The sequence below is a fragment of the Bidens hawaiensis genome, unplaced genomic scaffold (assembly GCF_021521415.1).
Source record: "Bidens hawaiensis isolate Kalapana, Puna unplaced genomic scaffold, B.hawaiensis_p1.1 tig00003430_1, whole genome shotgun sequence".
NCBI lineage: Eukaryota > Viridiplantae > Streptophyta > Magnoliopsida > Asterales > Asteraceae > Bidens > Bidens hawaiensis.
This window is the reverse complement of record NW_027491191.1, coordinates 1,448,006-1,501,948: the sequence shown is the minus strand read 5'-3', so window position 1 is coordinate 1,501,948 and position 53,943 is coordinate 1,448,006. Positions and strand designations below refer to the sequence as shown.

At 33.0% G+C, this 53,943-nt stretch overlaps 1 protein-coding gene and 1 long non-coding RNA gene across 2 annotated transcripts; one reads left to right on the top strand and one right to left on the bottom strand.

The window, feature by feature from the left end:
- Nucleotides 1–7,079: 7,079 nt before the first annotated feature.
- Nucleotides 7,080–8,416, bottom strand: LOC143623376 (uncharacterized). Its single transcript, XR_013151878.1, has 3 exons — nt 8,336–8,416; nt 7,637–7,803; nt 7,080–7,565 (listed from the first exon to the last, which is right to left on the bottom strand). It is a non-coding gene; the product is annotated as an uncharacterized LOC143623376 (long non-coding RNA).
- Nucleotides 8,417–38,987: 30,571 nt separating this feature from the next.
- LOC143623375 (small ribosomal subunit protein eS12-like) lies at nt 38,988–40,787 on the top strand. Its single transcript, XM_077094303.1, has 4 exons — nt 38,988–39,034; nt 39,798–40,086; nt 40,426–40,491; nt 40,584–40,787. Exons 1-4 carry the CDS (start codon nt 39,027–39,029, stop codon nt 40,641–40,643), a joined length of 423 nt encoding a protein of 140 aa, XP_076950418.1. The 5' UTR covers nt 38,988–39,026; the 3' UTR covers nt 40,644–40,787.
- Nucleotides 40,788–53,943: the final 13,156 nt, after the last annotated feature.

Here is a 53,943-nt window from a genome sequence, read left to right as displayed (position 1 = left end):
TCTTCCGGGGTTGCCACCGGAGCGAGAAATAGAATTCCAGATAGATTTAGTACCAGGAGTCCAGCCCGTCGCGAAAGCACCTTACCGTTTAGCGCCGTCCGAGATGAAAGAATTGATGTCCCAACTGAAAGAACTCCTCGACAAAGGTTTCATAAGACAGAGTGTTTCCCCTTGGGCGCGCCAGTGTTGTTCGTGAAGAAGAAGGATGGAAGTATTAGAATGTGCATAGACTATCGCGAATTGAACAAGCTTACGGTAAAAAATAGATATCCTTTGCCAAGAATTGATGATCTGTTCGACCAATTGCAAGGTTCAAGTTGGTTCTCACGAATTGATCTCAGATCAGGCTATCATCAGCTGAGGTGAAAGAGGCAGACAACCTAAGACATCGTTTCGGACGCGGTATGGACACCACGAGTTCCTCGTGATGTCATTAGGTCTAACAAATGCTCCTGCAACATTTATGGATATGATGAATAGGGTGTGTCGGCTGATGTTGGATAAGTCAGTTATCGTCTTCATCGATGATATATTGATTTACTCAAAAAGCGAGTCTGATCATGCTGAGTATCTGAGAGATGTATTGGAGACTCCGAAGAAAGAGAAGTTGTATGCTAAGTTTTTGAAATGCGCGTTCTGGTTGCGAGAAGTGAAATTCCTAGGTCACGTGATTAATCCTGAAGGGATTACCGTGGACCCAGCTAAGATTGAGGCGGTAAAGAATTGGAAGACTCCACAGAATCCGACTGATATACGAAGCTTCCTAGGGTTAGCTGGCTACTATAGGAGATTCATCGAAGGTTTCTCCAAGATAGCCGCACCGTTGACCTGTATGACCTGAAAGTCGATAGTATTCAGTTGGGGTAAGTTTCAAGAAGAGGCTTTTCAGGAGTTAAAGAAAAGACTCACGCAAGCTCCAATCCTTGCCTTACCCGACGGTGACGAGGATTTGGTTCTTTGTAGTGATTCTTCGCATCGTGGGTTAGATTGTGTGCTGATGCAACGAGGAAAGGTGATAGCTTATGCGTCTAGACAGTTGAAAGTCCATGAGAGTACTTATGCGACACATGATTTAGAGTTAGTAGCTATAGTGCATGCTCTCAAGATATGGCGGCACTATCTGTATGGTACTAAGTGTACGATTTACACAGATCATAAAAGCTTAAAGTACTTCTTCGAACAGAAAGAGCTGAACATGAGGCAGATAAGATGCTTAGAACTGAAAAGGATTACGACTGCGACATTAAGTACTACCCTGGTAAATCTAATGTGGTCGCCGATGAGCTGAGCAGTAAGAATAAGGAAGTCCTTGCAATAGTGAAGTCATACCAGTTGATCATGAATTCAAGTCTCTTTGAAGAAATCATCAAAGTGCAGTCAGAGGTGCTGGTAGACGAGGGGCTAGTAAAAAAAGAAAGGATTTTTGGTCAGCAAGACGAGTTGATAGAAAACACGCATGGTGTTAAGACTAGGTTTGACCGTATGTGGATTCCACGCCATGGAGATCTCAGGGGTCGAATATTAGATGAAGCTCATAAGTCAAGGTATTCGATTCATCCAGGAACTACGAAGATGTACCAAGATTTGAAAAGAGACTACTGGTGGCCTGGAATGAAGAATGATGTGGTAGAGTATCTCAGTAAGTGCTTAACTTGTTTACAAGTCAAGGCAGGGCATCAGAAGCCTTATGGGAAGATGCAACTTTTGGAGATACCAGAATGGAAATGGGAACACATCACCATGGATTTTATAACTAAGCTACCTCGTAAAGCTAAGCATCATGATACCATCTGGGTGATTGTGGACCGTTTGACCAAGAGTGCTCACTTTCTGCCTATACGAGAGGCTATCTCGTCAGAAAAGCATGGAGTACCTTTATCGATCGTGTCAGATATAGATACTCGTTTTACTTCGAGGTCTTGGAAGAAGTTCCACGAAGCCATGGGAATGAGATTGAACATCAGTACGGCGTATCATCCTCAAACAGATGGACAGTCTGAAAGGACGATCCAAACCCTTTAGGATATGCTACGTGCTTGTGTTTTAGACTTTGGAGGAAGTTGGGATGATCATCTGCATCTGGCAGAGTTCTCTTATAACAACAGCTACCATTCAAGTATTGGTATGCCACCGTTCGAGATGCTTTACGGTAGATGGTGTAGAACCCCGGTATGTTGGGGAGAGATTGGTCAGAAAGAGATGGGAAGTTTAGAAGTTGTGCAAGAAACTTCTACAAAGTTTGACCAGATTAAAGCCAGAATGAAAGCTGCACAAGATCGTTCGAAGTCCTATGCTGATAAGCGTCGACGACCAATTGAGTTTAACGTTGGAGACAATGTGACGCTCAAGGTATCGCCTTGGAAAGGAATTATTCGTTTTAGGAAGAGAGGAAAGCTGAGTCTGAGATACATTGGACCGTTCAAGATTCTAGATCGAGTAGGTGAAGTATCTTTCAAGCTAGACTTACCAGAGGAGTTGGAAGGAATTCATTCCACATTTCATGTCTCTCATATGAGAAAATGTCTAGCCGATGACACGTCTCATGTGCCATTAATGGACATTGAGGTTGATGAACAGTTGAACTACATTAAGAAACCAATCGAGATAGTTGATCGCAAGGAAAAGCAACTCCGACACAAGGTTATACCCTTAGAGAAAGTGATATGGAAGCATCGCAAGTGATCGGATGCTACATGGGAAGTTGAAGAAGAGATGCGCAAATTTTATCCAAATTTGTTTATGTAATAGTTAGGTTTCGGGGACGAAACCTCTTTAAGGAGGGAAGACTTGTAACATCTCGTTATTAGGAGTTCGGTTAATAAATGAAATACGAGTTATTATGAGTCGGGCTAGTGTTTGGTTAAATGGATATAGGTTATGGACTTGGATTATGAAAGAAAGAGGAAAAGACCATGGGCTTAAGCCCATGATCCATAATTATATAGTTCATAAATACCCATTAATCACTCATTTCACACATATTCCATACACCACCAAAACACGCACTTAAGCTCTCTCTCTAGTTTCTCTCTCTAGCCGAAATCACCAAGGAAAACCGATCCCGATCCCAGGTAATGATAGTATGATGTTGTTTGAGCTTAAACCTGTTAGATGTAATCACGAAACGAAGAGCCGACACCGTTAAACCGTTTAAGTTGATCCAGGTGGAATCGGGCATAAACCGAACCTAAGATGAGCTTAGGGGTCACCCTATCTATAATTTGGATCGAACGGGGCGAAAAACGGTGAAAAACGAGTCAACACTCGTTTTTCCGGCGACGTCGCCGGAAAGGCGGCGCAATAAATGGTACGAGGTAAAAGGGGAATGTCAGAGAATGTTCCCGGAAAGGCGGCGCAATAAATGGTACGAGGTAAAAGGGGAATGTCAGAGAATGTTCCTGACATTCTCTGACCTAACCCTAATTCGTTAACGGGAAGTTAACGAATTAGGGGTGATTCGCCATGTAATTCGTCACAGAAAGCATAGCGAACTAGCTTCAGTTCGTGTCCAATTCGATAAGGGAGAAGATAACGAATCACCCTTGATTCGTTATAGTCATTCGTTGAAGGAGATAACGAGTTGGAAGGTCTAATTCGTTACCTGGACTGATTCGCTACATGAACTGATTCATCAAAGGACCAGTTCGTTAAAAGGTCCAATTCGTTTAATAACCAGTTCGTTAAAGGGTTCAATTCATTACAAGGACCAGTTCGTTATGGTAACCCAATTCGTTAAGGATAAGTTACGAACTAGAAGTTTAACATATTGATAGAAAAGTCCCTGGAATTAGAAAAGAATGAGATAATTACACAATAACCCTTGGACTTTGATAATTTATGAAAGATACCTTTAAAAGGTTAACGAGTAATGATTTACTAACCGGTAATGATCCAATGAAGTAAAACAGACTTAGATACGTGAGATTAATTAAGTAGATTATAAGAAGAGCTAGAGCCGTATTTAATATATGTATGATTATACAATTAGTTGTGCCCAACTTTGGAAAGAATTAATTATAACTGGTGAACGTAATCGCGTTTAGATGAGTTTCTAGCCCCACTTCCTTGTTATGTTTTCGGGGCTGTGTGCATACTCGATGTGATAGTTAATACACTTACCTTAAGTGGTAAGTGTATGCCTTTTATGAATTATGTATGATGATTGTTTGACGATGCATGAACGATCTTCGGATATTGCACGTACCGTTAAGTGATAGTTAAAGGCATGATTGATGTGTATGTATGATAAGTGAAAGATATATGTATGTTATGATGATAGTGCATGAACGATCTTTGGATATTGCATCTGCTGCCAAGTGATAGTCAAAGATATGACTACTTGTTTATACATATGATATAATGATGTATGTATTTTATGATGATGGTACGTGAACGATCTTCGGATATTGCACGTAATATTAAGAAAGGTATGTAAAGACAGGCATGGTACATGTACTACATATAAGGAACCGACCCTAAGAATGTCGGCGAATGTAGGGAACCGACCCTAATAATTTCGGCGAATGTAGGGAACCGACCCTAATAATGTCGGCGAATGTAGGGAACCGACCCTAATAATGTCGGCGAATGCAGGGAACCGACCCTAAAAATATCGGCAAAGGTAAAGGGCGGAAGGCCCTTAACACAGTAAGGATAGATATGTATGTAAAGTAAAGTATGAATAATGAATACACCTTCGGGCATGTGTGCAAGTATGTGAACTGATTGTATGTTGTATGATTAACTAGAACTCACTCAGCGTAGCTGACTTTTAGTATGCACGCAGGTGAGTAGAATGAGACAGTTGGCTTGATGAGAGACACATGGCAGACGAATAAAGAAGCTGGCATATGAAGATTTATTTGTTAATGTTTGAACTGAAAGACATGTTTCAAGTTATGTTTTAAGACAAGTTATGATTTATTGTATTATATTTATGAAAGTTTTATATTCCGCGTAAGGTTTTAATTAACTATGATATTTAGAACTGTGTTTACGAGTAAATCCAATGTCCAATGTAGGGCACCGGAGACGGGGTCTTACACAAGGTTATTAGAGTACACATATATAAATATATATAAAAAATTAACAAAGTCCGTTTAAAGAAAAAAATTAACAAAGAACTATTAGAGCATAGAAATTAAAGTACAAATATAAATAACCAAGCTATTGGTCGAAATTAATTTTACTAACCTCCTGATGCAATAGGTTATTGAGAATTCCGATTCCAATGGAGTTGAAAAATCACTGCAAGTTTTTTAGGTTTGCAAAGGGATTGATAATTTGATATTGATGGAGAAGATTGCCAAGGGGAGGAAACTGAACGAATGATGAAGAGAATCAGTGAAATTAGGGATTTAATTAGATTTGGCTCAAAACTACGTAGTTTTGATAGTGTTGCATCTAACTTAGATATATAACAGCCTTATATTCCCTTTTTCCATAACAAAAATATACATTAACATTAAACAAAAAATAAGACATCTTGTCAACAAATTCTCAATCCATTATATCAAGTTGCTGGCAATAACCTGAAATGATAAAATTAAATATTAATATTAATTTTATAATAACAGTCTTTATCTAGACATGTTATGACTAATTAAATATAATATTAATTTTAAAATTTTAATTTTATAATAACTGTCTTTATCTAAATATGTTATGTTTAAAAGTTTAAACACCTAGTCAATTAACATTATAAATTTGGAAACACATATTTATATCTTATAAATTGTTTAAATGCTCTTTTAAAACCCAATTTTTTTTAAATAAATGTCTGTTTAATATGTTTAACTAACTCATTAAGTTTTAAACGGTTTCACCATAAAATAAGTTTTTTCTCAAAATAGAATGAAAACTTTTATTACTATTCATTTAAAATTATTTATAGAAATTATTAAATCAAAATATTTTAAAACATCTTTTATATGCAATCGAATTAACAAAAATATTTAATTTGTAACTAATTCAAATAAATGTTTTATTATTATTATTATTAATTTTGTAGTAATTTATGATATAACTTGTGGTATTGTTTTGAATTTGTAACTAATTTGAGGTGTTGTTTCATAGGTTTGGGCATTTTACTGGTTCCAAATTGCTATGGATAATGAAAACACCGTCAATGTATGTTTTCTTCAATTATGTTTATATATAGTTGTTCTTTTTATTAGTTAATTTCTTATCGGTAATTGTTTAATTTTTTTCTAATGTATCTATGTTGAATTTACATACTGTTTATTTTTGTTGTATTCAGTTATATATTGTGTATGAGACATGACATTTTGGATGTTGATTTAATTAGATGATTAAGTTTTAATTAATATGTGATTTTTTTCTCATGTTATAAGTTATAAAGATTTTTAACTTTTTATTTATCTTTGTTAGTCTTTGTATGTTTTGTATTTGAATTAAAATAACAATTTAGTGTCTCATAATTTATGTGAAAGTATCCTTTTTATATAAATATGACATTTGTAATTTACTAAATTTATAATATATATATGTGATTTTTTTAAATGTATTTCGCCCGTGTGTAACACGAGCACTATCCTAGTTATCTCATTAAAGGGTAGTATAAAAAATTGGTAGTGACCACCTCTTGACGTCTCCTTAAAAGGGTAGTATCATTGTATCTTTTCACTAATTTAGCTAACAATTCTCTTTAATTTATCATTAACTAGGTTTATAACCCGCCGCTTTGCGGCGGTGTTGATGTATGCAAGTGGGTGTGGTGTGGAGGTAGAACTGCGGATAATATTTAGCATATGTACATGGAGATCGTCATAGGCCTGATATATTTTTTTTCAATTGTTTACATAGCAAACTATTTCATATTCTAATATTCCATGTTTATTTACAAAAGAACCGCCATGCTACTTGCAAAAGGCCCAGCTGGGTTTACATAGAAAGCTTTTTCATATCCTAGTAACCATGTTTTTTTACAAAAGAAATGATAAACTATTGGGTGGTACCCCCATGTTACTTACAAAAGGCCCAGTAGTGTTTACATAGCAAACTACTTCATATCCTAGTACCCCTTGTTCTTTTACAAATGTCATAATAAACTACTGGGTGGTTTTAATCAAAAAAATTTGGCCTTGTGTTGCCAATGTCGTGTGCTTGTTTTCTTCAATGCATTTTTTTCCTTCTTTTCTCCTGGATCTGTAATCAATTTTTAGTTGGCATTAGTATGTTGATTTGTCATAGTAACTGGATCTGTATTAATACCTGTTGTTTGTTGTGTTGGCCTTTTGTTTTTTGGGGCTGGTGTTGGGGGCGGTAGATTTGTTATGGCTGATGAAGTTGATTGACCTATGTTTGGAGGTATTTTTGAAATCCTGGTGATGATAACCGACCTGTGTCCCCTCACTGTGAGGGTATAGTTCATGGTCATTCCTATCAATATGGAGATAGTTGGTGGTAGTGTTTTTGAGTCGTAGTACCCCATATCTTCTACCATCACATGGCAATCTGTTTTGAGGTAATCCAACATTGTTTCATTGTAGATTACAACATCAGTTGTGTCAGTGTCATCAGTGATCTTTGCATTAAGGCAGTACCTGTTTTGTATGTCAATTAGTATTTTGTTGGGGTATTTTATTTCTTTAGGATAATTGGTTATGATACTTACTCGAAGTATGGAGTGAGAATCTTGTGGTTCCTGCATGCGAATGTTGGTTTGCCGTTATATTGTATCTGCAGTGTTCTTTTGCATTCAGAACACAGTGCGAAATACCAGTTTCGGTTGGTCTCAACTTTAAAGATTCTTGCGTTGCAGCTGTATTTAGTTCTTTGATGCTGCATAAGTGTTAGATGTTGTTATGACATATAAAGTTGTTAAAGAAGAAAGTCGTTTTGAGATTCATTTATATTGTTTCATATGTGTTATTATTGATATGAAATTCTAAATGTTTGATATATCATTAAATTACAAATGTAAAATAGTTTTTAGTTGCAAATTTCAATTAACCTTTGTGAGCTTTATTGTGTTTTCGTTATGTAATTTGTTACTGCGCTGTATTGAATAATCCAATTAAATCCAACAATAGTACACATGTGATCCTTAGGTATATTAATTTTGATATTATGGTTGGTATAGAGAGAGCTAATCTTAACCTAAATTCATTTTCAAAATTTAAAAACATTATTATATTTATGGTGAGAGATTAGTCAGTACTTTGAGTTTTAGGTTTGATGGAAATCAAAGGCCGAGTATTGACTAATTTCATGTAAGTAATTGTTTGCGTATTGACTAATAACATAGAAAATCATGTGTACTATCCATATCTTTTAGCAAATTTTATTGTGGTTTCGTTATGTGATATCTTACCGGGCTGTATTGAGGTGGTTTCTACAGCAGCTGACAGACTGTTATAGGTGTTGTGTGTTCGTTGTCTTGTCGATCAAGTGGAAGCTATAACAATCTGTTTTTTTTTATCAACTTTGTGTCAGTTTTGAACGTTTTATGGTTGAGAAGGATTTATTTGTTGGTTACATGTCAGTATGTTGCTAGAAGTAGTTTCTGGTTGGGTTGACAATAGTTTTTGTGATATGGGTTGACTTGAGTTATGGCGTACCTGTTTCAATAGATGAATGACGTTTAACCCTCCTTATGTATCAGGGTTACATTTAGTGTTTTTAATTTTATTATATACCTTCATAATCTGTGACTCTTGCTGATGTGATTGCGATTATATCCCCAAAGGTAGTTGTTTGGTCAACCAAGTCTGTCTTTTCTGGCCAAAGGGTTATGAGAACATTCTTGTTGCTGTTTCACATGAGAATCAAGTGAGTTACATGTGTTGTTGCTGCTGTATATAATGGTTTGAAAGAGTGTTGGGGTTTACCTTGTGTCTTGTATGTTTATCTTTCTCACAACTGCTTTGTTATTCCTTATGTTTACTTCTGCCAGTTTGTTCATGATTACGCGTCCAATGTAATCTGGAAGTTGCCGTTAACAATGGTAATTAAGGGCTGTATTTTTTGAATTTATTTTTATCATGTGTATGTTACTTGTGAGTATCTCCCATGACCCAATACGTTGCTTTAGGACGTCATGGTTTACGAAATCGATGTAACATTTTGGGATATTGTCATCAGATGTGAGTTCGAATTCAACCTTGAGTCCAATTTGTATAGAAGCAGTGTGTGAAGTGACTGACATTGACTTTCTAGACCAGATTGCGACATAGTCGGTGATCTTTTAGCATGATTGAAGCTTAATCAATGATTCGAAATATGACCTGTTATCTAAGTCTGCGACGGCTTCTATTGCAACACCCTGAAATGTAATAATAAATTTGATTATCTGGACTTGTGTATAATATGAAATAATGAATTTTTGATGTTGTTTGTTACTTACATTCTCATCAACAAATAGGTAGCACAGCTCTGGACGTTTGCCTTTTGATATCTATTGTTTTAGTACCCGAACGTTGATGATTCCTGGCTTCTTTCCTTCTTTTATGTCACATATACGTATGGTGTCATATTTGTGTGAATGAGTATGTAAAGTAAGAAAATATATATGTCAGATAATATAGTTGTAGTTTGTATGTTATGTTGTATGTATTTCATCTAGGTAATCAGTATATACTACGTTTTTGGTGATATGTGGTTGTTCATTGTCTTGTGGAACTATTAAAATTTTTAATGACTGTGGTGAGGTTGCCCTTGACAAAGCCAGTATAGTTGTCCATGAGCAAATACCAGATATGGTAGGTATATGCCTATTTTGTCTAGAGATTGCCCTTGGCTCTTGTTTATTGTCATTGCATAGCAAAGTCTTATCGGGAATTGTGTTCGTTTAATCTTAAACGGTAATTCGTTGTCTTTGTGTGTTAATGTTATCCTAGGTGGATAGACGCGACGCCCTATAAACTTTCCTGTCATGATGTGTGCCTCAATTATTGTTGGTAGGAGTTGTGTGATGATAAGTCTCGTACCATTACATAAGCCGTCAATAGGGTTTAGGTTCTTAAGAAGCATTATTGGCGCTCCAATCTTTAGTTCTAGATTGTGTGGTGGTAAACTGTTGAGGTTAAGAAGGTTTAGATATTCAACAGGATATAGGGATTCGTGGTCGTTTCGGTCGCCTGGTTGTGCGACAACCGAGTCGACACTGAGGTAAGTTTGTGTCATACCTGGGCTGATGGCAAGGATTGATGAGTTTAGTTCATGTACTGTTTCGTTTTTAGGACAGACGATAGCTTTTGATGACAACGAAGTCGCTGATGGTTTTTTTAAAGTTTCATTATCGTAGATAAACTTTATGAGGTCTGTTAATGCACCCTCTTTGTATGGTACCAAATATTGTGCAGGGATTTCAATAACTTTTGTACAGTTTGGGTCAGCAGGGTCTACCGTTCCTATATTCCCGTCACCTATGTCTACTAAACATGACGAAAAAGAGCAGATAAGGTCTTTTTGTTGAATCGTAAGGTTAGGTATGTGAAGTCGCATGTTTTCTATCAGTTTGAAGACCTTGAAGTGTGGCCAAAGGTGTGACCTTGGAAGGGAGGATGCTATTATAGTTGGTTTTTGTGCCTTAGGTACGATTGGTAATATTTGTTTGAAGTCGCCACCAAGTAGCATGGATTGGCCGCCAAATGGTAGGTGATTGTTGTTGAATATGTCCCTAAGAGATCTGTCTAGTGTTTCGAAACACCTTTTGTTACTCATTGGCGCCTCATCCCATATAATAAGAGTTGTTTCGTTAATCAATTGCGCAAGTTGGGTGTTCTTTTTAATATTGCATGTTGACTCATCTGTCATGTCTAATGGAATTTTGAACCTCGAGTGTGCTGTTCTCCCTGAAGGCAATAGTAGTGAGGCAATACCAGAGGCAGCAACCGTGTAACACCCCGGCTAAAGCGGAATACGCCCGAGTGTGACGTACAGATTGCCCAAAACACATGTGACACTATTAAGTGACAATATTATCATTAATTAATTCAAATATCAAGTACACAAGTTTGTAACAAGAAATATAAGGAAATACAAGAACAATTAACATCTTGACCATTTATTAATATAACCTAAGTACTAATGTCTTTGTCACGGCAACATCTTATAAATAAGGTACATGTAGCATATATATAAAATAAAGGTCAACTATATGGATAGTTGGTGAGTTCACACAAGTTTTGATATACGTACATAAAAATCATACAATTCCATGAACAAGTGTAAATGAGCAAGTAATGTCCTTTCCAACTGGGATTGTGCACCAGCGTACTCAGATAAGCGCAAGTAAGGTCCTTTTCAGTTGGGATTGTGCACCAACGTACTCGGATAATGAGGCCCTTTTCCACTCATAACAACAAATGTATTGAGCGCAAAGGGGGGCGTATGATCATACTATCTTGAAGTAATCTATGAGCAAGTAATTTGTAGCAAGTAACAAGTAAACACATAAGTCCATGTAGCGAATTGTAGTTTGTAAATAACGAATAAACGAAATTGTAATTTGGATATGATATATATGCTACCCCCAAAAGTAGTAAAAGAGTAAAAAGGGGGTGTGAGAAACTCACCTTGAAGTTGAAGACAAACTTGAAATAAAACTGAAAGCGCGTAAATGAAACCGAAGCAATTGAACTTCACGAACTAAAATTAAAAGTACAAAATAAATGTTAACTAACGACTTATAACAAGTAGACAAATCGGGTTGTCAGGATTTAGGAGTGTTGAATGTATATTTTATTATGGGGTTGAACATTTTAACATAATTTTATACATTAACGAATTAATAAATTATTGTCTTAATGTTAGCTTAAATTATAAGATTATCATCAAATTTGAACATTATGACGATTTATGGAAATTTTTGGTGTTAACAATATATTTTATTTTGAACGCAAAAGTGTTAACAAAATATAGAGTTCAACGAATCAAACACAATATATATATATATAGGTTTAAGTTCATGAGAGAAATCATTTTATTGCGAGAAATCATATTAACCAATCAAAAATTTTCTTTTTCCTTTTTATTTATTTTATTAATGGGGGTATATTAGTAAAAATTAATTTTCATATCTTTGGAAAGTAACTAATTTATCAGTTTTCCATATTATGTTTCAAATCATGATCGCCTACATACACGATGAAAGTCGATTTCCTTTCCATCAATACCACCAATTGATGGATGGATTATACAAATCAAGCTACAGCAGTCCAAGATACAACAAATACTATGGAAATTCGATTATCCAAGCAGATTAAAATTATGTTCAATTTCATTACTTTGATAACCTTTGATGTGGATTTTTTTTTATCTTTCGTTTTCAGAAGTATATTTATAACTATCCCTATTTTATAATCGAGGATAATGTACCAACGCCAAATCAATTTTTAATTCTATTCGTTTGTACCCACTTCAAAATTGTCATAGCATTAATTTTATCGTTTAGTCATTTATCCCAAAGAATAATTCTTAGAATCTCTCAATATTTACCATGGTTTTTTTTTGTATTCTATGACCTTATGTAGGATCTTTAAATCTAGGTGTAGGTATTTAGATTCTAGCTCTATATGTGTTTTAACGATTCTTTTAAAATATTCATAATGGCAATTTCCATTTGTTAGAAATGCAACAATGATTATAAAGTTAATGCTAAATTTTAATATTACAGGAGATACGTTGGACACAACTCGACAATACGCCCGAACATAAATTAGAAATCAAAAGAATTGGTCAAGTACAGAGGAGTGAAGGAATTGCTAAAGTACAAAGGATTTCAACTTGCTTCTAATCAAGCCTTGTAGGAAATTGTGTGCAGTGTAGGAAATTTTTCTCCGCGTATTTCTTCATCTACAAAATAGGAAACATATGACATTTTAGTGTTTTGTCTGAACTTTTCCTTCACACTTTTGTCCAGTAACCTTTGAGTGTCAAATATCTGTCATTTTGCATCTACAATAAAACAAAACCAATTTTAATAAACATGAAACTAAAATGTAACTAGTTTTCATTTTAAAAATATTATTATCAAAGAATATAAACACACATATATAACACTTACACATATCATCATACTACTAACCCGGGGTTACATTGCAATGAGTACACATATAAAGTACTTAAATCAAACTCTTAAAATCTGCAAATAATATTTCTATTGATTTTATAATTACTTAAATCAAACGCTTAAAATCTGCAAATAATATTGTTGTTTTTATAATATAGTTGTCGGTTGTATTTAATTCATTTAACTATCTTTAAAGTTCAAATCATGAAAAAAAAAACTTTGCGGTCAACCCAACCAATATGACATGTTCTTAAATCAATTTTGACCGTTACCCAATCTGTTCACTTTGACATCTCTTGATTGCGACTCATAATCGTAAGCAAGATGGAGAATATACCTACACATTCTACACTTGTTCATAAAATTACCTAAAACATATCATCATATTATTCATACTGTACAGTGCAGGAAGTCAATTTCTTTAATGATTGTGTAAGGATAGATATTCCTACATACATACACGTACAAATCGTTGCACTAACATAAAATTAATTAGGCTACACATATGCAGCCAATATATCCCCACACGACAATCCATATCCCTACATAGAACACACTTGCAAACATATGTAAACAAACAATACTAAACCTACATAGCCATTCATATACCTACATAGCCACACATATCCCCACACAGCCTACACATAACATCGAATAATTATACAACCTACACATATATGTAAAGATCATTACACTAACTTGGCAATTACTCTGTTTCACATTATCTAGCACAACCTACACAAAACATAATTTGAACTATAATTTAACACCTTCACAGCCTACATAATTTATATATACACCCATACACATCCTTATCATTATGATAACCAGACATTGGTGAATCTTGCATATAATCTTACATAGGCTACACAACAATGGTGACTATTGGATATAATCTTACATAGGCTACACAATTTGCAAAATAATATTGAAACAAAACATAAATGCTCAACATATAAATAAATGTAGGCAACACAAAAAACATTAAAAAAATAACTGTATTCCAACACGCATTTACAGTGCATTTCAATATGTATATATAAATGACAAAAAAAAACATCATATACATATGTGATTTATCATATTAAGTTGTTGGGGGTACTCATTATTAGACGAACTAATAAAATATATTATCATCATAATCATAAGAAGATTGCATGAATCTGTCGAATATTTTAAGAAGATTGTTTACGTTTCCTCAATTTAGGAAATTAGAGAAACATGGATGACGATTGAGTGAAGTGGGGGATCGTAATTATCATTTCAACGTTTAATACAGGGTGAAATTACAACATCACCCTTTTTAAGTAAATTACATTAAAATCGGTGGCCAAAGAATTACAAAAATGCCATAAAGAATATAGTCCATAGGTCAATTTTAATCAAGGGTTTAGATTCATTTCTCACACTTCTTACAGTAAGATGACTTCTCTCTTGAACCATCCCCTATATATATATATATATATTAAATGAGTTTAAAATGAATTTATCGAGTTTGAAATATTTGTTCTTTTTAGGTGCCAAATCATAGATATGGTTTAAAACTAATTTATTTAACTTAATATAATTATATTTGATTTATAATAATTTTTATAAATTTTATTTGTTTAAAAATATTAAAAGAAAGGTTTTTTAAAAAAAACAAGAAAACAAAACAAACAAACAATAAAACTGCTATGACCCGGGTTCAAATCCGGGTCCCCAAGTTGACAGGTTCAAGGACTAACCAGTGGACCAGATTGTTTGTTTGTTAAACTATCAGATACAAATGTATATAAAACATGTTACTGGTTCATCATCTTCATTATAACCCTAGAAATTCAAATATGTTAATCCGTCCCATATTTTCTTAATTAAGTTTAGGGGTTTTGTTAATTGGCTAAAAACTATAACAATTCATATAATATTTACCTTGTATCGTTACGAATTGACGGAGAACCATAGTTGGCCGGAGTCGGAGAACGACAGATTATAGGTAAAATAGAGTGTATTAAAAGGTTTAGATGTTTGGAATCAGTTTAGTTGAGGTTGAGGATCCTATATATACTATCAATTGGAGCGATTTGTGTTTAGTTTAAGTTATTAAAACTTGGTTATATTCTGGTGAGTTAGAATATTAATGGGTGTTAATTAGGGTGTAAATTACGGATTAAATCACGTAATAATGTTTAATAATAGTGGAGAAGTCGTTTGGTATGGGTTAACGGGTTAAAAAGAGATTACAAATGTGTCGTTTATGTTTTCCGGCGCCGTTTACGGCCGCCGGATTGTTCTGCCGGAAAAATGGATAGGGGGGGGGGGGGGGGTTAGGGATGATTATATTATTATATTTAAATTAAATTTACATAGTTAGACCCTGCAGTTTCAATTTATATTAAAGTTGAATTTAACGAATGTTTACAATTGAACCTTGTACTTTTTAATGTTATATAAATGTAATAAAATGCTTTGGATTATTTTTATATTATACCCGGCTATTTTGTGACTCGTTTAAATACTAATATTAGATATCGAAGATTCGTTATTTGAATAAAAAGAATAGAAATGAACGGATAATAACTTAATCCATCAGTGTTGTCATATATACATATGACGAAACTTGAAATACATATTTATATTTATACATATTTATAAATACAAACCGAAAAGTTAAAACGGGTCGGATTTTCAGGTTTGAAAAGTAACGAATGTTACTGACTTACAACTTTTAGAAATTTCGTCCCGAAATTAAAATAAAAATAAAATTTAAAAGAAAACAACTAATATACGGATTTGTTAGAAATTTTAACAATTTTATACATACATACATACATAATTAAAATAAGATAACGTCGATCTTTGAATGACCCGAAAGAATGCCACAAATAGGAGATATGACAATGACACTTATATATAGGATATACCAGCGGCGTATCCACATGCCCTTATCATATTGTATTTTTCCCGTTCTCCAAAAATCATTCCAAGTTCCGAGTTATTTCACACAACCGGACTTGTTATATCTTCCATGCGAGGACTTTGATAATTACGTGTCGACCCATAATTACCTCTATCGTCGGATGGTCCATATAGTTTGCTCTATTGTGTGGTTTTAAGACATATACCTTTGATAAATAAATAAAATTATCATTTAGAACGTTGAAAATCAAAACTAATGAACTAAGTGGGTAAAAACATTATAAAAGACATTGATAGACCATTCAGGCCAAGGACAAAGCAAAAACACTAAGTTAAGAAAATAAATTCATCGTGTCTAAAGCAAGTATACGATGTTGAAAACGAAATAAATGAGATAATGAAATTAAAGAATGAAACATTTAGAATTACAAACATCGTAACATATAATTGAAATAATGGGGTCGAGAATAACGTGGTAAGTAAACGTAGCATTTAACCAACGAAATATAAAAATGTAAATTGATAATGCATTTGGTTCGAGAATAGCATAGATAGACGAAACTTTTAAGTATCAAAATATCATGATGTTTACAAATGAAAATCTCCAATAAAACATAGACTTGACCAATGGCAATGTTGAGATGAATAAACAATTTTATCTTACCAACATGTAAATTGACAATAACTTGAAATGAAATGGATAAACGAAATTTTAATATTAAAATATTAAAACCGATTAAGTTTGTGACAAGGAACGTTCCAGTAGTAACCTTATGCTTATCAAGTATATAATTTGAATATTGAAATCAAAGTAATGTCTTAGATTGATGAAATCAAGAACAACAAAATGGTTGAAATAAAAACATTGGGTGAAAGAGAAGCACAAGAATAAACAAGACAATTTGTGTAAAAATATAACATCAGATAAACTCGAAATGTACATGGGGCACAGTCCCGGTTCTAAGTAAACGAATTTATTACGAGAGAGTCGGTTACAGATATGCAAACGTAGAAATAATATGAAAAAATGGTTTCTATTAGGTAACTATGTACACATACATGTTCATAGTCCCAATTTCCACTTAACATGTACTTTTATGGAAATTGGTCATGGACCACGGGATTTGAAATAACAAGCGTAAACCGATTTAATAAGACGAATAAGAATGATGTACCAATTTACATTTCGTAAAAATACAAACGAATATGGACCTTGGATCAATGAACTTCTTAACAATATTCTAAAGAAGTGGATAAAAATCACTTTGGGGTAAGTTCGAAACATTTGTGAAAGAGAAAATAAATGAAAGTAAATGTAGCTTGCGACGCTTGTCTTCTCGAATGTCGATTCATTTGGGGTATGAGAGGTTGACGTGGGAGGTGGTGCCATGATTTCTTAGCCGAAATCATTGGCGTTAACGAAGGGGAATGAAAGGAAGGGATATAACATATATATTAATTTACGAAAATCGGTTGTAAGTCGTGATTCTTTTAAATCTAACGGTGAAATAAAACTTATTTAGACAAAAAGTTTTAGCTATCGCAAAGACTTGGAAATTTTATGAAACTTTCACATAAAAACTAATGTTTTCTTTTGGCCCGCGGCTTAGGTAGTAAGGAAAGAAATGATTGTCAATGTATACGACTTGTTGAAAGAGAAATAGCCTTAAAGGGCTTAAGACTTGTTTGAAACAAAAAAACTTTACTTTAAATATGGTTTGAAATAATAATTACATTATTATTAGTGATGACGATAATACTAGTAATAATAATATTACTAATCATAATGATAATAAAAATATTATTGAATGAAAAATAGTTTCAAAAAGTTCAAAACTTGTTTAAATCAAATATTTTACTTTATATATTATTATATTAATAGAAGTGACGATGATACTAGTAATAATAATATTACTAATAACAATAATAATAAAAATATTAACAATAATAATAATAAAATTTTTAATAATAACCATATGATGATTACCGTAATAATAATAATAATAAGGATGATGGTGATTGTACTAATAACAATAGTAATAGTAATATTAATAATGATGGTAATATTAATAAATTTATAATAATAACAATAATAATAATAGAGGTAATAAATCTTTAAAAAAAATCCATTTGACTGAAGGTTAAAATAACTGAGGATTTGGATTTAGGCACGAGGTATCAGTAAAAGAAATAAAATGTAGGAAATATGCAAAAGAAAATATAGACGAGTTTGACGAGTTATGAAAAGATCTAAGTATTGAAACCGGAAAATCGTGTAGAGTTGAGAAAGGATGCGAGATTAGGATATTGTATGGCGGAAAAAAGTTAGGTCTTTCGAAGTATGGCGAGTGTGCTAGGGTCACCACAATGATAGTAGGCTTGAAGCATGAGGTCAAACATGTGATTGAGATAAATGGTTAGGTACAGGTCTTGTAGATGGGCGAGTGGCGTTGAGTTTGGGTGGGTTTTAGCAATAATTGGTAATAGAATCTACCACAAATTGAAGTATATCAACGTTTCAGGGAAGTAAAGTAGTGGGATTTACACATACCATACAAAGGGTGTGTTTCAGCATGAGGCCTTTCGGTTGGGTTTAGTTTGCGTTTCCAAGAATGGTGCTGGTTTTGAATTTGAATTTACTATAGCGATGGAGGTGGGTGTGGTTAAACGTGGAGTGATCGGAATCGCGGAGGCCATTTGCTCGATAACTTGGACTGTCATTTCGCCGGTTGAGTGCGACAACTAGGAAAACGAGAAGGCGTGATACGAAAAGTGAGGAATTTGCATGACTTGGGACGTAAGTATAGAAACGACAAATAGATACATCAATGAAACAAGTAAAGAAAATGAATCATATGAAACAAAATTTGAAATCGAAATTGGAATTCCCATGAGACGTCATGAGTTTTCACATTCAACAAACGAAAATCTAAGAAATTATTGAATAATCATATGGAATAAATATTAAACTTAACAATAAATTGTAGAAACGAATTGTAACTCGAGTGTTCATGTACCACCATAACTTTTTAAATTTTCAATTCTAAAACATAAGTGTAAATGGATATAACAATAAGGTAATCGAATTGAAATTAGACCATTCATATATCACCATGACCTTTCAAACTTTCAATTATAAAACGTAGTAGTAAATGAATAAAATAATATAGTAATCAAATCGAAATTCAACCATTTATATATCACCATAACTTTTTTTTAATTTTCAATTCTAAAACATATTAGTAAAATAACAAAATAATCGTTTGAAATTTGGTTATTACTTTGCAAACTTTTAAAATTTAAACCGTAAATGAGTGTAAAAATAAAGAAAACGTGCCACAAAATTTTTAAACTTAACTATTCTCGTATAAAAATGCGTAATTAAATCGAACCGAAAGCTGGGTATTCGAGTACAGACTGCCAGTTAAAACACATTGTAAAACATAGAGGAGTGAAACCATATTCTTTTCACAAAGAGAACATGCGCGTTTGAAAACTTAAAGTTGTGATTCATATGGTGTTGAAAGTGATATGCTTTGGCTTAATAGAGTTCATGCTCTTTCCTAACTCTCCAGGTAAGAAACCGAGTCCCGCATCTGATTGGGATTTATACGCATTTCTTATCCTTAGGTTTCAATAACCTTGGTGTCAAGAGTTTCGGAAACCAGGCACGTTCCCCTTACAGTTACTACATACCCGTCATAAAGAACCATCTTTAAGAAGAATAAATATCGAAACACCACAATGAAATTCAATAATTGAAAATGTTGGAGAAATCTTTGTTTTTAGGCATAAGCCTTGGACTTGTGTGTGCTTGTGTAATTGAAGTAATTGAATCATTAGTATAATAGTAACAACTAAGTGCTTTGAACAATCACATAAGGCCCACATAATTTCTAATTATGCAACCTAAGCAATTAAGCAAATAAACTATAACTAACTAGAACACTACGTCTAATGTCCTATCTTATAGTCACGGCTCTGATACCAATCTGTAACACCCCGGCTAAAGCGGAATACGCCCGAGTGTGACGTACAGATTGCCCAAAACACATGTGACACTATTAAGTGACAATATTATCATTAATTAATTCAAATATCAAGTACACAAGTTTGTAACAAGAAATATAAGGAAATACAAGAACAATTAACATCTTGACCATTTATTAATATAACCTAAGTACTAATGTCTTTGTCACGGCAACATCTTATAAATAAGGTACATGTAGCATATATATAAAATAAAGGTCAACTATATGGATAGTTGGTGAGTTCACACAAGTTTTGATATACGTACATAAAAATCATACAATTCCATGAACAAGTGTAAATGAGCAAGTAATGTCCTTTCCAACTGGGATTGTGCACCAGCGTACTCAGATAAGCGCAAGTAAGGTCCTTTTCAGTTGGGATTGTGCACCAACGTACTCGGATAATGAGGCCCTTTTCCACTCATAACAACAAATGTATTGAGCGCAAAGGGGGGCGTATGATCATACTATCTTGAAGTAATCTATGAGCAAGTAATTTGTAGCAAGTAACAAGTAAACACATAAGTCCATGTAGCGAATTGTAGTTTGTAAATAACGAATAAACGAAATTGTAATTTGGATATGATATATATGCTACCCCCAAAAGTAGTAAAAGAGTAAAAAGGGGGTGTGAGAAACTCACCTTGAAGTTGAAGACAAACTTGAAATAAAACTGAAAGCGCGTAAATGAAACCGAAGCAATTGAACTTCACGAACTAAAATTAAAAGTACAAAATAAATGTTAACTAACGACTTATAACAAGTAGACAAATCGGGTTGTCAGGATTTAGGAGTGTTGAATGTATATTTTATTATGGGGTTGAACATTTTAACATAATTTTATACATTAACGAATTAATAAATTATTGTCTTAATGTTAGCTTAAATTATAAGATTATCATCAAATTTGAACATTATGACGATTTATGGAAATTTTTGGTGTTAACAATATATTTTATTTTGAACGCAAAAGTGTTAACAAAATATAGAGTTCAACGAATCAAACACAATATATATATATATAGGTTTAAGTTCATGAGAGAAATCATTTTATTGCGAGAAATCATATTAACCAATCAAAAATTTTCTTTTTCCTTTTTATTTATTTTATTAATGGGGGTATATTAGTAAAAATTAATTTTCATATCTTTGGAAAGTAACTAATTTATCAGTTTTCCATATTATGTTTCAAATCATGATCGCCTACATACACGATGAAAGTCGATTTCCTTTCCATCAATACCACCAATTGATGGATGGATTATACAAATCAAGCTACAGCAGTCCAAGATACAACAAATACTATGGAAATTCGATTATCCAAGCAGATTAAAATTATGTTCAATTTCATTACTTTGATAACCTTTGATGTGGATTTTTTTTTATCTTTCGTTTTCAGAAGTATATTTATAACTATCCCTATTTTATAATCGAGGATAATGTACCAACGCCAAATCAATTTTTAATTCTATTCGTTTGTACCCACTTCAAAATTGTCATAGCATTAATTTTATCGTTTAGTCATTTATCCCAAAGAATAATTCTTAGAATCTCTCAATATTTACCATGGTTTTTTTTTGTATTCTATGACCTTATGTAGGATCTTTAAATCTAGGTGTAGGTATTTAGATTCTAGCTCTATATGTGTTTTAACGATTCTTTTAAAATATTCATAATGGCAATTTCCATTTGTTAGAAATGCAACAATGATTATAAAGTTAATGCTAAATTTTAATATTACAGGAGATACGTTGGACACAACTCGACAATACGCCCGAACATAAATTAGAAATCAAAAGAATTGGTCAAGTACAGAGGAGTGAAGGAATTGCTAAAGTACAAAGGATTTCAACTTGCTTCTAATCAAGCCTTGTAGGAAATTGTGTGCAGTGTAGGAAATTTTTCTCCGCGTATTTCTTCATCTACAAAATAGGAAACATATGACATTTTAGTGTTTTGTCTGAACTTTTCCTTCACACTTTTGTCCAGTAACCTTTGAGTGTCAAATATCTGTCATTTTGCATCTACAATAAAACAAAACCAATTTTAATAAACATGAAACTAAAATGTAACTAGTTTTCATTTTAAAAATATTATTATCAAAGAATATAAACACACATATATAACACTTACACATATCATCATACTACTAACCCGGGGTTACATTGCAATGAGTACACATATAAAGTACTTAAATCAAACTCTTAAAATCTGCAAATAATATTTCTATTGATTTTATAATTACTTAAATCAAACGCTTAAAATCTGCAAATAATATTGTTGTTTTTATAATATAGTTGTCGGTTGTATTTAATTCATTTAACTATCTTTAAAGTTCAAATCATGAAAAAAAAAACTTTGCGGTCAACCCAACCAATATGACATGTTCTTAAATCAATTTTGACCGTTACCCAATCTGTTCACTTTGACATCTCTTGATTGCGACTCATAATCGTAAGCAAGATGGAGAATATACCTACACATTCTACACTTGTTCATAAAATTACCTAAAACATATCATCATATTATTCATACTGTACAGTGCAGGAAGTCAATTTCTTTAATGATTGTGTAAGGATAGATATTCCTACATACATACACGTACAAATCGTTGCACTAACATAAAATTAATTAGGCTACACATATGCAGCCAATATATCCCCACACGACAATCCATATCCCTACATAGAACACACTTGCAAACATATGTAAACAAACAATACTAAACCTACATAGCCATTCATATACCTACATAGCCACACATATCCCCACACAGCCTACACATAACATCGAATAATTATACAACCTACACATATATGTAAAGATCATTACACTAACTTGGCAATTACTCTGTTTCACATTATCTAGCACAACCTACACAAAACATAATTTGAACTATAATTTAACACCTTCACAGCCTACATAATTTATATATACACCCATACACATCCTTATCATTATGATAACCAGACATTGGTGAATCTTGCATATAATCTTACATAGGCTACACAACAATGGTGACTATTGGATATAATCTTACATAGGCTACACAATTTGCAAAATAATATTGAAACAAAACATAAATGCTCAACATATAAATAAATGTAGGCAACACAAAAAACATTAAAAAAATAACTGTATTCCAACACGCATTTACAGTGCATTTCAATATGTATATATAAATGACAAAAAAAAACATCATATACATATGTGATTTATCATATTAAGTTGTTGGGGGTACTCATTATTAGACGAACTAATAAAATATATTATCATCATAATCATAAGAAGATTGCATGAATCTGTCGAATATTTTAAGAAGATTGTTTACGTTTCCTCAATTTAGGAAATTAGAGAAACATGGATGACGATTGAGTGAAGTGGGGGATCGTAATTATCATTTCAACGTTTAATACAGGGTGAAATTACAACATCACCCTTTTTAAGTAAATTACATTAAAATCGGTGGCCAAAGAATTACAAAAATGCCATAAAGAATATAGTCCATAGGTCAATTTTAATCAAGGGTTTAGATTCATTTCTCACACTTCTTACAGTAAGATGACTTCTCTCTTGAACCATCCCCTATATATATATATATATTAAATGAGTTTAAAATGAATTTATCGAGTTTGAAATATTTGTTCTTTTTAGGTGCCAAATCATAGATATGGTTTAAAACTAATTTATTTAACTTAATATAATTATATTTGATTTATAATAATTTTTATAAATTTTATTTGTTTAAAAATATTAAAAGAAAGGTTTTTTAAAAAAAACAAGAAAACAAAACAAACAAACAATAAAACTGCTATGACCCGGGTTCAAATCCGGGTCCCCAAGTTGACAGGTTCAAGGACTAACCAGTGGACCAGATTGTTTGTTTGTTAAACTATCAGATACAAATGTATATAAAACATGTTACTGGTTCATCATCTTCATTATAACCCTAGAAATTCAAATATGTTAATCCGTCCCATATTTTCTTAATTAAGTTTAGGGGTTTTGTTAATTGGCTAAAAACTATAACAATTCATATAATATTTACCTTGTATCGTTACGAATTGACGGAGAACCATAGTTGGCCGGAGTCGGAGAACGACAGATTATAGGTAAAATAGAGTGTATTAAAAGGTTTAGATGTTTGGAATCAGTTTAGTTGAGGTTGAGGATCCTATATATACTATCAATTGGAGCGATTTGTGTTTAGTTTAAGTTATTAAAACTTGGTTATATTCTGGTGAGTTAGAATATTAATGGGTGTTAATTAGGGTGTAAATTACGGATTAAATCACGTAATAATGTTTAATAATAGTGGAGAAGTCGTTTGGTATGGGTTAACGGGTTAAAAAGAGATTACAAATGTGTCGTTTATGTTTTCCGGCGCCGTTTACGGCCGCCGGATTGTTCTGCCGGAAAAATGGATAGGGGGGGGGGGGGTTAGGGATGATTATATTATTATATTTAAATTAAATTTACATAGTTAGACCCTGCAGTTTCAATTTATATTAAAGTTGAATTTAACGAATGTTTACAATTGAACCTTGTACTTTTTAATGTTATATAAATGTAATAAAATGCTTTGGATTATTTTTATATTATACCCGGCTATTTTGTGACTCGTTTAAATACTAATATTAGATATCGAAGATTCGTTATTTGAATAAAAAGAATAGAAATGAACGGATAATAACTTAATCCATCAGTGTTGTCATATATACATATGACGAAACTTGAAATACATATTTATATTTATACATATTTATAAATACAAACCGAAAAGTTAAAACGGGTCGGATTTTCAGGTTTGAAAAGTAACGAATGTTACTGACTTACAACTTTTAGAAATTTCGTCCCGAAATTAAAATAAAAATAAAATTTAAAAGAAAACAACTAATATACGGATTTGTTAGAAATTTTAACAATTTTATACATACATACATACATAATTAAAATAAGATAACGTCGATCTTTGAATGACCCGAAAGAATGCCACAAATAGGAGATATGACAATGACACTTATATATAGGATATACCAGCGGCGTATCCACATGCCCTTATCATATTGTATTTTTCCCGTTCTCCAAAAATCATTCCAAGTTCCGAGTTATTTCACACAACCGGACTTGTTATATCTTCCATGCGAGGACTTTGATAATTACGTGTCGACCCATAATTACCTCTATCGTCGGATGGTCCATATAGTTTGCTCTATTGTGTGGTTTTAAGACATATACCTTTGATAAATAAATAAAATTATCATTTAGAACGTTGAAAATCAAAACTAATGAACTAAGTGGGTAAAAACATTATAAAAGACATTGATAGACCATTCAGGCCAAGGACAAAGCAAAAACACTAAGTTAAGAAAATAAATTCATCGTGTCTAAAGCAAGTATACGATGTTGAAAACGAAATAAATGAGATAATGAAATTAAAGAATGAAACATTTAGAATTACAAACATCGTAACATATAATTGAAATAATGGGGTCGAGAATAACGTGGTAAGTAAACGTAGCATTTAACCAACGAAATATAAAAATGTAAATTGATAATGCATTTGGTTCGAGAATAGCATAGATAGACGAAACTTTTAAGTATCAAAATATCATGATGTTTACAAATGAAAATCTCCAATAAAACATAGACTTGACCAATGGCAATGTTGAGATGAATAAACAATTTTATCTTACCAACATGTAAATTGACAATAACTTGAAATGAAATGGATAAACGAAATTTTAATATTAAAATATTAAAACCGATTAAGTTTGTGACAAGGAACGTTCCAGTAGTAACCTTATGCTTATCAAGTATATAATTTGAATATTGAAATCAAAGTAATGTCTTAGATTGATGAAATCAAGAACAACAAAATGGTTGAAATAAAAACATTGGGTGAAAGAGAAGCACAAGAATAAACAAGACAATTTGTGTAAAAATATAACATCAGATAAACTCGAAATGTACATGGGGCACAGTCCCGGTTCTAAGTAAACGAATTTATTACGAGAGAGTCGGTTACAGATATGCAAACGTAGAAATAATATGAAAAAATGGTTTCTATTAGGTAACTATGTACACATACATGTTCATAGTCCCAATTTCCACTTAACATGTACTTTTATGGAAATTGGTCATGGACCACGGGATTTGAAATAACAAGCGTAAACCGATTTAATAAGACGAATAAGAATGATGTACCAATTTACATTTCGTAAAAATACAAACGAATATGGACCTTGGATCAATGAACTTCTTAACAATATTCTAAAGAAGTGGATAAAAATCACTTTGGGGTAAGTTCGAAACATTTGTGAAAGAGAAAATAAATGAAAGTAAATGTAGCTTGCGACGCTTGTCTTCTCGAATGTCGATTCATTTGGGGTATGAGAGGTTGACGTGGGAGGTGGTGCCATGATTTCTTAGCCGAAATCATTGGCGTTAACGAAGGGGAATGAAAGGAAGGGATATAACATATATATTAATTTACGAAAATCGGTTGTAAGTCGTGATTCTTTTAAATCTAACGGTGAAATAAAACTTATTTAGACAAAAAGTTTTAGCTATCGCAAAGACTTGGAAATTTTATGAAACTTTCACATAAAAACTAATGTTTTCTTTTGGCCCGCGGCTTAGGTAGTAAGGAAAGAAATGATTGTCAATGTATACGACTTGTTGAAAGAGAAATAGCCTTAAAGGGCTTAAGACTTGTTTGAAACAAAAAAACTTTACTTTAAATATGGTTTGAAATAATAATTACATTATTATTAGTGATGACGATAATACTAGTAATAATAATATTACTAATCATAATGATAATAAAAATATTATTGAATGAAAAATAGTTTCAAAAAGTTCAAAACTTGTTTAAATCAAATATTTTACTTTATATATTATTATATTAATAGAAGTGACGATGATACTAGTAATAATAATATTACTAATAACAATAATAATAAAAATATTAACAATAATAATAATAAAATTTTTAATAATAACCATATGATGATTACCGTAATAATAATAATAATAAGGATGATGGTGATTGTACTAATAACAATAGTAATAGTAATATTAATAATGATGGTAATATTAATAAATTTATAATAATAACAATAATAATAATAGAGGTAATAAATCTTTAAAAAAAATCCATTTGACTGAAGGTTAAAATAACTGAGGATTTGGATTTAGGCACGAGGTATCAGTAAAAGAAATAAAATGTAGGAAATATGCAAAAGAAAATATAGACGAGTTTGACGAGTTATGAAAAGATCTAAGTATTGAAACCGGAAAATCGTGTAGAGTTGAGAAAGGATGCGAGATTAGGATATTGTATGGCGGAAAAAAGTTAGGTCTTTCGAAGTATGGCGAGTGTGCTAGGGTCACCACAATGATAGTAGGCTTGAAGCATGAGGTCAAACATGTGATTGAGATAAATGGTTAGGTACAGGTCTTGTAGATGGGCGAGTGGCGTTGAGTTTGGGTGGGTTTTAGCAATAATTGGTAATAGAATCTACCACAAATTGAAGTATATCAACGTTTCAGGGAAGTAAAGTAGTGGGATTTACACATACCATACAAAGGGTGTGTTTCAGCATGAGGCCTTTCGGTTGGGTTTAGTTTGCGTTTCCAAGAATGGTGCTGGTTTTGAATTTGAATTTACTATAGCGATGGAGGTGGGTGTGGTTAAACGTGGAGTGATCGGAATCGCGGAGGCCATTTGCTCGATAACTTGGACTGTCATTTCGCCGGTTGAGTGCGACAACTAGGAAAACGAGAAGGCGTGATACGAAAAGTGAGGAATTTGCATGACTTGGGACGTAAGTATAGAAACGACAAATAGATACATCAATGAAACAAGTAAAGAAAATGAATCATATGAAACAAAATTTGAAATCGAAATTGGAATTCCCATGAGACGTCATGAGTTTTCACATTCAACAAACGAAAATCTAAGAAATTATTGAATAATCATATGGAATAAATATTAAACTTAACAATAAATTGTAGAAACGAATTGTAACTCGAGTGTTCATGTACCACCATAACTTTTTAAATTTTCAATTCTAAAACATAAGTGTAAATGGATATAACAATAAGGTAATCGAATTGAAATTAGACCATTCATATATCACCATGACCTTTCAAACTTTCAATTATAAAACGTAGTAGTAAATGAATAAAATAATATAGTAATCAAATCGAAATTCAACCATTTATATATCACCATAACTTTTTTTTAATTTTCAATTCTAAAACATATTAGTAAAATAACAAAATAATCGTTTGAAATTTGGTTATTACTTTGCAAACTTTTAAAATTTAAACCGTAAATGAGTGTAAAAATAAAGAAAACGTGCCACAAAATTTTTAAACTTAACTATTCTCGTATAAAAATGCGTAATTAAATCGAACCGAAAGCTGGGTATTCGAGTACAGACTGCCAGTTAAAACACATTGTAAAACATAGAGGAGTGAAACCATATTCTTTTCACAAAGAGAACATGCGCGTTTGAAAACTTAAAGTTGTGATTCATATGGTGTTGAAAGTGATATGCTTTGGCTTAATAGAGTTCATGCTCTTTCCTAACTCTCCAGGTAAGAAACCGAGTCCCGCATCTGATTGGGATTTATACGCATTTCTTATCCTTAGGTTTCAATAACCTTGGTGTCAAGAGTTTCGGAAACCAGGCACGTTCCCCTTACAGTTACTACATACCCGTCATAAAGAACCATCTTTAAGAAGAATAAATATCGAAACACCACAATGAAATTCAATAATTGAAAATGTTGGAGAAATCTTTGTTTTTAGGCATAAGCCTTGGACTTGTGTGTGCTTGTGTAATTGAAGTAATTGAATCATTAGTATAATAGTAACAACTAAGTGCTTTGAACAATCACATAAGGCCCACATAATTTCTAATTATGCAACCTAAGCAATTAAGCAAATAAACTATAACTAACTAGAACACTACGTCTAATGTCCTATCTTATAGTCACGGCTCTGATACCAATCTGTAACACCCCGGCTAAAGCGGAATACGCCCGAGTGTGACGTACAGATTGCCCAAAACACATGTGACACTATTAAGTGACAATATTATCATTAATTAATTCAAATATCAAGTACACAAGTTTGTAACAAGAAATATAAGGAAATACAAGAACAATTAACATCTTGACCATTTATTAATATAACCTAAGTACTAATGTCTTTGTCACGGCAACATCTTATAAATAAGGTACATGTAGCATATATATAAAATAAAGGTCAACTATATGGATAGTTGGTGAGTTCACACAAGTTTTGATATACGTACATAAAAATCATACAATTCCATGAACAAGTGTAAATGAGCAAGTAATGTCCTTTCCAACTGGGATTGTGCACCAGCGTACTCAGATAAGCGCAAGTAAGGTCCTTTTCAGTTGGGATTGTGCACCAACGTACTCGGATAATGAGGCCCTTTTCCACTCATAACAACAAATGTATTGAGCGCAAAGGGGGGCGTATGATCATACTATCTTGAAGTAATCTATGAGCAAGTAATTTGTAGCAAGTAACAAGTAAACACATAAGTCCATGTAGCGAATTGTAGTTTGTAAATAACGAATAAACGAAATTGTAATTTGGATATGATATATATGCTACCCCCAAAAGTAGTAAAAGAGTAAAAAGGGGGTGTGAGAAACTCACCTTGAAGTTGAAGACAAACTTGAAATAAAACTGAAAGCGCGTAAATGAAACCGAAGCAATTGAACTTCACGAACTAAAATTAAAAGTACAAAATAAATGTTAACTAACGACTTATAACAAGTAGACAAATCGGGTTGTCAGGATTTAGGAGTGTTGAATGTATATTTTATTATGGGGTTGAACATTTTAACATAATTTTATACATTAACGAATTAATAAATTATTGTCTTAATGTTAGCTTAAATTATAAGATTATCATCAAATTTGAACATTATGACGATTTATGGAAATTTTTGGTGTTAACAATATATTTTATTTTGAACGCAAAAGTGTTAACAAAATATAGAGTTCAACGACTCAAACACTATATATATATATATATATATATATATATATATATATATATATATATATATATATATATTAAATGAGTTTAAAATGAATTTGTCGAGTTTGAAATATTTGTTCTTTTTAGGTGCCAAATCATAGATATGGTTTAAAACTAATTTATTTAACTTAATATAATTATATTTGATTTATAATAATTATTATAAATATTATTTGGTTAAAAATATTAAAATAAAGGTTTAAAAAAAACAAGAAAACAAAACAAACAAACAATAAAACTGCTATGACCCGGGTTCAAACCTAGGTCCCCAAGTTGACAAGTTCAAGGACTAACCAGTGGACCAGATTGTTTGTTTGTTAAACTATCAGAAACAAATGTATATAAAACATGTTACTGGTTCATCATCTTCATTATAACCCTAGAAATTCAAATCTGTTAATCCTTCCCATGTTTGCTTAATTAAGTTTAGGGGTTTTGTTAATTGGCTAAAAACTATAACAATTCATATAAAATTTACCTTGTATCGTTACGAATTGACGGAGAACCATAGTTGGCTGGAGTCGGAGAACAACGACAGATTATAGGTAAAATAGAGTGTATTAAAAGGTTTAGATGTTTGGAATCAGTTTAGTTGAGGTTGAGGATCCTATGTATACTATCAATTGGAGCGATTTGTGTTTAGTTTAAGTTATTAAAACTTGGTCATATTCTGGTGAGTTAGAATATTAATGGGTGTTAATTAGGGTGTAAATGACGGATTAAATCACGTAATAATGTTTAATAATAGTGGAGAAGTCGTTTGGTATGGGTTAACGGGTTAAAAAGAGATTACAAATGTGTCGTTTAAGTTTTCCGGCGCCGTTTACGGCCGCTGGATTGTTCTGCCGGAAAAACGGATAAGGGGGGGGGTGGTCAGGGATGATTATATTATTATATTTAAATTAAATTTACATAGTTAGACCCTGCAGTTTCAATTTATATTAAATTTGAATTTAAAGAATGTTTACAATTGAACCTTGTACTTTTTAATGTTATATAAATGTAATAAAATGCTTTGGATTATTTTTATATTATACCCGGCTATTTTGTGACTCATTTAAATACTAATATTAGATATCGAAGATTCGTTATTTGAATAAAAAGAATAGAAATGAATGGATAATAATTTAATCCATCAGAACTGTCGTATAAATGGTGAACGCAATATCAAGAATACATTGAAATGACAAGATGGGTCGGTTAACGAACGTAATAACAATACATAAGACGAAACTTGAAATACATATTTATATTTATACATATTTATAAATACAAACCGAAAAGTTAAAACGGGTCGGATTTTCGGGTTTGAAAAGTAACGAATGTTACAAACCGCTTGAACAATTTTGTCTGTTGAACGAAGTGCAGCAATAATGGTTGTCCATAAGAATGTCTTGCCTATTCCACCATGACCATATATGAAGCATAAGGTTTGTTGTCCTGATGAAATAGCTAGCATGACATGATCATATACCAACCTTTGTTGCTGATTAAGTAGTTGTAATGACGTCATGTGTTCAACAGCTAATGATTGTCGGTCGTAGTTTTTTTTGTCCATAAGTATTTTGTTACGAAGACGTTAAAGCATGTTAACGTTACGCATTGGCAGCCCATAATATTTCAACGATTTGCAAGAGGGGCTTGATTGGAGTAAAAGCTCAAGTTTATAAAGAACATACTGGTTTAAATCATATTCGTTACAGATGTTGTATGTATGTTGGTCATCATCTCCCAATTTTTGCCAATGATTGTTAAAAAGTTCAAGTGGGTTTGAAAGATCACAATATAGAAGCATTTGAACAAAAAGAGCGCGCAATTCTGAAGCGGATGCCCAACATGATGCCTCGTCAATTACGGATGGCCATTCTTTGTCATCTCCTAGGAGGCCTAGAGCCTCACATGCTTGACGAAATGTTGGATAAAAATTACCATTCACAGTGCGTATGCCAGCGTACGATTGTGAACCCTTTGATATCCTAGCAGCATACGCAAGTAGAATGTTTTGCCGGAGCTTGGGTGTATGTAAATAAGTCTGCCAATAGTGGGTTCAGTGTCTAACGATCGTGTTACCCAAGATTTTGATTGTGGTCTCCATGAATATTCCGTGACGTAGTCTATGTATCGTAGGTGATGACCGGAGTTGTCGTACTTGTTGTTATGTAGCCATGCTGTCAATGTGGTTCGACTGTTGAAAGTGTTGGACGAAACATTATGTAGAAGGTCGGTGTCCTTGAAGGTAATGTTTTGCATGTTCTCTAAATGAACAGCGAGGGATTGAACTGCTAGGTTTCTTTCATGAATACGAAAGTTGAAGATTCTCCAAGATTCTTCATGTGGGCATATGAAACGACCATCAAGGAAATTTTGGATCTCATTTAGACGTGACAGTTGTTGTTGTTGTGAAATGTCTGTTGGGCATTGCGTACTTGTTATTGTGTAATGGACACGATCAGCACCCTTTGATATGTATTTGAAAAGATACTTTATAAGCATGCTCCAACCACAATATTCTACATTAATGTGAGCCATGAAATGTAAAGAAAGAGTACGATTATAAGGAACCACGAATCCATTGTCGACTTTGACACCGTCTTTGACAATAGTGGGACCGTCTGATGGACGTTTGTAGTGCACATAACCGTTGTCGTCAATTGACGTGGTTTCTTGGTACGCTTTAGGGAAACTCTTGTGCACGATCCGGATGACATACATGGGGATGTGGCTTAAACAAACCACATGGGCCATGAATCATAAGGTCAATAACAATTTGATACATGTGAGGATTAATTGAAGGGTCTGGAATTTGGGCAGAAATATAACGGTTGACATCATATTCGTCCCTAATTTTGTATGCATGAGTTACCCACAACAGCAGGTGGCAATGGGGAAAACCTCTTTTCTGGAACTCAATCGTGTATACGTCAATTATATCATGGAAAAGAAGACGAAGTTAGATATAACTGTGTACAAAAGGTGATACATAATTTAAGAGTGTACGTATAGTAAGAGGAGCAACCGACTTGCAGCAACAGTACCAAAAGGTTTTTTTGTTTTTAGGAACCTGACGAAAGATTTGACTTTCATTTGGAAGACCCTAACAATTATGTCTGGATGATCTTGTGGTTTCAAAGTTGGAAATTTTGACATGTGTCTTTTGATTTCTAGCCAGTTCACATTGCATGTAAAAGTAATGAAATATTGTGGAATACCATGTACTCTACAGATAGCCAATGCGTCTTGATAATGCTTATACATATAACGTGGGCCTCCGGTAAACGAAGATGGGAGGAATGTGCGTTTACCAACATCGCGAGCTTCAGTATCACCACGTTGTACTGCATCATGTATACCTTGGAGGAGCTCACTACGGAACAAATTTTGGTTGTTTCTTATATAGTCCAGCCTGTTTTCCTCAATACACACGTAGGCATCAACAATGTATTGTTCTGACAGACAACCACCTCTCAATGGTAATGTGTATATATTGTGTCGGTCATGGATAACGTAACTATAATACATGTTGACGGTGAGTCTTTTTTCGCGTGTACCATCAGGAAGACGTAGACAAAGATTCGGTGACCATCCACTATCACCATATGGGAGAAGCAATGGGTATTGGAGTGGCATGTACAACGGGTGTAGTTTGCTTATTCTTTGTACCCTGTCATCTTTATGACGAACGACTATGTCATACTGATGACATGTTGCGTCATCATCAGAAATGATAGCCCCCAGAGTGCCGATAGATGGCCGGTCGTACGAACGATTCCTATCAGAGCCATAAAGACAGACACTAAAACTGTGGTATCTACAGAGGAAATGAGATCCCTAGCTGTTCGGAAAAGTTTGACTAACTCATTGGAATGTCCAAGAATGTTTGACAATGCAACTATAATGTCAGCATTTAAACGAAATTGAGTGTCATCAGTGAAAGCATGAAGTCTATTAGAGATTTCATTCTCAGTATCGTAAATATACATTTGTAAAAAACGTGGTCTTTGGTTTGGAGGAGGACAAAGAGAACCTAGCCAGTGATGAATCTGGCCAGATATCTTAAAAACAAAAGGACCAGATCCTTGGTTGATACTATTATCAAACTTAGCTCCAAAAGAAGTCATAGAGAAGGCGGAGTTGTAAGCCCTAATGTTTGTCATGAATTCAGACTGCTGGAAAAGATGGACAATTGTTATATAAGGTGTTCTTGGAAGCGGAAGAACAACGGTGTCATCCTTGCAACACTGATTATACTTGACATTTTGACGTGAAGATCTTGAGACTAAACGCTCATCATACCGGAACAAAGCACTACATGAGGCACACACGTATTCACAATCGCCATTGTCAATGTAGAAATGTGACCAAATATCAAGATGACGATCATTAGAAGTTCTACTTGAAGAGGGGTTGGATGACTCGCATATACTGTCAACTATGGGAGTGAAGTAGGTCGATGGTGAGATTTGAGAATCAGAACGTTGTCGTTTATGTTGAGACATGTTTAGCAGATAACTTAATTGCCGATAACAAAAGTAGGTCACGTTTAAAATGAGTTGTTAACAAAAGTTTTTTATTTAGTCTAGAATATCACTACCTGAGTATAAACAAAAAGGAATACATACCTGATAATGCGGTTAATCCTCTTCTACTACAACCACCAGTAGCCATAACGCGTGATAACAGCTGATTCCTAAAAAAATGAAGTTAAACATTTTTAAGAGTTTACACACAAAGTAAGTTGGTTGTAAAAATTAATCAAAAGGGACATGTAAACAAAAATTGAATAAGAATTCGTAATCAAAGGTAAACTAGTGATTGATTTTTCCAATCGAATTTTAGAAATGTGGTCTGAATTTGTAGTGCAATTAACATATACCAAATTGGATGTCGAACATACATATAACAATTTATAGTCTTAAAAGTTATTTACATGAGAAATTCAGTAATGACATTAGTAAATTCACAACATGTGTAAATTAGAAATAGAATGTATGCTAAAAAGGTTAAAGAATATAACAACATTAGAGTTTTAGCAAATGAAAGTCAGACATTTAAATTCAAAGTCAAAGGATGAAGACGTAAGGTTTATTTTATGTAAATGTTAAAGGACTTTTTTTGAACCTATTTACTTCTGTCAAGGCATATTTGTCATTGCGCTAAATTGCGTTGCATTCTTGCTGGCAATTTGAAGAATGCTTACCTCCCGTTCTCTCACATCGCCACCCGCATCAGGTACGTGTATGAAATTTATTCAAGAATTTAGTAAGTTTATTTAAGGCCAAAATAAAATCTTGCTTAAATAAATTTTCTAAAATAAAAAATTCACACCCTTCTAAATCACTCACCCGACTAACCCGAAACCCCCGAATTTGACAAACCCGAACCGACAAACCCAAATCTTAATAGGGTCGGGTTGCGAGTCAATTTTAGTTTTTTAAAACTCGATTGACCCAACCCAATTTACCCGAAACCCAAACGGATTGACCCGATTAACACCGGGAGTCATATGTATCTACCTAACTTTAACCGTTTTAAGTAATGTTGACCCATAGACAAACACAAAGAAAAACTTCAGTGCAACACAACAAATAAACATAATGATCATCGAAACAGAATGCGAGAAAAGAAAAGGCAAGTACCAGAGACAACAAAGACGCCCACCAACGACCAACTCAAATCACAACAAAAATTCCGTAAGCCATCACTTGCAATAGAAAAACACAATATCAGATAACCTACCAAGGAATCGTCAAAACTAAGAAAAATTAAATCCATAGCAGAGACAAATCATTCAAGGAGTGTGACAAAAAACTGACATGTAGCATGAAAAGAAAAAGACCACTAAAATCTAACCTAAAATCTAAAATCTGTCAGAGACTGATGGCAAATTAAAATAATGAAAAGCAAAGTACAATACCCACAACACATTTTACAACAATGGATGCACAAACCCATTTTTTTTGGTTCTTATCGTTGAGAGTAAGTATAGTTGATGCTGCTGCTGCTATTGTCACATGAGTTGAAGAATTCTAAAGGGGTCAGTAATTCAATTTGTGGTTGTCGTTTGTGGTTTAATGGTTTTTAAAATTTATGTTGGTGAGGGTCAATAATTTCATTATGCCTTCTAAGTTTGAATTTAGGATTTGGTCATCAATATGAAATTGTATGATGATTATAAAGACCAATTTAAATTGTGTGTGTTTCCGAGTCATTTGATCCCTTTTAATTGTGTTTTGGTTCTAATGACCAATTTAAAGTGTGCCCGGGTTGTATGGATTATATCAAGTGTATTTTGGTCATTAACTAGGAAAACGGGAGATTTTCGGATAATCAGTTGTGACCTATGGATTGTCTAAGTCCGACCTAAACTTGACTTGTTGTCATCCCTATACAATAATAACAATTAACTGAACACCTGATAGGCAACAAATAGGCATTGAACATGTATTTTTAGGCAATCCATTATGTGTTCAGGGCTGTCTAAAACAGACCCGAACCAGAATAGACTGTTTAAAGCCGACCCGAACCCGAATAATCGTCTCCCCTATATAACACAATCAACATAACACCTAACATGCAACAAATAAGCAATGAACATGTAAAATGAAAACATACATTTGATCATACAGTTGGTGTGCAGCAAAGAAAAACAAAAAGAAATACCAAAACCGACCTAAATCCGAATACACTGTTTATAGTCGACCCCAGCTCGAATAATTGTCATCCCTATATAACACAAACAATCCACATAACACCTAACATGCAACAAACAAGCAATGAACATGTATAACGAACACAGACATTTGATCATACAGTTGGTGTGCAGCAAAGAAAAAAACAAAAAATAACATACAACAACTCACAAATAATAATAAAAGACGACAACAACATGCATTTGTACCAACCAAAAAAAAGGCTGAAGAAAATAAACCAACTTGAAATTACCTTTAGATGTTCATTAGGTTTGATGAAAACAACAATCTGCTGGACAAACAGTGGTGAGAAGGTAGCTTCTTGTTTCACATAGTGAGAAGAACAATATAGAAGTGGGACACGTGCTATGGTAAAGACACGTGTGTCAAAAGGAAAGTCAGTAAAGATTGTACAATAAATAAAACAATAAGAACTACATGTTAAAGCATGTTTCTCCCACTTTTATAAATATATAAATTTTGATAGTGATCATCACTTATATAAAAAGTGTTGATAAATAGCACAATTGTTGTACACACGTATTTCTTTTTCTATCTTAAATCTTTTAATCTCAATCCCTCAACTTGATTGAATATATAAGTTGAAATAACTTGAAAGACTATCATATAAGTTTTATTTTCCTTTTTATTTTTGTTCATGTTCATTTTTTTTTTCTTACATTTTTAAAAGGTTGGGTACATGGTGAGAATTATATGTATTTTCTTTAATAGTAAAGAGAAGAAGAAGACTTAAAAATAATATTTAGTTGACCCGTCAGTCAATGTTATGGTCGAGCTGTGTATCAACCTGCTTTATGAGTAGAACTCTCACAAAATGTTATCTTTAACATGGTTTACGAGAATTTGTATGTAAACCAAGCAAAAGTCTTGTTTGGGTTGTTCCATTAAACAAGGCACACATGTTTGAATCCAAAGAAGCCAGTTTTGATCATTCTTTTTTCCAAATTTGTTCATTTGGCAATCTCGTACTCTTAACATTATAAGCATCAAAATTATTACATTTTAGAAAGTAAAAAGCTCGTTTATGCTCGCATGGCTAGTCAAACTCGATATATTAATCTCAACAATGAGCTCATTTTTACAATGAAGTGGAATTTGGGCTTGTTTAAGCTAGAATCAATTTGAATTAAAGTTTAACGAACCAATCTTATTGATAGGGCTGTTCATAAAGCTCGTGGCTCCGAGCTCACTTGTAGCTCGAAGAAATTACGCATGATTTGGCTCAGTTTGAAGCTGAACCAGCTCGATTGAGATTATTTTACCTTTAATATATTCTAGTCGGTTGAATTCGTTTAGTAATTTGTATTCGGTTGAACTTGTTATGAACTTATTTTATAGTTGGTTGAAACTCAATAATTTTATTTAAAAAAAAGTTAAGCAAGCCTAGTTTAAAATCAAGCCGAGCTCCAGCTCGAGCTCAAATTTTTAGCTTGAAGCTAAGCCCGACGGTGGTTCGTGAAGAGTGTGGAAGGAAAAAAGTAGAAGGGGCCGGGGGTAAAAGTAATAATAATTAAAGTATCGAAAGAATTAGGGTTTTAGATTCATTAATACTCTTTATAATAATAATAATAATAATAATAATAATAATCAATCTCTCTGGGCATCGCCGACCAGTTCGTTCGTGTGTTCCTTGATTGTGCAGCAGCAGCAGGTATTAATTCATCCATCCATTCGATATTACTTTATTCTATCTGCATTTGCTTGCAATTCTCATTAGATGTTTTGATCTGTATATATATGCTGATTAATTTGTTATTAGTTGATGATTATGTGAACCTGTGATTTTTTTGTTACTGGTTTAGAGTTTTTTTTTTTTTTGATGGTTTAATTATTCTCATGTTATGATCTATATATGTTGATTAACTAACTAGATTACTGTGATGTTTCTGCTTGTTTTTCTTTTAATTGTTACTGTAAACTACACATCATTTGTTCGTCTGAATCTCACCTTTTTGGTTACTCGGTTGGTTTTTCTGTCAAGTTGCGAGAATTGTGATTCGTAAGCGGTTTGATTATTGGCCTGTTGAGTTCTTTTGATGTTCCAGTCTATATATGTTGGTTAACTTGATGTCTAGTGTACATTCTGTCCATTCCAATAGTTGATGAATTCACTCATATATGTGTGTATGTGAGCATTTTTATCTTGCATTTTCACTTTTATTGCTTGCAGATTATTAACATTGATCTTAATGTTTCTTTGTTTGACATATGTTTTTTTTCCTTATAGTTAGACTCGAAGATCTTATCAACTGAAAATATGGCGGCGTAAGTCTTTGATTTGGGACCTTCATTACGGTGATTTCTATTGAATAAAATCATGGTTTTTTATAATCTAGTGGGCACTTTTGTAAATTTTAAGTGTTAGCCTTAACTATTAAGTCAAATTTTGATTATGAGTTATGAATCATTAGTGTAAATAGTTTGAAGTTAGTTTTAGAGTTTAAAGTGTATTATATATATATATATATATAAGTTAAAGGGTCTTAGCGTAATTAGTCAAGCTTGTGAACGATAGTAAAAGGGATGCGTTGGTTCATCAAGAAACACAGCGTTTAATCCTAATCTGTATATATAGCACACGTGTCAAACTAGTCAAGGTTAACGATCCCGCAGAGATTCATTCAATTATAATCGCACTTTGTTTGATTATCTTCATCAATTCTTGAATACCAATCCTGGTCCTTGATTAACTAAGGTTGTACATTTGTTAGGTTTTTCCAATCAACTTTCATATTGGAAGATTTTACAAGTTTTTAACACTTTAACCAATAAACAAATACCCAAATTGAAATAAATGGTTTTTATGTAAACCGGTTTAAAATGCTATCACGATTAATAAATATCTCAGGTTAAAGTTGACCTTTAAAATTAGAATTAGAACTAAAGAAATATTAATTGAAGTTTCAATCACTTATCCCCTTTACAACACGTTTAACTCGTTGACTAATCTGTTTGATGTGTTTAAAGAAATTATATAATGCGGTTCATATTTAACTTCTATAATCTAATATATGATTTGGTCTTGCAGTGAAGATGGTGTTGTTCCAGTTGAGGCCCCTGCTCCCGCTCTTGGTGAGCCAATGGACATCATGACAGCTTTGCAGCTCGTTTTAAGAAAATCACTTGCTCATGGTGGTCTTATTCGTGGTCTTCACGAGGCTGCAAAAGTCATTGAGAAACATGCTGCTCTGCTTTGTGTGTTAGCTGAAGATTGTAACCAGCCCGATTATCAAAAGTTGGTCAAAGCTCTTTGTGCTGACCATAACGTGAGTTTGGTAACCGTCCCCAGTGCAAAGACTCTTGGCGAGTGGGCTGGTGTAAGTTTTTTGTCACCTAGATTTTATCAAATTTTTTCAATTATAATTCTCTTATAATTATCATTTAATCAAACCTGTTTTGAGTTATAGTTTGTTGTTAAACTTATTAGCACTCAAGTAGTCTCTTCATAAACACAATTATCATTATTAAATAAATTTGAACTGATTTTATTATGGTATAGTTTTTGAAAACTTATTAACATTAAATTTTTTGACATTAAAAATATCATATTAGATTTATTTATTCGTATCGCTGGTTGGCTATAGGATTTTTTTAGTGTTGATATTTGATATAAAAATAAAAGTTTTAAACGGTTTCATTGAAATGTAATACTGCAGTTGTGCAAGATCGATTCAGAAGGGAAGGCAAGGAAGGTTGTGGGTTGCTCATGCCTTGTCGTGAAGGTATTGCTAACTTTCGAAATCGTAAAAATAGATGCTTGTTTATTGTACATAATTTTTTTTTTTATTAATTTAAATTTCGTTAAAACTTGCAGGATTATGGCGAGGAAAGTGAAGGGCTTCACATTGTTCAGGAGTATGTGAAATCTCACTAAATAATATATGTTATGTGCTAGTAGTTAATCATGTGCTTTTTTTGAATTTTTGTACTTCGGATCTGTTTTAGTAATTGTTGGAGTGAAGACTCGTAAGATTTTTAATTATTCGAGTTTTTGTTGTACTCTTTTTGTGTCGGCGTTTTCATGAACATGGTTAAAGTACCATTAACCATTATGACTTGTCAAGTATATTTTTGTGTCGGCGTTTTTGTTGACTCCATATGTACCTTTATCTGTGTCAATTCCATTAACATACATTTAAATCACATGATTCCAGCTTATATCTCTCTTTTTTTGAGGTCCTTTAAATAGTTAAGTTCCATTTTCATATCTTGGATTTGGCCGGCTATACCAAGATACATTTTTCTTTGCAACTCAACACCTGCGTTTCCAAACCATTTCATATTCGTATTTTTCACTAACTCCGTCTATTTTGGTCATTTATTCAGGAGTAAAGCGGCTATTTTGCATTCTTTTAATTTCTCATTTTTCTAAACCTGGAGTTTAGGGTCATGTTCATATAAGATTTGGCAAACTACGCAAATTTATTACATTTTTAAAATTTTTGAAATTGAACATTTGATGTTTTAATAATAATGCAATTGTTGTACTTTTCGTTAAACTTGTCTATAGTCATGAGTAAGATGATCATTTTGTATTTTTTCTCTATAGTTTCTTTTTGTTCCTTTATATCAGTTTATCATGTTAGCTAAACCTAACACAAAATTCAATTCCCAAACTCAATCGATGCTCACACTCAGAATTTCTTCGATTCTTCGCACCTATGACCCCTCTCGTATCTTTTACCTGGACTATTGAAGCATCAAGTGTTCAGTTGAAAAAAATTTCAAAAAGTGTACTGAAGTTGCATAGTTGGTCAAACTTTAAATATGAAAATGACACTTAACTCTAGGTAAAAAATGAGAAATTTAAAAGAAGAAAAAATAAAAATGACCGTTTTACCCTTGATTTAATGGCCAAAATAGACAGAGGTAGCGAAAATTATGAAAATGACATTATTTGGAAACAACAGTTTTTAGTTGCAAAACATTTGAAAAATGTACTGGGGTTGTGTAGTCGGCCAAACCTCAGGTATGAAAATGACATCTAACTCTTTATTTATTTTTCTTGATAAACAAACTTGAGTTTATACATTTAGCTGTAGATTGAACAACATGATGAAAAACACTAGGGATCGAAGAATGGGAAGTGAGAATATTTGGTTGAGAGCATGTCACACCCTACACTGAGGAGGCTAAATGAATTGATATCAAACTTAATAGCAGAAACACAAATGATAGAATTTAAGCACAACCTATCATCCTTATGCCGATGGGCAAGTGAACTAACAGTTCAAACCTTGAAAGATATGCTTGGAGCCTGTAATCGAGTTTGGAGGTAGATGGGATAACCATATTCCTTTAATATAAGTTTTCTATAATAATAGTTATCACACAAGCATATAAGCTGCACAATTCGAAGAACTTTACGGAATAAAGTATAGAACACCGGTGTGTTATTAGGACTGGTAATCATTCAAGAAACAATTGACAAGGTAATGCAAATAAAAGATTGATTAAAAGCTGCACAAGACCGTCAAAAAAGTTATACCGATAACCGATTGGCGAAGAAAACATTTGGAATTTCAAATTAGGGGACCATGTAATGTTGAAAGTATCACATTGAAAAAATTTAATGCGATTTGAAAAGAAAGGTAAGTTCTAAATATGTTTGACCATTTGAAATAGTTTCTAAGATTGAGTTAGTGGTCTTTAAAAAAAGCCCGAATTAAAGAGTATTCATAATACATTCAACATGTAAAAGTGTAAAACGTAAGAAATGTTTATTCGACTCATTAGTTGTGCTAATAAAAAATTACCATACACAATTTGATGTGATGACAAAGGTGGTTTACTTTTAAAATGATAGTCAAAGATTCGATCCTCACTAAGAATGATTAGTAAATAATATATTTAATTGTTAAAAAACAAGTTGTTCTAATAAATGACACATATCAATGAAAAGTCACGCGTCAACAACGCCTTGCATGTAGATCTTGTCATAATTTTCTTTAACTATCAATTTAATATAACTTCAAAGGCATTCATTTTTTAAATTATTTTTTAGCGACTAATTTAGATCACTTACGGGCTATAGACCCACTTGATCATCTACATTCCACTATCAGGAGGAAATCAACCAATAGGTGAAAAAACACCTTGGCCTAACTTGAGCCCTTTATTTTTTTGTCCAAGCGTGACTTGATTCCAATACCTTCCCATCATATTAAAGTCTTTGAGTGCCTCACCCTAACCACTTGAACTAAAGCTTAATATTTTGCATATAAATGTATTTTAAATACACATTTAGTTTTAAATACTTATGTATAATCTATACTTCACATAAAAGAATAACACTTTTTCTTGGGTGTCATCACCACATTCGCTCTCACAATCTTTTTCTTGGGTGTTATTGTAACATTTTCGGATTTTTACCAATGAATTTTTTTTATAAAAGGTTATAATTATGTAACTTATTTAACATTAATGTTATAAGACTTTGAATGAAATTATTCAAGTATACAAAGTTTTACATGGTTTTAACAAAAAAAATCCAAAGAGAAGAGACTATTTTGTCAAAGTTTTAAACCATCACTTGAACACTCCTCCCTTCCCTCTTCTTTCTTGTTTTTTTAGCGTCTCACTCCCCATCTCTAGCTATAACTCCGACGACCCGAGTGATAGTTACAAACGACATCATTCACTCGTTTAATACCAAATTAATTCCATGAAGACCAATATCTAATCATTATCCCATGTTAGATACAGGCTCAACCAACAAGTGTATTTCTCGTTGAAACTTAGAATCAGTATATGTATGTATGTATGTATGTATGTATGTATGTAAGTATGTATGTATGACTGTATGTATATACATGCATGTATGTATGTATGTATACATGACTGTATGTATATGTATGTATGCATGACTATATGTATATGTATGTATGTATGTATGTATGTACGGATGTAGTGTGTATGTATGTATGGATGTATGACTGTATATATATATATATATATATGTATGCATGCATGTATGACTGTATGTATATGTATGTATGCATGCATGTAAGTATGTATGCATGTATTCATGTATGTATGTATGTATGTATGTATGCCTGTTTGAATGTATGTATATGTATGTATGGATATATGTATGCATGTATGTATGTATGTATGTGTGTATGTATGTACGCATGTATGGATGTATGCATGCATGACTTATGTATGTATGTATGTATGCATGTATGTATGGCTATATGTATGTATGTATGTATGTATGTATTTATTTAATTGACAAGATGTTTAATGCGATTTTATTGAGCCATGCACTTGATTAGACGTGATTTGATTTAATTTAATTTATATTAATTTTATTGACAAGATGTTCATTTATGATAAAATCAAAATATATAAACCGGTGTTTTGACATAAGGAACCGTTATAAATGTTAGATATTACCAACGATGTTATCAAAACTGGCATAATTATTGTGAAAAATAACGAAAATTTGATAACAACCGTTGTGTTTTAGTTATGTATGTATGTATGTATGTATGCATGTATGTATGTATGTAATTATTGTAGTTTGTAAACAAACCGGTTAGCAGTATAATTGGTGAAAAAAGAACAGTTACCAAGTGTATTTTTTGCAATATATAACGGTTTTATGGACGTCCTACAAATAAATAATGGGCTTTTGTCAATAAGCGTTATAATGTCACTACATTTCACTAGTTTATTTTCCCGTGTTTTGTGAAACTGAAGCACCAATTTTTCTATAATAAATTCTTTATCTAACTTCAAACACTTCTCATTGCTGTTTCACACAAACAAAAACCCTAACACCCCTGTTTCAAGACGGACATACGACGAATCTCGACACACGTTTCCGTTAACTCATAATTTGCGATTGAGAACCAAAGCCACCGGAGAATTCGAGGACTACAAAAATATGATTAAGTTTCTGAGACTGAGTCTTATTTCCTACTCCCTAAATGATGAAGTCGATGTATATTGACAATGGATACAACAATTTTGGGCATTTGCTGTGACTGAAACCTATACAGTAAATGGCCATTTAGAACGAGAAATTAATGGTGTGATAAATGGGCCAGAAATTGTTGTGGGTCAAGCGGAAATTTGTGTTGCTCTACGGATGGATGATGCTCAAGTCAGAGAGTTTTTCTCTCAAGATGACGTGCGCCGGACTTTTTGGGAGATAGGGTATACTGGAAATTTGCGCCATAACAAAGGTGAATAAAAAACACCTATATGAAGAATGATAATTTTTTTGTACACAACTTTGTTTGTGTTTTTCACACAAGATTAGTGAATGAGAGTTTGTGCCACAAGAAGTGTAACAAATAGTTCAGGCTATTGTGAAACAACAACCCTACAACTACTCCAAGCATCTGCTACGAGATATGTCAATCTCAAGATAACATTGAACAGGAACGAGAGATACTTCTATATCCTAGATTCATCATGAGAATCGTTTTTTCACAAGTGCCATTGCCAGGATTTCCGGATAATCAAGGAAGAATTAAAATGATTAATCAAAATCATGTTTTTCTGGCAAGAGCTCTTCCTATTAAACCTGCCTCATGTAAGGCCCTGTTCCCGGTGCCCTACTTTGGCGTTATATTTACTCATAAACACAGTTATAATATCAGAGTTAATTAAACACTTTCTCGGAAATAAACAAACTTCAATCATTTGTTACAAAACACTTAAACTTGTCTTTAAAAACATAAACAAACATCTTATTAAACATCATGACAAATCCTTCAGCAGATGCCAACTTCTTTCGATCCTACCATGTGTCCCCCTCAAGCTAGCTGCCTCAGTCCATTGACCTTAGTGCATATTAAAAGTCAGATACGCTGAGTGAGTTCTAGTTAATACAGGTAATATACAATACATACATACGTATACGTATCTGAAGATACACATTACTTACTTAACCTGTTTATCATTCCTTCACACATACATGCATTCTTTCATACTTTGTTCCTTTAGCATACTCATTACGTTCATAACTATCCTTATGTTATAAAAAGCATTTCGCCTACATACATCGGATATTATTAGGGTCTGGTGCCCTTCATCCCCGGATATTATTAGGGTCCGGTGCCCTTCATCGTCAGATATTATTAGGGTATGGTGCCCTTTGTTCCATACAACCATACCATACCATACCATTACACTTTCTTTTCATGATTTCATGCATACTCATACTTTCATATATCATTCAAACATTATATAATACTATACTACACATTACCTTCCCTGGCGATACGTGCAATATCTGAAGATCGTTCATGCACTGACAAACATTCGTTCATACATAATAACTATCACATCAATCATTATGACATACACTTACCACCTAAGGTAAGTGTATTAACATTCATATTGAATATGCACACAACCCCGAAAACATAACATGGAAATGGAGCTAGAAACTCACCTGTAAGCGATTCCTTTCAGAGTTAATGGTAACTCCTTTCCTTAATTGGGCGTGGCTAACTGTATAACAATTACACGTATCAATTAACTAGCGTTACCCATATCATATTTCTAGGTTATTGTAACCACTAGCTACGGGGGTCCGGGGGCAGCGGGGTTCTAGGGGCGGCATGACCTAGCGGGGTCCAAGGGGCAGAGCCCCTGGCTAGGGTTAAGCTGCCAGGTCAGCTTGGAAATTTTTTATTTTTATTAATAGGTCTTTACTAAAAACCTCACCTAAAAACTGAATTTCAATTATTAAATTAAATCAAATCTTCATCTTAAACGTTACCTTTCATTATTAGTTATTTACTTATCTTTAGTCAATATCTGTCAATAACTACATATACGCTACTTATCTTATGTCTATTCATAAAATCATTATTCGGGCGTGTAAGTTTATTATGAGCGTATAAGCTGCTATGGCGTATAAGTCTACCCTTAGCGTATAAGCCATACATACACGTTGCATACATATACAATACATGCATACATACACGTTACCATACATATACGGAACATGCATACATACACGCTACCATACATATACAGAACATGAATACATACACACTACCATACGCGTTATCATACATATACGGAACATGCATACATACACGCTACCATACATATACGGAACATGCATACATACATGCTACCATACATATACAGAACAGGAATACATACACGCTACCATACATATACGGAACATGCACGCATATACGCTACCATACATATACGGCTTATATACTTATACACCGTATAAGCATTGCTCAACGTTCATATACGCAGTTTTGGGCTTTTTCTTCGATTCTAGCGCCATCAGCCGTCGTTAATCACCATGGTTGATCGGGGTTTGATCATTTATGGTCTAGGTAGCTTCGGGGTGTCCAGATCTGAGCTAAGGTGGTCTTTAAGCTCGTTTTTGGATGATTAAACGCCTGAATAAAGCTAGATCTGGATCCAAACGGCTTGTACGACATCACGGGGCTGCGGTGTCGGGTTCTACTAGGTTGGTATAGCTGAGATAATTCATTTTTTACCTTCAGTTGGTCTTGGATCCTTGAATATAGTAGATTAGAGAGTGTTTGGATTAAGTGTGTGTTTTTGAAGGTGTAGGCTATGGTGTAGAGATGGATGAAAATGAAAAGGATTAGGGTTTAATGGGTATTTATATTCCTTTAAGCCCATAGACCTAAGGTCCATCTTTAATTCCATCTAATTTGCCTACTTAAAATTTCACTTTTATTATTTTATTATTTCTCTACTAACTCTAGCAAACTTTCCCATAATATATAAATAATATATTAAATATTATTCTTAGAAAATTCAGGATGTTACACCTTAGGTTTAAGTACACATTTCTCCATCGCTCTACTAGAACTGCTAGATGATTTGGATTAATATTATTTGTCTACTCTATATATTTTTTTACTTGTAAATATTCTGCCTTTATCAGTTATAATTATGTCAATTTGTTTATAATACATATACGTGCTTTTAGATAGTTGTTAGTGATTCTTACAATCTAAGTGAACAAACAATATTAGATACTATACTTGAGAGACCATTTGACTAAAGTCAAAACACAACAATGTTCAATCTGTTTAATTATTTTATTAATTGGTCATATACAACATAATTATTTAACATAAGTAAACAATATTTTTAACACTAACAAAATTAATTAGTTGAATAGTACAAAGGATTTAGTACAATAAGAATCTCTAAACAAAAAATAGTCTTTGGAATTTTACACAGCTGGTATATGTCTACATGATTGGGTATGATGTGTCTACATGATTTAACCAATACATACTAAGCATTCCTCCGTGACGCCTGCGATTAACAATCTGAGATTATATTTTGGTATCTTGGGTAATATATATCAATACGCTTACACCGATACATACCTTAGTTGGATAGGCCGGATTCTCCAACATTAAGTAACATTTAGGGATGTCGGTTACGCGTTTATCAACAAGATTACACCGACATATCTCATTTTGCATTTCAATTGCATGTCACCCGGTCATTAGTCTTCAAAGGTGTTGGGCTAAGCTTAAGCAATATCAAAAGCTTAGCCAAATAGCCCTTAAAGTCAAACCTTCGGACACCATTGAAAACATATATCCAGATCTACAAGAGATCCAGGAGAACGGGACTAGTCGTCCTACACATTGCCTTCCAGTTCTCATTTCCTAGAATCGATCTAAAAATAGAATAAGACAAGAGGCCGTTCAAAAGGTATTATATTTCCGAGAACACTGATTCCAAAAAAAGTTCAAGAACATATAGTGAGGTGGCTTTGGAAGAGGACGTAACATAATGATATACATAATTTGGTGATGGGAGGATTTTGTAGGATGAAATTAATGGAGAATTTTGAAAGTGGCCGGGTAGATTGGAGGAGGTTTGCAAGTTGAAATTTGCAAAGTGATCGATCTCATATTTATTGATATGATTTTGTTATGGTTGCACCTAACTTATTTGATCGATATTAATTCTTATTTTTTGACAGATGAACTACCTACCTTATTAAAACCCATTTATCATAAATGTTCTTATCTTCTATTTATTTAGATAAACTTGGTAATGATCAGTTGTATTGATTAAAGGATAAAACAAGAGATAATACACACACACACACACACAGAAACCTCTAATAATTAATATAGAGAATATCTATTATCCTCTAGTAATCAGTATATAACTAATATAGAGACTGTCTAATATTCCCCCTCAAGCTAAGGTCGAGAAGTGACGTGTAGCTTGGATCGTAAAGAGAAGAACCGTTGGGAAGGCAATGGCTTAGTGAAGACATCAACAATATGATCGGGTATAGAGATGAACTGAACTGCAAGTTTTTTTGAGCAACTTTTTCTCTCGCAAAGTGAAAATCAACCTCTACATGCTTTGTACGTGCGTGAAACACATGGTTAGCTAATAGATAAGTAGCCCCTAAATTATCACACCACAATATGGGAACCGAGGCCATGGGAACCTGAAGTTCACACAAAGTGCTTCAAGCCAAGTGACTTCAGCAACGGTATCCTTTAGGGCCTTGTACTCGGATTCGGTTGATGACTGAGAGACAATCCTTTGTTTCCAAGCAGACTAGGAAACAAGATTGGAACCAAGATATATTGAAAATCCCCCGTTGGATCGACGGTCATTTGGTCAACCGGCCCAGTCAGCATCCGAAAAGGTATGCAAGGAGTGATGGGCAGCATCAGTGTAGGCATGTAAGAGTGAACCAGACTTGTGTTGGATAAGAAGACCGTAATTCGATGTTCCATTGAGATAGTGTAGGATACGCTTAACCGCGGACCACTGGTTTTCAGTGGGAGATTGCATGAATTGGCAGACCTTGTTGACTGCAAAGGTAATATCCTTGCTTGACAAAGTAACTTATTGAAGAGCTCCCACCATTTGATAATATTTAACTGGGTTATTGAACAAAGCACTGTCACCAATAGCTAGATTGGCTTTAGTGGTGATGGGAGAGGGCACCAGCTTGGAATTAGATAGGCCCACACGTTCAAGGAGGTCCTTAATTGTAACAACTAGTGTTTTCATATGATATATTAAACACCAATACCCGAACCATTTTCGTTCTCGGGTAATTTCAATCACAAAACATCGCATTTATCGAGTTATTTATATTTTATTATTATTGTTTATTATTTTTAATAAATTATCAAAAATAACTTTGATTTATACACATTTTTCACCCTAAACATAGTACAGCTCATTTTTGTATCCACACCAAAAGTTCAAGGACTAAATAGCAAATCTGATTAAATAATATACATATTATTCTGCATCCAAACCCGTTTAAGATCCAACTCGTATCCCGTTGGTTTTCTTGATCCTTAATTAATGTATTACAATCCAAATTGATTTGCCAAGACCGTTTATATGCTTAATTTGTACTACACCGACACAACAATTAGGAAATAAGATCATGTATCAAATTAACAAAAACCGTCTTAGGGGATTTCATATTAGGCTACATACACATAATCAAAGCTCAATTAAACTGATATACACCTTCTTCTTTACATCACAAACAATAACCCTAAATCTAATTACAATGTGTCAGTCTGTATTATCCATTCTAACTCGTATTCTTGCCTTCAGCCTTAGTTCGTCATTCATTATCAATTTGTCATTGTTTAAGGTAATTAAATCATGAAACATGTTCATTTTAATCTGTGTTACATTAACCCTAACATTAATTAAAAAAATACATAACAAATTGTTTGATTGTAGATTTAGGGGTTGTTCTTCAGTTTGGGTTACATAAATGTGTGTATTTAACAGGTGGTTTTAAAATATTACCCAACTGACACACCAACCAAGTTGGCTGGCGTGTGGGTGACTGGGTGTTCTAGACTCGTACCGGCTGGGGCGCAGGTTCGAATCCCCCAGCCCAGTTTTGTTAATTCTATTTTTTTTATTGTTTTGATTGTTTTAAATGATTATAAATTGATTTATAATTAATATTAGATATAAAATGAATGTTATTTTATTAACTGACACTTGTTAATTCACGATTCTAGTCATTAAACGTCTTTACAAGCTCATAAGGTGTATATTTATTTTATACATACATACATACATACATACATACATACATACATACATACATACATACATACATACATATATATATATATATATATATATATATATATATATAAATGTATTAAAGTGGTTAAATATATTCTAACCACCGAGTGTCATTAAAAGATTCAAAATAAACTATTTGTTGATATTATTTCTAATTGCATATTGTTATTTATTTTAAATGATTATTTGTTTATTTACATTATATCTATTTAAAAATGTTATCACATATATTAATTAGTTAAACATTTATTTACTTATATTATATTTATTTAATACGATACGTATTATATCTACTTAGTTTCGCATTACTATCTTTAAAATTATTTATTTTTTTATATATTTATATTCGTATTATCATAATTATCTCATATTTATATTAACTAATTATTTATAAATTCGATTATATGTTTATTAAAATTAGTATAAATGTGATTTTATAAATAATAAAAGTAATGCTTCTTATAAATAAATGATAACACTCTAATCAAAAGCGTAATTCAAATCACATTGGAACCCTAATTTCATTGTACATGTTATGTCGTTTACAATTAATTTATAATTAACTCATAATATTATATTATATTAAATTATGAATCCTTGACGGTAAATCCCAAAGGTATTAACATTCTCACATCCTCATCCTTTGACTTTTGTTCATCTAATCAGGTGAGTAATCACTCCCTTATTTTACTTATTTTCAAATGTTTTGGGGTCTTATGCGCACCTATTATCAAGTTTACATTTTATTATATTCTCAAAATGCAAACTGTTAATATTTGTGTTGTGTATCAATTGGGTTGGGATCAAGATTTGACAAAGGAAGATTGGAATCTTCTCAACATCCTCAAAGAAATGGCTAAGTATGGAATATGAACAAACCAGACACTTCTAGCAAGCCTAGAACTTATTCAAGCAAGGTATTTTACTTTCGAGCAAAGTTATTTTCTAGAATTCTTCTAAGTGTGAGTTCGAGCAAATTACACTTCATCAAGTAAGGCCGTTCTTCAGTCGAGCAAGGTTTGTTTTAGAGCAAACCCCTGATTTAACCAAGCTGAAACCAAGTATTTTGGTGGATCGAGCAAGGTTCAATAAACAGTGATCTCAAGCACACTTGAAGGAATTTATAAGAAATTATTCTAAGGACTTCCATGAGCAAGGTTCAACCTCGAGCAAGCTACAGTGTCACCAGCATACTTAATTTGTTTAAATAAGTTAAATACAAAAGGTTGAATATATCAAGAAGAACATGTTTGCTCGTAGGATATTATCGAGCAAAGTTTGATATTATCATGAAGATTGAAGTCTGCTTGAAGAATATTTTCCTTAGAAAATATTCTAAGTAAATCTTGTTTGGAGAAATGTTCCAAGCACACTTATGGTTACAAGGTCTGCTCGACAAAGATGAAAGCTTACTCGAAGACCTATTTCACTTGTAAAGTTGTTGAATACGTTTGTATATGTTTTGTAACAATGATTAGGGTTTCTAGAAGGTGTCAGGTGTGCCTATTTAAAAAAAGTTTAGGTCACATTTATGAGGGACGGGTGACGGACTTGAGCGAGTATTGAGTGATTTGACTACTGACAACTTTCTTGTAAACGAAATATCTTTTACAGAAAGTAGACTCACACATGACATTCCACCTAGAAACCCTAATAGATCTTCATTGTATTCTTAGATAATACTAATGTGAAATCTTTTGAGTGACTTGTGTGTGTTTTTTTTGTTTGTCCTTGTTTAACAACACCTTGAACATCATTGATTCCGCCTTTGATGTCCATTGGATCTTCACACGAGCATTCCTCGTAACCGTCTTGTCAACACACTGTTGTTGGTTACGAGATTGATTTTGTGATAGATCGATCCTGACAATTGGTATCAGAGCTTCGGTTTTGCTCTTGTGAAGGTCCTACTGTTGCTAATTGTGAAGTTATTGCTGAATATTTGCTAATTTTGGAAAAGAAGATGGTGACGTCAGCTGAGCACTGTTTCATTGGTTAGTGACGTTAGCAGCCCTGTTATTCATTTTTCAGATCTACAATATGTTAAGGTTTAAAAGTGTTAGTGCACGGTTTTGCGTCTAGAGTCTTTGTAATTATCATTAATGTTTATTTGATTATTTTAATGTAATATTTAATGTTATTTAGACTAATTCGTTATGTTTGAGTCTAGTTCGCTAAGAATGTTAGCGAACTAAGACTAGTTCGTTAAGGTTAAGTCTAGTTCGCTAGGAATGTTAGCGAACTAGGACTTTATAATGTATTCCCTCCTGATTCGTTAGGGGATGTTAACGAATCAGGGGGTGGTTCGTTAAGTTATTTTATTTAACGAAGGGGATGCTGGTTCGCTAGGGGATGTTAGCGAACCAGATCGTCTTCTATAAATAGTGAACCACTGTTCACTTGTAAAATGTTGAAGTTTTGAGAGAAATAACATTATTCAGAAGTCTTGTAGAAAGAATTGTCAGAATCAGATCCAGAATCATTATCTGAAGACATCACACTACCAGTAGCATCTTGACAATCTTCAGGTAACCCTAACATAGTTAAATTTGCTTGAACATCATTGCATAGTAGCCGTTGTGACCAATCAGTCCCGTCTGCTAACATTGCTTGTGTTGTAGAAGAAGATGGTTTCTTTTCAGCATCACTTCCTCGTGGTGAAGAAGCATTTTGACTTTGACCACGAGGTCCAGTGTATTCTTTTCTTGGTTTGTCACATTCCTTCGCGAAATGCCCGAATTCTTGACAATTATAACACTTCACCTTTAATTTGTCAAAACCCAACTTCTTGTTTAACGCTGGAAGATCTTTTCCAGTTCTATGCATGAATCTTTTAACTTTACGAACAATCATGGCCATATTCCATTTCAAATCCATGATCTCTAGATCATAGTTTCCCGGGGCGGAAGCATGTTACTCCTGAAATGTTTAAATACATACTGAACGCATGGATTTGCGTGGATTTATATATATTTTATTGTACGGGAATCGTACGGAAATGTACTAAGATGATAATTGTCTGAGTTGCTAACATTCTAAGGCCCCGGAACACGAGTGATTAACTGAAAGCCAGTAGAGTGTGGATAGTACTATTG

What these genes read in the sequence shown, in the direction of transcription:
- LOC143623375 (XM_077094303.1), top strand. An exon ending in CTCTTGGCGAGTGGGCTGGT is followed by an intron (nt 40,087 to 40,425) that starts GTAAGTTTTTTG and finishes GTAATACTGCAG; the next exon opens with TTGTGCAAGATCGATTCAGA. An exon ending in GCTCATGCCTTGTCGTGAAG is followed by an intron (nt 40,492 to 40,583) that starts GTATTGCTAACT and finishes TAAAACTTGCAG; the next exon opens with GATTATGGCGAGGAAAGTGA.